The sequence below is a fragment of the Pogoniulus pusillus genome, chromosome 14 (assembly GCF_015220805.1).
Source record: "Pogoniulus pusillus isolate bPogPus1 chromosome 14, bPogPus1.pri, whole genome shotgun sequence".
Classification (NCBI taxonomy): domain Eukaryota; kingdom Metazoa; phylum Chordata; class Aves; order Piciformes; family Lybiidae; genus Pogoniulus; species Pogoniulus pusillus.
This window is the reverse complement of record NC_087277.1, coordinates 22,025,517-22,097,605: the sequence shown is the minus strand read 5'-3', so window position 1 is coordinate 22,097,605 and position 72,089 is coordinate 22,025,517. Positions and strand designations below refer to the sequence as shown.

General features: G+C 37.8%; 2 long non-coding RNA genes across 3 annotated transcripts; one reads left to right on the top strand and one right to left on the bottom strand.

Annotated features, from left to right (window-relative positions):
- Positions 1-29,236: 29,236 nt before the first annotated feature.
- Positions 29,237-42,825, bottom strand: LOC135181087 (uncharacterized). Of its 2 annotated transcripts, XR_010304713.1 has the most exons (4): positions 42,756-42,825; positions 29,903-29,984; positions 29,646-29,782; positions 29,237-29,573 (listed from the first exon to the last, which is right to left on the bottom strand). It is a non-coding gene; the product is annotated as an uncharacterized LOC135181087 (long non-coding RNA). The 2 variants fall into 2 exon arrangements; XR_010304712.1 differs by having other exon boundaries at positions 29,237-29,782.
- A 6,117-nt stretch (positions 42,826-48,942) lies between these two features.
- On the top strand, positions 48,943-58,390 carry LOC135181088 (uncharacterized). The gene is made up of 4 exons (XR_010304714.1): positions 48,943-49,093; positions 50,750-50,836; positions 57,358-57,445; positions 58,222-58,390. It is a non-coding gene; the product is annotated as an uncharacterized LOC135181088 (long non-coding RNA).
- The last annotated feature ends 13,699 nt before the right edge of the window (positions 58,391-72,089 follow it).

Sequence of the window (72,089 nt, the reverse complement as noted above, 5' to 3'; positions counted from 1 at the left end):
TCTGATTTGTCCACTTGCACAACTGTCACTGCAACAGCTGTTGAAATGAGGGCTGCTGATGCTCATGATGGGATAAGTATGTAGTAAGGCTTCTGTTCTTGCCATGCTCACTCATTCACACAGATGGGAGAAGCTTAAGAGAGGCAACTGTTTTCAGTTCACATTGTGAACTTTGATCAAATTGTTTAATCTAGTTCTTCCTCTTTCCAAGGTTATGAGAGGCTGGGGGGAAACAAAAAAAAAAAGAAAAAAAAAACCAAAACCCAAACAAACAAACCCCCCAAACATCAGCAACAACAAAACCCCAAAACCCAACCCCAGACAAAAAAAAACAGAGTTAACTGAAACAAGACATATATATGTGTATATATATATATCAGTCTGGTTTTCTATAAATAACATTTCACACATGAAGGTGTTTTTTCTGAATGCATATTAATGTCTTTTACACTACCTGGCAGACTCATCTACCTAATAGACTTAATAAAAATTTTAGACCTGCTCAGACTTTAAACTTATATGATCATTGAATGATTTGTGTTGGAAGGGACCTTAAAGATTATCTGGTTCCAATACACCTGCCGTGGACAGGTACACCTTCCACTAGATCAGGTTGTTCAAGGCCCTGTCCAGCCTGAGCTTGGACACTTCCAGGGGCTGTCGCTCCTTGTCATTTCAAGTTCTATTAGCTAACCTTTCTATAAGTATGCTGTCATAGATTGCACACAATAAAACAGTTCCTGAAAAGGGAATAATTCATGGACAGGATTTTGTATTTTATCGCAGTATGATATAAATGTTCCAACTTAATTATGCTCTGCGAGCACCAAGGTCATAGAAGAAGGGGGAAGAGGTGCTCCAAGTGCTGGAGCAGAGATTTCCCTGCAGCTAGTGAAAGACACCAGGAAGGAACAGGTATTTCCCTGGAGACTGTGGAGGAGACTATGCTGGAACAGATGGGTCGTAACTGGAGAACTATGTCCTGTGAGGGATGGACACTGGAGCTGATTTATCTTGAAGCACTACAGCCCTTGGAGAGGCCCCATGCTGGAGCAGGGGGAAAATATGAGGAAGGAGTAGCAGTTGTAACTGTTATGGTGAAAACCTATTCCCTGTTCCCCTGTGCCACTCAGGGTGAGGGTCAGTGGGTAGAAGAATCAAGGATGATGGAGTGCAGTTGGGCCTGTTTTGCTCATGAAAGTAACTGGTAAGTGATCTCACTGTCTCTATCTGAAACCACAAGCTTTTCCATCTTGTGTTCTCATCAGTCTCATTCAGGAGGGGACGTGAGGGAATGGCTGAGTAGACATCTGAACACTGGCCAAGGTTAATCCACCACGTAGAAAAATGCTGGCCAGAATCTCTTCTATAAGGACAATTTTCATTTTTCCCCTGAAATGTGTTTGCTCTCTGATGGGTAGGCAGTTAGTATGTTGTGACTGCTGATCATATCTTAAGTCTTATCATCTTCTCTATTGTATTTCCTATTTGCTACATATATCCTTCTGTAAAGCATGATACTTTACATGCTCTCTGCAGTTGAGTCTTTGTATACTGCTTTGTTTAGAGCTTAGATGTTAGACTCAAATCTTGCTTTTGAACATGCATAAATTTAATGCCTCAAATTTGATTTGAAAGTCTGTATACAGAATGATCATTAAGGTTTTACTATAAGAAATCCTGGTTCTTAACTGACTTTTTTTCTTTCAATCACTGCTCATTTCTCTGGTTTGAATTAAAAGTCAGAATTCATAGCAAAGTACACTGGCAATCTTCCTTTGATGTGAGATTTGCCATGGGTTGCTGATTATTATTCTCCATTTTTTTGGTAGTAGGTCAGATGTGGCTGGGATGTTTCAGATACAATAAAAACAATAGCCAGTCCTTTTCAGAGCTTACCTGGTTTGGTTTTTGTTGTTGCTGTTTTGTAGGTGTTTTTCTTTTCTGTTTTTATTTTTGTTGTGGTTTTTTTCCCCCATTTTTATTTTGTTTTACCTTTTTTATTTCCTCGTTAGCTGGAACTAACAGGAGTGGGGACAGTATGAGAAGAGAACGAAATATACTCAGTTTGTGTCATCTCCATTTTTTTCCTCTGAACAAGTACGTTTTTTATGAGGAGGACAAAAAATATGCCCTTGATATTTCAGAAATAACCTAATAAAAAGTTACTACACAGCTAAAATGTGACAGCTGAGTACTCCTACTTGTGTGTAATGAAAGCTAAATCATATTTACTTCTGGTAGTGAAATTCACTAATCGCAAAGAAGTCATCAGACCATATCTTTATAGTTTACTTTTAGATTTAAGGGATGGCGTGTCCCACAATAAATTTTGATTACTGTGATCCCCTTCCTTTCAACCTGTTTTTTTTTTGTTTTTTTTTTTTTTTCCACATTCAGCTTTAATGTGTTGTATTATAAGCATCATTTAGGATCCAACTTTTAATGAAGTACTTTGATGATGATTTACTTATGAATTGTGCGAGTGCTTTACCTTTATTGAATCTGTCATATGAAATTTGCCAGTAATTTCTTGTTAACCCAATGCATGTAAATGAGTAAATAAATACATGTCATTGGAAAATCAGAAATTCCCTGAATATGAACAAGCATAACAATTTCTCTCCATGGTATGGAAATAGACTGTGATGTGCTCTGATTGTAGAAGCTGTATTTGAATGTTTCATTAACTTTTAACTCCAGACAGCACATTTTGGTGCCGTGTTCTTTTAATATCATGAGAACATATTGGTGCACCTGTGGTAATAAAGCCACATAAAAATTATTAGAAAGCTGCTATATAAAATAACTCTGAGGTGCCAAAGATACATCTAGATGAGATAGTGCAACTTAAAAAGGAGATTTTCGTCATGACTGGAGAAGGAAAAAGATTAATCTTGACACTCTCTTCAGAGATATACATATCCCATCGTGTTTGGAAATATAGTGGAAGCATGCTCCAGTTCCTGCCTCTGCACCTACTGTTTAGAACACACCAGGGGACAAGGTGTGCTGTTCTGAGTGGACACTTTTTAGTTGGATTTGCTTCTTGGCCATCCTTTTTTTCTCTCAAGGCTGTTCATGAGGCCTCTCTACATTAATACATTTTGGGACTGTGTTTAAATTTTGTGGTATAAGTTGCAGGCTTATGCTAGTATGGATGTTGGCTTTGTGATTGACAAAACCACTTGGTGCAGTTATCTGGAAAACTAGGTGTTCTCAGATAACAGCAAACCTGCATCTGATCAGTGTCTCATGTTAATGTAGACCTAACTCTAGTCTAATTAATGCTGGGCTTGTTTGAGAGGGCCTGTAGAATGTCAAAGCTATCAGACCTGATCCTATTGCTCTTTTGTTCCTGCTGTCACATGGGAGCAGGCACAGTTCTGTAATAGGTATTAATGGAAAAGTTATAAAGGTTTACTCAATGCCTGTGTTTTTTTCTACCTGAGAGTTCTTCTAGGCTTATCAACTGATGTGATTTCTGTTCTCAAACAGAAAACTTGGCCAAATGTTCTGATTGCTCGTATAGGAATTATCCTCGGTTGCCAAATACAAGCTGCTATAGCCCTTTCTATTATATTTTGATTAGCAGTCAGATGGAGGAATCTTATCTCCCCTGACATCAGTATTTAAGTAAGCTAGAACAGGAAAACTTATAAGGTCACCTTGAAAGCTTATAGAGTCACCTTTCACCTCCTCAAAGACTTTCAGTGCTTAATCCAAGTCTTCATCCTCTTTATTCTCATAATCGGTTAATGTTAGAAAATTATTTTAGGATTTGTTTGTTTGTTTTATTTTATTTTGTTGGCTTTTTTTTCCATCTATGACCCAGAAATTTTCCAGAGCTCAGTGTAAACATCACCACAAAAGTCCATCTGAAAATGCAACACTGAACTTCCCGAATTACCAGATTGCTTTTGAATTTTGAAAAACAGATAATCATCTCAATCTCAGGGTCTTAATGCTTCTGAGTCCCCAGTTCCAAAGCAGTTGTCATGGAGGAGTTGTCTCTGCTGTCCTGCAACTCACTAAGCACTTTGCAAGAATAGTGGGGAAGGTTTATTGGATACTTGCCTGTGTTTTGGCAGGCGTTAGTTGAAACAGATGTTTATATACAATGTTTTTATGCTTCATCTTAAATGTAGTTTGGTTTATTGCCCTTTGCACTCCTATTGGAAAGATGTGACAGAGTGTTCTGGCTCTAATGATTTCAACTTCTAATTTGCAACCTATTTATGAGCTATATTTGTATTAATTCAACATTGTTTTTTATTTAAAATAGCTTTTCTTCTCTTCTGTTTAACCCTAACCGCTCCATTTATTTATGTAGAGCAACCTCCTCATATCTCAGCTCATTTTACTAAGTTATATGAGTCCTTATTGTCTTATTTCATGTGGCTTGTAGTACTCTGGAGAATTCATTGCATGCAACTTAGAATAGTATTTGCTATTTGATGTATGTGTCATTTTATTGTCAACAACACCTCGGCAACATCACACTGTGTTTCTTCTCTTCCAGCTGTTTAGATCAGAACTTACTGTTGTTCCTCCTTCAGTGATTCAGTTCACTCTTAGTGTTATTCACTGTTATCTTCACCCAATTACTTCAGTATAGTGCTGTGGTCTGCTTCACGTTGTGTTGCTAACACATTTTATCAGCTATCCTTTGTAGCGTGTGCGTGCATGAAATGTAATGAAAATATTAAACAAGATCTTGACCTCTCTTAGTAACTGATCCTGGCTTGATTATTTCCCTCTCAGATCTGTCAGTTACCAGCTGTTTTTCAGTCATTTCACTATGCACTGCACAATTTCTGCATCAGCTCTCCTGTTCTCTCACTTGTCAATTCCCATAGGTCATCTCTCAGATGTTCTACCATATGCCTGATAGATTAACTATATTGTTATTTCCCTGTTTATGATGTAGGCTATAGATATGAAGTTAATGAGATTCAGTGATTCTTGGATAATTTATTTTGGATTTTACCTCGTTTCCAATTACCACAGGTCCTGTATTGCTTCCCTAAATAAATGCATTCTTTACTTGAGTTTAACCTGTCATTTCTGAATTCTAGGGGATTCTAAAGAAAGGGCTCGTGGAAGATATATGCTAGAATTCTTGTTCTGTGACACCAAAGATTTGAACTATGGTTTCTTACCTTTTAAATCTATTAGTTTCTTGCATAGGATATACTAATAAGCGAATTTCCTATTTCCCACCTTCCAAATCTTCTGTCTTTCGGAAAAAGTACATAAACAGTCACTGGAATATGGAATGAAAAAGTGAGAATGAGTCCACTCTAATGCTCTTTGCAAAGAGTAGACATCTAGACTCCATCCCTAACCATAATGAATATTGAATTACTTATCCAAGATAGAGCAGATAAGACAGTGTATATTAGGGAGGATTCCTCCCCTGGTTTCCCAGTGTATCTTTAACTTATTGGGCATCTGGAGAAGAGAAAGCTGGAAGACGAACACTCAGAGCAAGAGAAAAGAATTTAAGTGCTCTTACCAGTAATCAACTGATAAAGTTTTCATCCTTTTCTGGCAGCTTTGCTAATGTGGTCTTATATTTTTCTCTAAGTATCTCATAAAAGCTGAAAAGAGACACTGTTTTGTATCTAAAAAAGCTCACTCTTTCACTGCATTTATATTTATGTAAATGTGAGGAGAAGTGGCAGTGAAGTGAAAGTTTGCTTCTTTTGGTGAAGTATTTATGAACAGTGTTTAACTGTCCACAATGGAGAGCAAAGGAGGATATTTTTATTTCATTTGTGCAAAATCAGTTCTTATGCAGCTCCAAACTGACTTCTCTTTCTTTGTCCAGCTTCCTAGTCCACATAGAAATATCTGTATGTTGAATTGAATAGTAACTAGGAGAACATCTCTCTTACGTGGAGAGACTGAGGGAGCTGGGGCTCTTTAGCTTGGAGGAGACTGAGGGGTGACCTCACTCATGTTCATAGATATATAAAGGGTGAGTGCCAGGAGGATGGAGCCAGGCTCTGATCAGTGATGCCTGATGACAGGACAAGGGGCAGTGGGTGGAAGCTGAGGCATAGGAAGTTTCCTTTAAACATGAGGAGGTGTTTTTTTTCCCATTGTGAAGGTAGCAGAGCACTGGAACAGGCTGCCCAGGTCAGATTGCGCCGTCTCCCTCTCTGGAGATATTCAAAACCTGCCTGGACGCATTCCTGTGTGATATGGCCTAGGTGATCCTGCTCTGGCAGGGGCGATTGGACTGGATGAGCTTTCAAGGTCCTTTCCAGCTCCTGACATTCTGTGATTCTGTGAAAAGACAAAAAGAGTTGTTAAAGCTTCTCATTGATGCAGTCACATCAGTTAGCAGCTGTATACACCTATGGATTTATGACCATTATTTACACTATTTGCATGTCCAAGTAACATATTTTAATTGTTTTTATGCTGTTTTTAAACTCTAAAATCATCAATGACCTTTAAAGGAAAAGACCCTAATTGTATCCAGGAATATAGCTTAACTGACTTGGCTTTATGTATGACTTTATATTCCTGAATTAAAAAAGAAATAGATTTTTTTTTTTTTAAAACAACCAAGAAGCAACTTCATTTAGGTGTATATTACACATATATTACATGCATATTACAAGTTCAATTTGCCTATTTATTAATAAGAATACTTGTGATGTGAAAAGACAATCCTTTCCTCATGTTACTTTACATGCTACAGAACTGCATGGGTTTATTCCAATATTTAGTTGGGAAAAAGATTACGTACAACAAATATGATAAGAGGAAATGATTGCATTGTAGCGATGCATTCTTTTAAATATGTCTCATACTTTCCCAATTGTGGAAAATGAAATTAACTATTTGATATTGACTTATAATGAAAACAATTACCAGCTCATCTGAAAGAATATGTATTTTCCCTTCAGAGACTAATGGCTCACTGTGTTTTTGTACTGGCTTCTCTTGTAAGATGATGGACCCCACATACAAAACTGATGTTTCCTTTATAATAAACTGAGGGAGCAGTTATTAAATATAAAGTACTTTGTTTCTTCTCTAGGATGTAATAAACCAAGCTATTCTCTGCACTTAAAATTGCTTTTCAGCCTTTGTTCTTAGAAGAATAACCAGCAATCTCTGATTGCATGTATGTGACAAAATTAACTGTTTTGTGTGTTAATTATCTTTAGTTACCAGACATTAAAAGATGCTGCAATTAAGCCTGAGCATTTGCAGATCACCAAAATGTTGCTTATGCCCTTGGACTCTGTAATAATAACTGACTTTATTTTTATGATTTCATTGAAAGTCCTGAATTAATGCTGTGTTTTTGCCTTTTCCTTGGATAACCTTGGAAGAGAGAAATTAGATTTTTACAAAATCTTTAGTCTGCTGCATTTTAAGACAACAGCTTAATTGTTCACAAACATTTCAGACTTTTTGATGCATCAGAACGAGAGGACACAGCCTCAGGCTGCATCAGGGGAAATTTAGGCTCGAGGTGAGGAGAAAGTTCTTCACTGAGAGAGTCATTGGACACTGGAATAGGCTGCCCAGGGAGGTGGTGGAGTCGCCGTCCCTGGGGCTGTTCAAGGCAAGATTGGATGTGGCACTTGGTGCCATGGTCTAGCCTTGAGAAGTGTGGTAAAAGGTTGGACTTGATGATCTATGAAGTCTCTTCCAACCTTGTTGATACTGTGATAATTTCAAAATTAATTTTCCTCCAAACTTTTTCCTGTGTTTCTTTCTTTAAAAGGCTGTACTGCAGAGTTAATAGTGTTGGATATATATTTATACAACATTGAAAACTGCACAAGGGAGACTGCACAATGTGGAGATCTTTATGTAAGACTGGCGTTTCTGCACCTGCAAAAGAACTGGTGAGTTACATTCTCTTCTGGTGGAGAGAGTATTTGCTGAGAGAAATGTGATAGTTTAGTCAATGAAGAGCAAAGGAATGTGGCTTCCTATGGAAAAACTACCTTGTGATGGTTTGGGTGCTACTCACCCCCTCACACTTAAGAAAATCACCCAGATTAGACTCAGCCAAACTGGAAATTAAGGAGCTTAGCACAACATACGGGCAGATATTTACAATATATACAGCTATATATGGAAATATACAAGTCAAAAAGGTAATACAGAAACACAACAGTCCTCCCAGAAACCTGAGTCCCCAGGAGGGGCTCTGAACCACCCTTCCACCTCCTTTCCACCTCCTTTCCACTTTATCCCATACTTTGCCTTATGTTCAAGGTGGGTTTGGAGAATCGGCCAGGGGAGTTTGGAAGCAGATGGATTAGTTAGACAGCAAGTCAGGGAGAGAAGTGCACGCAGCCAGCGCCAAAGAGCGACTGTCTTATCTGTATTTATGTTCTTGGTTTTATACATCTCAGCAAGCCTATGAGTGAAGTAGACATCACCATTGTTTTCTTTCCACAGCCTATAATTTAGTTCCTCTCACCAAAATATCCCAGCTAGGCTCAAGCTAGCACAAACATCTGGAGCCTCACCTCAGAGATGAGTTTGCTAATGTTGCTACCAAGTGAACCTAAATAAAACCCAATGCGAGTTTTAGTTTCTGAAAATTAAGTTGTCTGATTTATAGAGAAAACAAAGCAATGTTCCTTGACAGTGTGAGGCTCAAATAGTTATCCACTGAACTCAGTGATTCTGCTGCACAGAGATACAGAGCTTTCTTTTCCTTATTGCCATCACAAGTGCCAGCATTGTTGAGTTGGATAATGACACTGGCTGCTTAACGCTGTCCTAACGTTATGTGGTTCTATTGCACTCTAGCTGTGCAGATACTGTCTAACTACTGGGAACATAAAGAGAGGAGAAAACCCCATTTCAGGCCACTTCAATGCCACTTTCAAGAGCCACTTAAGAGATTATTGTGTGTACAATTCCATGAAAGAAAAGGCTTTCCTTTCTCAGATTCTCAGGAGCTCTTAAGAAAAACATTCTGATTTGATATAACTGCATTATCCAATGGCAAATAAAGGAGCTTTACTTGGTGCAGAAAACTACATGCCTGTAGGCAGTGCCTGGAAAATGAAGAGATGTTTGTATCTTTCTTAAGGTTCCTGGATAACCTTTTGTCACAGCTAATCCCATATGTCCCTCAGAGTTTCAAGGAGCAGGCATTCAGCAGAGAATGTTTGTTTGGAGAAAACACTTTGCAGTTGCCTTTAGAGAATTTTTCTTCATGTTCAGTGATTCAAAAAGTCAGGATTTCTCCTACACTTGTACATGGAACTGAGCATGCAAATAAAGGCCTGGAAGTGTGTTCTAAAATTGTGTTCAGTGTTAAACTGATATTTATACAAATGGCTCTCATTTTGTATATGAAAAATAAAAGTAGTGTCGTGCTCTTTTAAGTTATATTTCAGTGTCTAAGCATTTGCAGATGTTTGGAGTTTTCACTCATAATTTCTGCTTCTATATAATCACAAAAAAATTCTATTTTCAGCACATTCTTCACACTTTATGCTCAGGCTCTTCCCTGGAGTTTTCACTGATATTTTCCTGTAATTCTCTTGTTTTATCAGTATCAGAGATGTGAGTCCTAATCCTATCGTGATTCATATCTAGCAGATATGTATCTAATTCAGTAAAACTGTTAAGAACAGTAGTAGTCTGAGTCAGCAGGGGCCTGTTGCACTTTTAAAGTAAATGACTATGTAAAGTACCAGGCAGAAAAGCAAACCATTTTTCACTTGCATACTTCTAGCTACCTGTTTCAAATATGGAGTTAAATGTAATGAATTAATGGTAATTTCACAGTTCCTTTTCCTCAGCATAAAGATACCTTTGCTTTATAAAAGTTTTCTGGTTTGCTGCTCATTGTTCAAAGCTTTAAAGCTTTCAGCAATTTTCCAAAACAACTTCTTTGATGAACCCTGACTAAAGTGCCTCTGAGATACTCTGAAAATCTGTTGTTAAATATTAGACAAGATTTATATGCACTATAAGATTCTTATTCCAAGTAGTATCTGGAATTTGTTATTTCAGCAAACAGACCTAAGAAATCTCTTTAGGTGAACTGTCTGGAATTAACCCCAAATAAATGAATGTCTGCTGACCTTGGTGTGTTATTGCAAGTTCTTACAGTTAAACTGTGGTCAGCACTAGCTCAGCTAAATTGACTGTAAAAATAGATCAAGGATAGATAAGAATATGGACATTACATTCTTTCCATCTCTTCTTCTAACTCAGCATTTCTGTAATTTATCAGAACTGCTGTATGCTTTGTGGCTGCTTCTCTTAAGACCCTGATTAACTTGTCTTTTCTCTCTCTCCTTTCACCTTCTCCTTCCGTTTCCTCCTCTCTCGCTCTCTGTCTGTCTTTCATTCTTTTGCTCTCTCTCCTTTGCTCTTTCTTGTCCCTGATGATTCTACCTTCATTGTTGTCTAAGATATTACTTGTTTTGATGTGAATTATTCTATAGTGCGTGATGCTTGCAATGAAAGAAGCCTTGCATGAAAGATTTGCTTTGTGAATGACTGTGGTACAAATTTGTAGTGAGAAACTTCACTTAGACTTTCAGCTCCTGCTATCTCATAAAATGCAAATGAGTCCCCTAAAACTGTTTTCCATGCTTCTACAAAAGGTAGGAGGCTGTTAAGGGAGCAATTCCTCTCCTCTTCCCTAAACAGTAATACAAGCTGTTTTAAAAAATATGTAAGACTTCAGTGAACAAGGTTGGGAACATCAGAGACCCACACTTTGACTGCTGCTTTGCATTTAAGACAAAATGAGAATCATCCTGGTTTTCCAAATGTAATTGTGAATTGCATTTAGTAACTCACTAGAAAAGGAGGTAAAAGGTGATTGTGTAAATGTCTGGCCCTAACTGCAGTACTTGTCACTGAAGTCAAATTTGATGTTATAGTGAAATGAAAAAATGTTGACACCAAGCTAGGAGCAGATGTTGATCTGTTGGAGGGTAGGAGAGGGACCTTGACAGGATGGATGGGTAGGCAGAGGCCAATGGGATGAGATTTAACAAGGCCAAGTGGAAGGTTCTACGCTTTGGCCACAACAACCCCAAGCAGTACTACAGGCTGGAGACAGAGGGGTTGGAGAGCAGCCAGGCAGAGAGGGACCTGGCTGTACTGGTAGACAATAGCTGAACATGAGGCAGCAGTGTGCCCAGGTGGCCAGGAGAGCAAATGGCATCCTGGACTGCTGCCATGGTCTAGTTGATTATCTAGGGCTGGGTGCTAGGTTGGACTGGATGATCTTGGAGGTCTCTTCCAACCTGGTTGATTCTGTGATCCAAATTTCATCTTGCTCAAGAAGAGTTGTGGGTGGGAAGTGAGGTCCAGCTTTCAGATCTACAAAAATGAATCCACAGGTATTTAGACACAATAACATCTATAAAGACTCAAAAGGCATGCATTCAATAGAAAACGTTTTGGAAACTAGACTGAATCCCCATTTCACAATGGAGATTGTAGATTCTCTTCTTCTGGTCAGCATTGCCTATAAATTTTTCAAAGTCAGTTTTTAGGATTTTTGGCTCATTTTCAAGCTTGTTGTTTGTATTTTTCTTCAGCGACAAATTTCTGTAACCATAAACAGTACATTCTGAGGAAATTATTTCTTAACAATCATAATGATTACAAAAAAATGATAAAATCGCAGGAAAGTAATAATCTAAACAGCCTCTTTTGTTAGCAGTACCAGTGTTGAGTTGGCCTCTCTTCTAGGCTGCATGGGAGAGGGAGAGACACCAGGCTTACACCAATGTGACGCATAATGGTCAATCTGTTTATTGAAGCTAAGTGTGATACCTGTACAGTGGAGTTTGGTACAATGGCGTGCACTTTTGGTAGGCTTACATAGGCAGAAATGGACTGTCCACACACACAGAGGCAGGCCTGACCAACTACTCCCTTTAATCCCCCTTTGCAGCAGCTTAGCTGCAACATTACTTGTTCCCAGGGCTGACCAGCCTGCCCTCCTCGCAGCTCAGCTACAGATAGCAGCTTCTCTGCCAGCTTCCCAAGGCCACTTTTCTGTAGATGTGCCTCCTTATCAGAATGACCTTAAGTCTGTTCAGTTACTCTGCCTGTTCTTTTCACTTCAGTTCTGCTCAAACCCCAACATACCAAGAGGGAAACACAGCTCTGCTAGAGGAGATTGTACAGGGATAGAAAGTAATTAATGATGGAAAACGTAGCAAGTGTTTTGAAAGTTCTGTTTCTTGCACTTAGCATCATATACAGCACTTGACAAGTTTCATACCTACAAAAATATCATCCTTGTAGGCAAAACTGGAATTACTGGTCTAATACAGAATAAAGCATTCTACAAATATATCTGGTGAAGGTGGAATAAGTGGTCTGTTCTGGAATAAAGGTTTTGCCACTCATTCAACATCTATGGTTATGTATGTAGAAACCCAAATATTCTTTTCTAGTCAATAACTCCAAGTGCTAAATATAAGAGATAATCATGCCAACAAGTATCTTTCATTTCAGACAATGAATTTCTGACTGACAGAGGTGGGAAATTTGGGTAGAAATAATAAATTGAAAACTACTTTTCTTTACGGGTTGTGACCTTTTAGCACAGACTTTCTCTGCCAGTATTTTATTTATATATTTTCTAGTCAAATATAAGGGATTTTTTATTTTTGAGGGGTGGGGGTGTGTTGTGCTTTTTATGTGCTTCTTTGCTCTGTGTTTTATTTGATTTCTTCTAGGGTTTTTTGTTGGCTTATTTCTTTTTATAGGAAAAGGGAATAATAACAGCAGGAAAAAAAATAACAAAAAATCACAACATTCTTGAGCACTTTCAAGCAAGAAAACCTTTTTTGCTCAAGTTCACTATAATTTCATGGCCTTGAAACTATGACTCGAGTTTCATAATTAGAAGGCATGAAAACTTGTTTGGAATAACATAAGGTGTCAATTAAATTGACTTAACTCATTTTCATTAAATCTGTCTGCAATTGTTTTTGATTCCAGAAAATGCCTAATTTCAATTATCTCTCTTATTCCAGAAACTGAGGGTTTTACACATGTTGTTAATGAGGAACAGCAGCTGAAGAACCACTGTTCCAGAGTAAACTTCAAGTAGAGAAGTCTTTACACAGTGCTTGAAGGTAATGAGATTAAGATGGTGATAATAGATTAAAATTTATTAAACATTAAAATCCAACTCATTCCTTCCAAGATACACAACTCTGTATATCTAGCTAGGAAAAATACCCAAACACTAACAGCTATTTTTATGGCATAAATTGGTAGGTTTTGCTCTGTGCATGTAAGTATAGATCTATTATTTTTATGTAAACACTTCTTAATGCTTAAGTGTATGAAATTTCTGTCCCAGAGCAACTTATTCCTCCTCAGTAGTCACTGTTTTTGTACATGCTCTGGACAACAGAAAAAGGTAAGTAGCATAAGCTAGTTTATCACCCAGTGATAACTGAGGTTATAACTTAAGTTAGCACAGGTAGGATTTTTCACACCCATAGCCAGCAAACTGCACTGCAGATGAGAAGGTACTTCATAACTTACCCCTAGTCTAAACCTCCAAAGTAGAACAAAGCTGTAAATGATCCATTTTGATGTTTTTCAGGTGAGTCTTTGAAATCCATTCTCATTTTCCATGTCATCCATTGTGTGCAGCCATGGCACTTTAATATCATTGATCCAAGAAAAAAGAGGCCATACTCAGCTAAAGTGTTTTCTAGACCAGTGATCTAAATCTCCACTTTCTCTCTCCATTTAACCTGTGATAATTTATAATGATTCCTGAAATGGGCAGAGTGATTTATGAAGCAAACCTACATTTTTAGTTACCACCAGTTTCCAAACCTTGAAATAGTGCAGTTTGAACAGAATTGAAAATTTTATATCAAGTTTATGGGCATCACACTTTGTTTTGTGAAATCATTGATTAAACTTGCTCTATATACCAGCATTCGAATCGATTCCTATGTAATAAAAAAAATAAAATAAAAAAACCAACTAGAAAAAGTCATCCTGAGTAAAATCTAGAAACTTTTCCACAGAACTCTACAGCTGTAATGAAAAAAAAAAAAAGAAAATAAAAGATAAAAGTCCATGAATAATCTACAGCCTGTTCATTTGTATTTCTATTTCCCCATGATTTACATACAGAAGCTTGTCATAGAAAGTGTCTTTTTGATGTTCTTGCCTGAGGCCTCCTTGGCAATTGGCTAATGATCAGTCTGATCTATTCTGTCAACATCATAGAGTCAGAAGTCTTATTAGCAGTGTGTGAAAATGCAGAGTTTTCCCTTAATGTGATTTTTTTTAATTCACTGTAATGCTCATTTGTGCTGTACAGTGAACTTACAGTATTAGTGTACGACAGTTTGTCTACGCAGAAAAGAACAATAATTAGCATCAGAGTTGGAGGAGAGAAAATTTTAGTTTCATGCAGGAAAAAATGAGTGCTTCAATGCTACTAACCTTTCTGACAGGGAAGTCATAGAATCATAGAATCAACCAGGTTGGAAGAGACCTCCAAGATCAGCCAGTCCAACCTAGCACCCAGCCCTATCCAGTCAACTAGACCATGGCACTAAGTGCCTCATCCAGGCTTTTCCCTCTGATTTTACACTGAGGAAGTACTGGTTCCTTTTGGATCTCAAGAAGAAGGGCGTGAATATGCAAGGCTAATTAAGTAGTTTATTGAACAAAACACAGAAATAGTAGAAAAGATGATAATAATCTTCTGTCCCTTCTGATGTTACTAGAAGCAAGAAGAAAAGTAATAGCAATATGCTGTCGCTGGTGATGCTGAGAATGCTGGTTGCTACAGCCCAGATGTCCTCTTCATGTTGATTGCCACATACTGCATGGATTCTCTCCATGGTGAAGTGCACCATGACTATGCTTCTTAGAGATCTCCAGGATTTTCTTACAGGTAAAGTCTAAAGTGTTAGATCTAGTGTGGATTTTCTGGTCTCATAGAATATGCTAGAATATATTGAATAGATTGAGATTCAATCCCTAGGCTATCTCGGGTAGGAAATAGGATTGAGACTTCTTGAAAAAAATGAAATGTAGAGTTTGGTAATTCAGTATTTGATTAAGAGTTTCTGAAAATGAGATGTTCTTGTAAAGTTAGGCGTAGCTTGGTGTGCTAGATTGAGTCCAGCTAGAATGGTTTGCTGAGAAGGACTAGATTACAGGCTGTGAAAGGAAAACAATGGTGATGTCTACTTCACTCATAAACTTGCTGAGAGGTATAAGAACAAGAATTAAAACATAGATAATGCACTTCTCCTGCTGGGGAGCTCTGTGCTCCCTCTCTCTCTCTAGCTTCTCTGCCATTGTTCTCTGATTAATCCACTTTGCTTCCTACCCCCCTGGTCAAACCTCCATTTTCCTTGGGACTGGGGTAAGGCTGACAGGGGTAGGAGGAAGGTGGAAGGGCCCTTGGGAGCCCCTCCTGGGGACTCAGGTTTCTGGGAGGGCTGTTGTGTTTCTGTATTACCTTTTACCTTGTGTATTTCTGTATATAACTGCATATACTGTAAATATCTGCTTGTATATTGTGCTAAGCTGTAAGTATAAGCTTCATTCAATTTCCAGAGCAGGTTGAGTCTAATCTGGGTGATTTCCAAAGTGGGAGGGGGTGGGTGGGGGGCAGGTAGCACCCAAACCATCACAGTAGGCAGCATCAATCTTGAATGGACATGCAGAATTCTGGAGAAATTATTAGGGCCCAATAAAAGAAGTAATTGAAAACTTGAAATACTTGTTTTAGTTACCTTCTTATCAAACTTAAATTTTGTTGTCCCCAGTAAGAATGAAAAAGGCATTCTATATGAAAATATAGTGCATAAAGAGTAGTCCTAGGTATATTTTTTCCTAAAACATAAAATAAAATTATTTTTATTGAATGATGATATATTTGTATAAACACTGCAGCTGCACCTCCTTGCATATTGTAGTACACTGGTGCTCCTCTGGAATATTTAAATCACTGAGCGAGATTCGGAAAGCTTGTTTTGCAAGAATCTGTTAATCATGTGTATTGTGCTGAAGCCTATAATTTCCCACTGGTCACACTATTTAGGAACTTTCATGAATGGAAAAGATGTTTTTCTTCTGACTAACATAAAGGACCTTATTTCTGTTGTGATTTTTTTAGCAACTAGGACAGGAAAAGCTAAGACAGGATGTTTGTGTTCAGTCTCAGCTTAAATCATATTGTTTTGATATGGTAATAATAGGTGGTGACAAAGACCCCAGTTGATTTTGCAACCTTGTCACCTTTAAAGCCGAACAAAAGTAGAGTGCTTAGCCTGAGGATTGCATTTAGTTTTTTTGTTGAGCTCTTTATTTGTTTAAGTTGCTATTGGAAAAAAATGTGCATTTTCTTCCTAAAAATGAGGAGGGGGGGAAGTAAATGAGGAAAAGACCGGACTCTGTAGGAAGCAGATGACAAGTTATATGTTTTAGTAATTGATTTGAATTTAAACCATCAAAATCTTATGTAAAAAATAGCTAAAAATAAAACTGTAAGCATCTTCCTACTGAAATAATTGGAAATGGGAATAGGCTCAGTCATACTAAAGTATCCTGAATATTGACAATGCTTTCTTTGACTACTGCACCTTTTACATCAATATTAGCCATGCTATTGCAAAAGTAGTAAGTAAACTAATTGAAAAGGGTCTTGTACATGTACAGATAAAAGGAATTTAATGCATTATGGAAGATCAAAAACACAGCAGGGTAGATCAATAACAGGAATTAGCTGCAATGGGCTGTGTCTGACAAATGCTTACCAAGAGTTAATAGGAAATGGCCTAAAAGCATTTAGAGACAAGGTTATCAATGTGTTGGCTAAAGATATCTGATAATGTGTAACTTTATATGAAAATTCTATCATTGTTCCCCATTCATTGCAAATGTTGCTCTGTATTTTCAAGTATTATCCAGTTGTAGTGTGGAAAAAAATTATTTGTAGTGTGGAAATAAAAAATGAGTGATGGCTTAGGAAGGAAGAAATCTTACTGGTTTGTAGTTTCTATGCATTTTACAAGGTAGGTTTTTGTTGGTTTGTTTGCCTGTGTCTTTTTAAGCTTTGTGTGATATGCCATAGTACATGGCATTGCTTAAATACACATCCCATGAATTAGCATTTGAAATACTTGTATTCACCCCAATCATTTCCAAATTTACAAGGAAGACAAGAGAATGCCAAGAGATCTTAGATAACAAGGTAATGTCTGCTGCAAAAGATAAAAGCTTCCTCTTTCTGTGTATTCAAATATTCATATTGTAAAAAAACAAACAAACAAAAAAGGTCATAGAATCAACCAGGTTTGAAGAGACCTTCAAGATCAGCCAGTCCAACCTAGCACCCAGCCCTGTCCAGTCATCTAGACCATGGTACTAAATGCCTCAATCCAGTCTTCTCTTGAACACTTCCAGGGATGGTGACTCCACCACCTCCCTGGGCAGCCCATTCCAATGCCAATCACTCTCTCTGCCAACAACTTCCTCCTAACATCCAGCCTATACTTCTCCTGACACAACTGTGTTCAGTGAAAATTATCATACAAGAGATAGTTTCCAAAAGGTGAACGTAAAATTCAGAAGTCAAAGTCACAACTTCCTTTTAGCCCATTATACTTATATACTTAAGACCAAAGAAGTGAGCTTTCTGATTTCAAGAGTATTGCCATTGATTTCAGAGGACAAGACTTCACTATTTGAGATTTTTATGAGGTTGACTGACCTGTCAGCGAATGAAGTACACATCAGGTCACTATTTCTCACTGTTTAAATATTGAGGTAAACCCTAAATATATTTATTTTTCTTTATTTTATATGTCTTCTTCCGAATATATGCACAAAGTCACTGTCAGTCCCTAATCTTATGAAGTGAGGCTGCCCAGGGAGGTGGCAGAGTTGCCATCCCTGGAGGCATTCAGGAAGAATGTGGCACTTCAGGATATAGTTTAGTGCTCATGGCAGCTGTATTACAGTTGGACATGATGATCTTAAAGGTCTTTTCCAACCTTAATGCTTCTATGATTCTTTTAAGCGCTTTGCTGGTAACCCTTCTGCAAAAGAGATCCTTTTGTTTCAGCTCTGTAACAGATTTCATTTTCTAGGTATCTTGATCTTATGGTGTAAGGACTCCTGACAAATACAAGACACTACCTTTTCTAACAATGTGTCTCTCCATGTTTTTCCAGGGCTGCAGTGCAACTGATTTCAAAATGGATAGAGTGGCCTATATCAGCAGACATCAATCATCAGAGGCTTTCTGAAGAAAAAGGAAAAAGACAATATCCCTGTTGCCAGTTATGAGTTTTTCAAAGGTAATTAGAAGTAACCACATTTTGAATTATTTTAATAAAATTTTGTGACTCATTAGTGAGAAAGACAAGGGAGGTTATTCTTCCCCTGTACTCAGCACTGGTCAGGCCACAGCTTGAGTACTATGTCCAGTTCTGGGCCCCTCAATTCAAGAGAGATGTTGAGGTGCTGGAGCATGTCCAGAGAAGGGCAATGAAGCTGGTAAGGGGCCTGGAACACAAACCCTATGCGGAGAGGCTGAGGGAGCTTGGGGTGTGCAACGTGGAGAAGAGGAGGCTCAGGGGTGACCTCGTTGCTGTCTACAACTACCTGAAGGGAGGCTGTAGCCAGGTGGGGGTTGGTCTCTTCTCCCACACAACCAGCAATAGAACAAGGGGACACAGTTTCAATTTGTGCAGGGGCAGGTATAGGCTGGATGTCAGGAGGAAGTTGTTGGCAGAGAGAGTGATTGGCATTGGAATGGGCTGCCCAGGGAGGTGGTGGAGTCACTGTCCCTGGAGGTGTTCAAGAGAAGACTGGATGTGGCATTTAGTGCCATGGTCCAGATGACTGGCTAGGGCTGGGTTCTAGGTTGAACTGGCTGATCTTGGAGGTCTCTTCCAGGCTGGTTGATTCTGTGATTCTAAGAAGGATCTAAAAATTCCTTTTGCTCCTAGTCACGGCACATCCATCCTGCACACGCAACAGTGATACGTAGAGAGAAAGTACTGATGGTAACATTTTGAAAGACAACATTAAAGTTAGTGAGTAAGACTGTCAAGGAGATAACATGAAAACAAACATATAAGGGCATATATTCACATTCTCGCTGTATCTGTACCTCTGAAACCAAACATTGCTTTTATATAAAAAAATATGTTTCATTTAAAAACTTTTCAAAACAATACGGGAGGTTATAAAACCATGATGTATTTTTGTGTTGGTGTTTTTTTTTCCTTTGCTTGATTGCATGAAATTGCTCAACTATTGATGCTGCTTATTATTTTCTCCTGTGTAAGATGCTACAACAGAAGTGCTATTTACTTCACAAACATTTTTTTGGTGGACTAGTTTATTATCTTTTTTCCTCTTGTATCTAAGTTGATTATATGGTGAGTCTTGTGAGCTGCTGTGTTTTTTTATACTGGGATGATGTCTACTATAATTTCAGTTTCAAGAAAAGCAGCTGGCATCGGCTTCACAGAATAATCTTTAGTGCTCAAGTTGTATTCTTATGAATTGTTTTTGTGTGTAGTTCATTCTACTTTATTACCTGAATCTCTTGGTTTTGCATAATATAAATAGTTGGAGTTTCTTGGCTTCTGAAGACTAGAGAGAGAAAAATCTTTCTGTGGTTTCATTAAAATCAGTATTGATTAGTAGGTTATGCTGGAATACTTTTGTCTTTAGCAACTTGATATTTATGCAGTGAAAAAGGTCTTATGAATGGCATCAGGATTTGGTTTCGCTTGTCATGTTCAAGCTGGTAGATATTTTGCCATTTGAAATTCAGACACAGTGCTTTTTTTAAGGAGATTTGTTTGTTTGTTTTAAATCTCAGGGTAGATTGCTAAAAGTCATTTAGTATTTTTCAGTGAACCAACAGTGAGTATTTTTAAAATATGGCTCTTCCTTTTTTATGCTCTTTTCTACTCTTTAAAATTGATTTATGAACTTAACAATTTTCACACTGCCTGCTTTGAGACTCTTCTCTTTCTTGCCTTTCTGTAGTAGGGAAACTATAGTTATATTTTCTGAATTAAGTTTTTTTGCCTTGTGATGTGCTGTTTAATTATTGAGAACTATTTAAATGAAACCCATTCTGCTGATTGAAGAGTTGTCAAAATCTCAAATGATTTCTAGATTTAGCTGAGGATTTTTCTCCATGCAGCTAAATATTAGTTACTTGTACAAGATAGCTTTACTGTTGAAATTAGTAAATGTTACTAATGTTACTGTTTCTTGAAATCGGCTTTATTTGCCACAGCTTAGTAAAGCCTCTAAATTTCAATGGCGTATGATTTTAGCCAGTGAGGTTGAATTTTGATTAATTAATTGCTGTTTCCTGTATAGTTGACAGGAAATGGAAAGTGGAGCTCTAACTTGTCAGGCATCGTTTATTGAGGATAACAAATCATGTCATCAAAAGTTATAGTTAAAGGAAAGAGTATACTCAAACATCGTTACAAACCAACTGCAGGTGCACAAAGGAAGACTGAGAGGTTAACCAGAGCTTGGCATTTAGTCCACTTCTTCAGGTACAGAATCTGTCATAAAATCACCAGTAGTGTGCGCTCTCAAACACTTCCTAATGATGTGGTTAGAGCAGCATTACTGTCTCAGCAGAGGCAGGCAGTCCTTTTGGTCTTAGTCTGGCACATGTAGAAGGAGACAGGGAGTTACAGAGAAGATCTGGTGCTTGTAAAAGAGGTAAAAGCCCTTTAGCCTGATTTGCCTTGCAATAAACATGTCTTTCCCTCTGAGAAATGAAGTGGGTTCATGGTATGACTGTCCTGATTGACAGTCCACTCGCACTGGAGTCTCAATGTCAACATCATAAAGAAAGAGAATGATAAAATGTTGGCTTTATCTCACCTTCATACTGCATTGCCTGCTCGACCTCTGATCCATCCATCACATACTTACCTGTCAGCAAGTCAAACTGGACACTGCATTCCTATCACTAAAAGAAAGTCATGATTATCCAATAATCTTATAGCTGAAAAGCTTGACTACTTGTAGCCTGCAGGAGAGTCACAGAACATCCTGTACATAAATATTTGTAAATCTCCTTGCCAGGAGCAGCTAATCTCTCTGTCACCAGGGAGATGACCTCTGCCAATATGATTGAAAACCAGAAACCAACTGCTGTGCGCAACAGACCTATATCCTGTATTTCACTTCCTCTATGTCAGTTTCTGTTCTTAGCTACTCCTGCATTACAGAGCACATCAGTCCATTTCAGTGGTTTTGGTTTTATTGCTTTATGGCTTTAGAAGTTCTAAAATCGAAGATCCAGTCTTACAAACATGCAGAGGAGTAAATGAACTTTCTGCATATCATTTCACTTACCTCCATAGGAAGAGTGACTCTCATAAAGATTTCTGTGCCTGTTCCTTTTTGCAGGATTAGGTCCTGAGCAGCCTGACAGTTTTCTGCAGTTGCTTTACCTTTCTGTCTACCTTCTTTACCTTTAGCTGTCTACTTAATGCACCTAGAACTCTAAGTTTGATTTTGCATGAAGTGCTGTAAGGAGTGGATCTTGGGCAAGATTCCATTTTTAGCTTCCTTCCTTGAAAATGATGGAACCTCTATGGCAACAGAAACTTCCCCAAACTTTTTTCAGTTTACCTTTTATCCTATAGCTGCCTGCCTATGTATGTATATCATAGAATAGAATCATAGGATGAACCAGGTTGGAAGAGACCTCCATGATCACCCAGTCCAACCTAGCACCCAGCCCTATCCAGTCAACTAGACCATGGCACTAACTGCCTCATCCAATCTAAGAGCTTTGTGGGAAGTACTCCAAAGAGTTGGAAAATAAGTATGGTTTATGTAATTTCCAAACAGATTTAAAAGTTGATATATCCACTGTACATGGGAGAACCAAACCTCACTTCAACCTTGGAGAAGTAGATGAAGCTGCGCACATATTCCAGTACTACTTTTCCCTGGCCCCTGAGGAGGGAGGGGGTGGGATGTGTTAAAGAATTTGTCTGCAAGTTACTGCTGTAGCACTGTAATTTGTTACAGTAAGGCTAACAGCAAACAACTGATAATTCCCAAGCTAAGGAAGAGACCTTTAGGCTACACCTGAAGGTACAACCATCATTACAATAAACCCTGTTTTCTGGGCACAGTTTAGCCTTTCTTACACTTGAAATTGTTTCACAAGTAAATATTGTCTTTGTGAAAAAACAAACCCCTTGTTTATATGGAAGCATTTCAATAAGACACAGCAAATTTGATCAATTGGAGTTCAGAATGATTGCATTAGGCATTAAGGAACACCAGGCTTGGTTGTTTCTATTGAATCATTTTAAAGTTTTCTTCTTAGTTTTGAATCAGGTGGCTCAAATGTTTCTCCTTCAAGCTAAGACAATACTCAGAAATATCACACAGATAAGTGAATCCGGAGAGTCAATGAATTTATAAATGGAAGGACATGCCGAGCTCAGTGCAGCTGCAGCTACACCAGTTAAGGGTTTTCCTCAATCTGTTCAAGGGAAATTAGACTTGAACAAGGTTATGATGAGAGTATTCATTTCCCTGCATGGCTCATTACATACCAACACATTAACTATGAATACAAAGTAGAACAATGCTCTAAAAATGACTGTAGCAATCAATATTTTTACATTTGTCTAGGAAAAAATTATGCAAAGTGAAGCAGAAAGTGAGTGAGAGCTATTGTAGCAATTCATCTACTTACTAATGTGTGTATGTGGGGATTGATTGCAGCTATGCTTTGTGACAACATAAGAATTTACAATAGATTCTTGGAGCTGCCACAAACTAATCACAACAAAAATACTCAATTTCATTTTTTTTCATAGCATATAGACATTATCAGAAGAGGTTTGTTTAAAAAAACCCACACTAAATTCCTTTACAAAATATTCTTTTGAATCACTGTCTGTGAGTATGAGCTATTTCCCTCATGCTCTCTGTTCCAGAACACTCCAAATTCCCTTCTTCCCCCCCTCCCCTCCCGTGGGCTTGAATAGGGAGGGAAACGTGGCACGAAAACTGCTTTCCTGCCCTGCAGGCTTGAAGGGGGAACAGCAGTATGCACCTTTCCATGTGTGGAAGCCCACACTGGGGCTGGACTGGTGATTGGCCCAGTATAAAATGGCAAATGGACACTTTGTTCAGGAAGGCATAAATAGAACAAGGTTCCTGCCTTGAAAGGGGTTCCCGCCTTGATAGAGTTCCCACCTTGACGGAGCTCACAACAGGACAGGTTCCTGCCATGATAGAATTCCCATTTTGGACCATCCCTGCTTTTGGACATCTCCTGCCTTTTGCATGGCTCTTCACTTCTACACCACCCTAGGTGGTTCTCCCCACTTTTGCACCATTCTGTGCAAACTTGCAAGCTCAGCAAGTCCTGGGGTCCTTTTGAGAGAGCTGCTGGTGGCACCTGGACCTAGCTACTCTCAGACCATATCACAGCTGATTTGCCAGCTGCTGTTCTGAGCTGGAGAGACCCTAGCAGTTTGGCTCTTCTAATTCCTACCATTCTGTGATTCCATGACTTTGTTTGAAGACAGTTGAAGATGAGCAGGAAAATGCATACATGTTGATTTGCAAAATCCTCAAGGATTGAGGACCTCAGTTGACAAAAATGGTTTTGGGCAGTCTTCTCAGTCTTCACCTTTCCTTACCTACAGCTGAGAGTGCAGAATTTGCCAGTTCACAAATTATAGCCCCATGTGCCATACACAGTGCAAACAATAGTTTGGACTGCCTAGTTGCCCTATGCTCCCTGTAGACAGACAGGTAGCTTCACTTCCAGAGCTCAGTTTAGCCTGTTCAGCTCTGGGTAGTGATTTACTGTCCTCTCTGCAGAACATTGATCGATGCAATCAGTATAGAGGCAACCTAAAGCAAGGAGCCTACATACACAGTGAGGTATTTCAGTTCTGAACTTCAAATTAGAAGAATCTGATGGGAAAATCATTCACGTTATCATATATAAGTTAGCTATGCAAGGAAAGGCCTGTCTTTTGCAGGACTTTGAATAAGATGCTAGCAACAAAAATAGATGTTTTGCTTCCTAGAACTGGATATTCAATCCTTTTTCTGTATTCTAGCTAGGACAGATTCTGGAATCATTCTGAGAGATATTTGCTGGGTGCAAAAGGACGTATTTGTTGACATCACTGAGGTGGTTCCTGCAATGCAGTACCAATGTGTTCCAGTACTATATACAAGTGGTATACCATGGGCATCTGTTAACTATAAGGAAGTCAGCTCTCCAAGAAAGGGAATATTTTCTGTTTGTTTTTTTTTTTCATTCCCTAAGGCAGACTCAAAGGTACTGAGAAGGAAATGTCACTCGGATGATATGTGCAGGAGGGCTAATGAGTTCTTAGGGAAGAAGGATCAAGAACTCCTTGACAAAACACAGTTACTACCGCTCATCTGCATAAGGTAGGACTTTTTCTTCATGTGGTCTCTCTTTCTGCATAATTTCTGTCATCAGCACCAGAGTATTTGTGATGAATGCAAACTATCAAAACAATAAGAATATATATCCTGTGTATGATTCTGCCACTTGGCCTAAGCTTACCCTGATATCATTATGTGTGATTCTGTGATTATCAGTGATGTAAAATCACTTTGGGAGAAGAATAGCACATTTTCATTTTCCGCTCAAGACCTTAGAATAACTTCAGCAATTTGTCTGCTAATATTTTGATGACAACACTACACTGCCAAAGCTGGACTGTGTAGCTGTTCTTGAGCAATGTATATTTCAGATCTTTCCTTGTCTGAAACCTGAAGAACTAGGTACTCAAATTAAGTCTCTCATTCTATCTGAATCCGCTGTATTTATGAAAGTTCCTGTTTCATTCCATCAGCATGCTTTGTGCTGAAAATAGTTTGGATGTCTAAATTGTGATGTGGTGGCATAAACAGTGCCACAACATTCATTTTGTTGATAAGTCTAGGTAATTCCTAGTGTGGAAGCACTACTGAAAAGCAGTGATGCAACATTTTCTGCTGGCTAAAAATACTGGAGCCTGTCCTTTGCTTTGGCGTGTCATGTTTAAGCTAGATGTATCCAAATGTATTTTCCAATTTGACTTTTTCTCTCCATATAGTAAAAACAACTATAACTATACAGTTGCAAAAGATTGCTGACATATAGGCTGTCAGCAGAAAATAATGTAATGCATGAGAATGTGATGCATCTCATGAAAGATTTTTGACTGACATCCTTAGAGACTGAAGTTTCCTGCTGGGAGAACTCACTTGGCTGTTAACAGGTTTTGTACTCCATGTGTGATGCAGTTAAAAAAAGCCGAATGAGCAGAAATATGCAGATGTTTCTGGTGAAAATAAAACTTGTTCTTTCACTGCATTGGAGATAAAAATAAGCCATAAGGCTTAGTTGAGAGTGAGATCTTAGATGGTGGTCTAAGCAGAGCGGGTCTTCACCAATGTCAGTTTCTGCTGGCTGCAATAATTATACATGGGAAAAGCAGACAGAAAAAATCATCAGGGAAAGCTGTAGCTGGAATACACTGCATGGAAATGCCTGATGAGACAGGCTGCAATCTGGTGCAATCAAGATCAAGATAAATTAGGTAAGTATAGTCTGTCTGTATAGCAAAGCAAATGACATTATATTTGCTAGTCTCAGACCGGTGTAGTGATTATAGATGTCACTATTGATCTGCATGTATCAATGTAGAAAGTGGGTAAGTCATGGCAACACATTATCTATGTGTGGAATGGCAGGAGAACAGGAAACTATTTGGAGAGAGAAATTCAATTTTAGAGAATTATATTTCAGTCTACCAGAGAAGCACTTTTGAGAGAATTCTTCTGGGTATTTGAAATGGAAAGAACTTTGTAAGGCTTTTGTTAAGAGCTTTACACATGTCTTGAATATTTTCTGTTTAGAAGAACTTGATTTAAAAAAGTTTTGTTGCCACTCAAATTGTTTTGTTTGCCAAATTCAGAGTAATTGAATGAGATGTCAGGATTTGGGTGCTCTGTTGTGTTTTTGTCTTGTTTTGTTTTGAATTCAAAGAGCCTTCAGTTCCTCTGTGAACTGAAAACTCAGTAGTTACATTCTACATTAAATAACTTCTAAAAGAGTAGATAATCTGCTCATAACCATTCCCACTCATACACATGTATTACAGAGGTGATGAGTGGAAATAATTTTGCCATCTTATATAAGTCTGTGTTAACTGAAAGCTATTGTTTTTCACATTAAACAATTACATCTGGAAATGACAACATATGTTGGCTCATGGGGATGTGAAACATCTTCTGTGCTCTTTATAATTCCCCTGAATATCTTATGAAATCATAGGGCTTATATTTTTGGATGTTCTGCTTTACTCCAAGAGAAGTCACAAAGCTAAGGAGTTTTCCTTTACATAGTGAATTAATAAAATCACACTACTTCATACATTATGTTCATTAAACATGGATAAACCAAAATGTCCTGGCCATGGAATCTGACTGCCTCAGTAGATGTTTTTTGTTTCCTACAAGACATTAATAAAATGACATATGGAAGTTTACCATTCAAATCTCATGGAAAAGGGAATATGAAAGTCCCATACATTTTTCTGTGATTACTTTATGTAAATGCTTTTTCCTTGGGGATTTTGTACTGTGAATCATCCAAGAGAAGAGATGTAATTCTAAACTGTTGTGAGGCTTTATTCAATTTATTTCCCAATCAGTGTCTTTTGAAGATACTCACTGTGTAGTTTTTAACATATTGTGTAGTTTTTCATACTCAAAATAGAGCTGGAGGACATTCTATGAGAAAATAGGTCAACCCATTTTTCTTTTCATTGTTGTACACCAGTTATTCTGGAACATACCAAACACTACTATTTGTTGCCTGCCAGATGACATCTGTAGAAAGTAGGAAGCCTAGAATATAAAACTCCACCCTCCAAAAGGCCAGTTTAATTTTTCATTAGTTTTCATGCTAGAAGAAAGGGACAAAGAAATCCCAACAACCCTATAATTACCAGTCATCAGCATGGTAGTGACACTTTTGTCCATGTAAACTCACTTTAAAGGTTCAAGATGAGAACACAGAGCTGTCATTATGTCTAGAATTAGACTTTAGAGATTAAAGTCACTTCTGTTACTTATTCAAGACTTCCTTTCTGTAGGTAATCATCCTGTTAGAATGTGCTTCTGTTGATTTAGTGTTTGACTTGGGGATGTGAAAAGCTGTGTGTACATTCACGAAAATAAGAGAACCCTCTGTAGTGGTTGTTAGTTTGGTGACTTTTCTAGGTGTTGATGCCATATTTTATAGCCTTGAAATGTTACTTTAAAAAAAAGAAAAGTGTTTTTTGAAGACTGTATTAGTGTTAGAGAATTCAACATTTTGGGCAGAAATAAAACTTGGAAGAAAAATATTATACCATAGCTGGAAATCAGTAAACATTTACTGTTTCCATTTGACAGCAATTCAAAAGGGATCTTTGCAAGCTCTAGAGACAGCAGTGAAGCCAAATGCTTTCAGTGTTTCCAGGGACTAGAGAGGCCTGAACTGTTTATCCTTGTTTTCAAAGAATAATGTCAGGCCCTGTGCTAGGTTAGAAGAACTAAGTTTTTGTCTGTTTCAGGATACAAATGGTTATTACAATATTAGGTTGAGCCAAATTATTTTTCCTCTCATCTGCAAAGCTGTGGAAAATGGATTCATTAATGGGTCTTTCTTTCAATGATTTGGTTTCTTGTTCTCTGCCACATTAAGAGCAATTACTTTCCCACAACCTAGCCTCTTTTGATGATGACTACTGTTTTCCAAACGTAAATGGTTATTGATTTGCCAAAAAGGGTCTAATTTAAAAGTCTAAGAGTGTTGCACAGCTGGGAAGAAATTGAAGAACTGGCCAAGTCATTCACGCTACACTTGACAGTCACAAACCCAAAGCGAAGACTGATTTTTGAACTTGTTTTCCAGACACTTTTATTTTTATGACTTTACATGGGTTTAATACCACTTCTCAATTAAAAAAAAAAAAAAAAGGAAAAAAGAAGTTTAAAATGTAGAGTACAGATTTGGATTACTGTGGTAACTATCCAGTGCCCTTTCTTGTTCAAAATCTCACGGCACCAAATGAACATCTGTGGGTTTTTTTTTCAGGTTGGTGGACTTGAATGTTATTTTATTTTGGGAGCTATTTCTGTGTTAGTGGCCTCACTACTAGTTACTTTTGAAGTAAGATTAAAATATTCTCTGCTGGGGTATTTGAGGCAGAATTTCATCATCTCTCTTTTTGGGTTTAAAGATCTAAATGTCATTATTGTTGTGCTGAGTAGGTGTGAACTCTTGAGCACAGCTGAATGAGGCTATATGACATTTAAGATATTTTGAAGTGACTGCTAATGTCAGAATATGTCACTATGGAATTAGAAACATTCTAACATGTAATTCTACAATCCTGACCTATTTGGGTATATAACTCACCTAGGGAATTTTCAGTGCTGATGTTGTAGTACCTCTGTCTTTTTTTTTACATTGTGTAATGATCAAACCATGTAACACAGGGAGTAGGAATGTTCTGGATACAACTATGGAAATATCTGAAATCCACTTTAAAGAATGATTTAGAGGAGGTAATAACTGATCTGAGATAAATGAAGGCACCTCAATACCCATTTAGCAGGATATTCAGCAGCATTTTTGAGTATAATTTCTCTCTTAGAATTTGGCAGCTAGCTTTGAAAATAGTTAGATGCCTGATAACCTTTTAAGCATCTAATATGCCTGAAATGGAATCCTTCAAAGCCTGCCTGTGAAAAATCAGTGAACCTAGGATTCAGATGGTAGATTCATCCTCACTTTCCACAAGAAATCAATGAAAATATACTTTGAGACAGTGTGTGGCATTTGTCTTGCTTCTTGGTCTCTTACCCTTCAGAGAGGAATCTATAAACCTCATTTTAGGTCTTGAAACGAGGTTCAGAAAGAAATGTAGTTCTTGTGATGTTTAACACTGCAAATTTCTCAAATTACACTGAGTGAGCTTCACTGTAGGGAGCGCGATGCCCTAATCTCATGTGGAGGGAATTAATGAGTGTTAGCAGATTGGGAATGGGAAATGTAAATCAACTGATAGAACTAAAAAAGGAAAGAGCTAAATTCTAGCTTTCTTCTGGACCTGAGTAGTCCAGAAGACTGCAGAAGTATCCCACTGATAAAATGCAATTCAGAGTTGTAGAGAAATTGTATTTGTGTTGCTTTGTACAACATTGAATCATAGAATGCACTGGGTTGGAAGGGACAGTTTAAAGATCTTGTCTGACACCCCTGCAGTCAGCAGGGGTATCTCCAACTTGATCAGAGTGCTCAGAGTTCTATTAAACATGACCTTGGATGTCTTCAGGGATGGGATCTCCACCACCTCCCTGGGCAACAAGTTCCAGTGTTCCACCATAACTGTAATTGTATAGTAGCTCCGTTTCTGGGCAAACAGTCATCAAGCAAAAATACATTCTTTATGAGAGTGTTTGCTTTCTCTCTTCATGAAGATAGTTTGCGTGGCCTACAGGAATACAAGTTTTCATTCAGAGGCAAGTGAGAAATCCTCAGCCAGTTAGCAGTTTAGGATATTTACCTGGCAGGGAGAAAGCTCCTAGGCTACTTATATACGGGCCAATTGAATGGTGTGTGAATGGAGTGTGGTCTCAGATTTGAGGCTCAAGTCTTCACTGCCAGAACTCCTCATGAATTTTAAATTATACAGGAACTGTACTAAATTAAAAAAAAAAAAAAAAAAAAAGGAAAAGAAAAAAATAGTGCAAGCTGAATTGTTGTTTTGCATAAGACCAATCTTACAAAAGTGCTGCAAATCTACTTTGTGGTGCGACTTACATAAAGGTTAGGATGATTCTCCTTAGCTTCAGATACCTCCAATGCATATATCTGCATTTGTTCTGTTGAGTCCTGACATTCTCTGTAATGATACAAAGGTATAGATTTAGTTTGACCCATGCTCTATATCTACATTAAGACAAAGGAGTTCTGTGTTACAGAAATATCTTCTTTTCTCCACTAACACAGGGGCTTGGAACAACAAGCTTGGATGTAGGCATCTTCTCTTGGTCATTTGAATACTATATCCACCCTAGGAGGGAGATCACCTGCTATATCATTGACAAGGCTGCTCTTTGTGAGGAACATCATCTATATTAAGTGCATTATCTGCAAAAAAGGTGCTTTCAAAAATTAGCTCCTCCCAGCTGCTTCATCCAACCAGTTGTTTAGATCAGACATGCAGTGCTTCCCATCTGTTTATCTTTGAATCTAGCTAATCAAAATTAGTTGTGTTCAAAAAACATTAATATTTTTATGAGCTTGTGCTAATAAACCTGATTTTGACAGTAAGTAGCTGTAGAAAGCTCAGCCTTTTTTGACTACCTGACCACAAGAACAAAATTGAAAACCCACAGACCTGTAGGAAGTGAATAATGACAAACAGCTGCAGGTTCTAACTGAGAAGCTGAATCTGTAACATGACTGGTCAGGTGCCAAGTCAGGTTTTATGCTTAGCTACCTATATATCTTTTCATTACCTTCTTATTTTCCTCTGGGAGAAGTGACTGCCCATCCTCTTGGGTCTGAAAACATTTCAAATATCAAAACTTATCTATGCATAAGGCTGAATATTAGTACATGCAGCTAACATATTGCAGGACTTAGCCCTCAGTGCCCGTATATCTTCAAACTACTGGCTTTAGATGTTATGTTGTCTATGCAATATCATTTATTGAGCATTCCAGTTTACTGTGATAATCTAATGAACCTGGTGAATTGTCCACACATGGCTTCCTAGTCTTGAAGACTACACTTTTGACAGTAGCATTGGTGGGATTGAAACCAAGAGAAAACTATACTTAGTTAATTCCACTAAAAGATATAATTTATCACATTTAGGTTGGAAATTACCTTAAAGGTTGTTTGGTCCAGCCAATTTATTTCCTCCTTAATAACTGCTTATTTCACAGTGATTTCAGCATACTTTAAGAGAAAAAAAAGCAAGCTTTTGGCTAAAGTACAGTCCTAGATTACCAGTCTGCTCAGATACCTGCTAACAATATCTTGCTACAGTATGTGAGAGTAAAATGACACATAGTTTTATTATTTAGGCTCAGTTTGTCAAGAAAATAAGCATGTTATGTATTCATAAATTACTGCATCCCACATCAGCAGCAACTTGACAGCAAGCTGCAGAAAGCTGTGTTTGTTATGTACTGTACTGAGTCCAGGCATGTGAAAGGCTAGAATAATTGCTTTGGAGAGTACAGAACTAGCTCAAATGCTTAATTGATTAGTGGTGTAATTTTCAGACAAGAATGTCATCTAAGGCAGGAGTAAATGGACTTCAGTTCTTGCTTCTATTAAAATCCATATGTTTCAGAATTGATCATAATATGGCAAGTAGAAAGGGAAGACTATGTTCACATTTAATTTAGATCTGTGACTATATAGGAAATCCCATACTCTATGTCCAGTCCTGTTCTTACTGTATTCAGTAGTACAGATCTTGTTCAGGCAGGCCTATTGATTGAATGTGTTCAATATGATTGAATAGCTAAAATTTGGATTAATAGATTCTGCAGAAGTCAGAAGTATTGTCTTGAATGTAAGTCACTGCAGTAAAGCTCAGTGTGTTAATACAAGCTGGTTTGCTATGTGGTTATTTGCACCCATGGAGCAAAGCCCCAGTACAATACAGCAAGGAAAACAACTAATTTCCCTAAGTCCGTTGTAACCAAACATACTAATTTCCAGATTTCTCAAGGAACAGCTTTTCACTGGAGAGGAAAAGCAGTTCTTGTGCTTGACTCCTTGATTACACTGAAAACCAGAGACATTTGGTCAATATATTGCTGAGCATCTAAATCACAGAAGTTCCACTTTGCTTGAGGAGCAGTTCTTTTCCTCCTGCTCTCTTAGATCATGTCAACCATTATAATTCTTGTACAAATTAACAATAGGACAATAGGGTATTTTCCCTTTGTGACTGACCTCATTGACCAAGTAAGGTGAGAGAGGATGTTTATCCAGACTGGAGATGTGGGTGAGTTCTCTGTTAGGCAGTTCTCAGATTGTTGCAATGAGATCCAGCTGTCCAATCCTTGCTGAAACCTTTCCTTGCTTTGGAAGTGAATAAGTTGCTTAAAGTTTTAATTTGCAGAGAACATTGAACGAAGATTGCTGTAATCCTCAGGTTACACAATCATGGGCTCTAAAGGGCAGAGGTCTCTGATATGTTCTTATGTTGTATATTGACATTCCATACTTTGGGGTTTGTTTTTTTTTTTGCTTCAGAGAATGATGTTCAACACAGGAGGTTGTTGAAATGCACCAAATGAGACCACTAAAGCCATGAATTGAAATACTAATTTCACATCGGTATAGATATTGTTCTTAGCTATGTCTACAGTTTCTTTTTCTGGACACTTGTTCTCAGAAAATATGAATTTAGGCTACTTTGCCTTTAGCAGATAGCCTTAGTTTGAGATCTTATATCTCAACACCGTGTTTCATGCAGGCATGGTAATCTCAATAGACATTGCAGTATCTGCTACACACTTTATACAAGGTGTTACAACAGCCAAACCAACCCCAGCTTTGCTTCCAGGACCTCCAGCTACTGGTTTGCATTGGTGTTCCTGGCACCTTATGGGAAGACACCCTTGCTGTGATTCTCAGAAATATCACTTCTTCAAGGTTGCACCATAGCTAAGAGGTCTCTAATTTCATGTGTTGACAGAAAGGAAACCTTCTGAAATGAACACAGCTGGAGTGGTGGAAGCCTAGTCTAAACCTTGTCATACAAAAACTAATCTGATTATTTTAATAGTTTATGATCAGAATTTTTCAGATTGTTCTGGAATTTAGTTGAGATAGAGCACAAAAAGAGCAACTGTGCAGGGTCCTCCTGTACCTGAGAGGGAAAAATCCTCACTATCAGCACAGGCTAGGGGATGAGGTGTTAGAAAGCAGCCCCATGGAAAGGGACTTGGGGGTGCTGGTGGATAAGAAGCTGGATGAGAGCAGACAGTGTGTGCTTGCAGCCCAGCTGGCAGATCGTGTCCTGGGCTGCATCACAAGAAGCATAGCCAGCAGATCCAGAGGTGATTCTGCCACTTTGCTCTGGTGAGACCTCACCTGGAGTGCTGATCCAGTTCTGGAGCCCTCATTATAGGAAGGATGTGGACCTGAGGGAGTGGGTCCAGAAGAGGGCCATGAAAATGGCCATAAGATTGGAGCATCTCTGCTATGAGGACAGGCTGGGGCTCCAGGGGGACCTGATAGCAGCCTTCCAGTACCTGAAGGGGGCCTACAGGAAGGATGGAGACAAGGTGTTTACAAAGACCTGCAGTGACAGGATGAGGGGCAATCGGTTCAAGCTTGAGGAGCTTTAGATTGGATGTTAAGAACAAATTCTTTACTAAGAGGGTGGTGGAACACTGGAACAAGTTGCTCAGGGAGGCAGTTGAGGCCCCTTTCCTGGAGACATTCCAGGCAAGGCTTGATGAGGCCCTGGGTGACCAGGTCTAGTGAGGATGTCCCTACTGACTGCAGGGAGGGCAAACTAGATGACCTCTAGAGGTCCCTTCCAGCCCTGACCATTCTATGTCCCAAAGATCAATTTTTCTGAAATGCTATTTAATGAGAAAAAGATAACTTTACCCCATGCAATATATCTCTTCAAAATTGGAAGTTATATGTATAAGTTCTTCACAGAGAGAGTGATTTGCCATTGGAAGGGGCTGTCCAAGGAGGTGGTGGAGTCACTGTCCTTGGAGGTGTTCAAGAAAAGACTGGATGAGGCACTTAGTGCCATGGTCTAGTTGATTGGACAGGGCTGGGTGATAGATTGGACTGGATGATCTTGGAGGTCTCTTTCAACCTGGCTCATTCTATGATTACTCTATGATTAATTTAGTGTTGGTTCTTAATAATATGGAATTGCAATATTCTACTTTAATGTTTATTAAGTACCCTATAAATGCTCCAAATATCCTAACCTACATTTTCAAGGTTATTTTCAACTTCAAAATCAGATTTCTATTGAAAACATTCAGTAGTAAAGGGAATTTGGAGTATTAGGTCACTAACAGAGGTTCTTGTTTTTTCACATATACTCAAAGGATTTTTCTGAAGGGGGAAAAGAAAAAAGTACAGATGTTCTTCATCTCATTATCAACAGACCCTTGGGGAAATAAAACATTTTAATCAAATTTGAAAACTGCTGGCCTAGAAAAAAACCCTCTGGAAATCATTTGTTAGACAGCTCCTTACAGATCTGCTGAGTAAACTGTCAAGTTCTTTCAGTTAGAGTCAGAAAGTACAGGAAGGGTATGCAGATCTAACTGTTACACTCTTGATAGGTATGAGACAAAATGCAGGACATAGTTCAACACCAGCAGGAAAAAGCAAACAATCAAACATAACAGCAAAATACACTGTGGTCTGTTATATTGTTTATATATTATATATTTATTGTTTATTATATTAGCTATAATAATATTATTATATATTTATTGCTTATTATAGTTATATGTTTGTTTTTTATTGTTACCCAACATTCTAGTCAACTGCTGATGAAAAAGGTAGGAAGGAGCAGCCTTTGTGGATACAGTTTAAGAACCAACAGAAATATGGACAGAAGAATATTAGTCTTAGCTGGGTTTAAAAAGCAGAGGTTTTTTTTTTGTCATGATAAAGTGTCCCTCAGGTAGCCCCAAGGTCCTATGAGAAAGAAGGACCAACTTTATACACTGCAAGTTCCATTAAATGGCTTCTAATTTATTATATGTGTGTTACATTTACCAAGACGTCAGACATTGTTCTTTTACAGGTTTACTTGTTGGTTTTCCACTTGTAAACACTCTAAGGGGTTAATAGAGCATTGGCATTTTCTACTAACAGTAAAAATGCTGTGTTTCTCAAGGGCAAACTACTAAATATGCAGAGGTTAGTTCCACTGAGAGTTGAGTTGGCAAAATAATATTTTGGTATTGCTGATTTTATCTTTTAGTCTTATATGATATCAACTGGGCTGAACTGATTAGGCTCTATTTGGAAAGAGGAAAAGGATTAGCTGATGTTGCCCTACCCTGATGATTGTAGATAACACTCCCTAAAAATGGTCTGATAAGGGAAGAAAACAAGGATAACCTTTCACATTTGTCCCCTCTGGAGCATAATGATTATTATCCTTGCACAGGAATACCACATTTAGCTGCTACTGATAATTACCTTTTTGTGTATTTCTTCAGAAGGAACATTTTGTCAACACTCTGGAGAACAGAGACACTGTTTCATTGATGGAATGGAGAAGAAAAATGTCAGCTATTACCATTTGCGTAACTAAATTGCTTGCAGATCAACACAGTGTTTCCAAATTTCATACAGAGGATTGAAATGCTGGCAGCCTTCCTGCATTTCTTATGTCTCTTCAAATTCACTCCTCCAATAGAATATAAGGATTTATTGATTTTACTAATCAATAATTAGAGTTATGATTGTGGGTATCTGTATAGAGGTGAAGGGATTCACCAGAAATAGAATCAACCAGGTTGGAAGACATCTCCAAGATCATCCAGTCCAACCTAGCACCCAGCCCCATCCAGTCATCTAGACCATGGCACTAAATAGTGTATATTATTCTCATTTTAAGAAAAGCAAACCCAAAGCTTGGTTTCTTTTCTGCATGTGTACATTAACATTGACTCTGGAAGAAACAACATGACTGATTTTTTTCAGATGTGGAGCCAACAGAGGTATCTTTGGCTATGGATCCATAAAATGACCTAATTTGTTTTTCTACATTTTACTCTAGAAAGGCATATATTGAGCCAAAAAGTTTTCTAGAAAATTGTAGGTCATCTTAGCTTTAAAGCCTGTCTATAGCTAAAGCAAGACTTCCCAATTCTGACCTCAGAGGCAAAGAGGAATTTTTTTTGGTTCAAGTAACAAGGACAGAAACTGATCTCCCAACCTGACCATTATGTATTAAACCTTTTGAATATCCTCTTCATGTTCATGTAGTAACAAGTAAAAGCAGGTGGTATTACAGCTGGACTGTACTGTATGCTGCACAAGTGCAAAGAAAGGCATACATTTCCTGTCCTTTATTATCTCTTTACTTAAATATGGTTAAAAGCTAATACACAGAAACACAAAGTGCTATGATAAGGTGTGGAAGAAACTGATAGAATGCAGATGTGTTTAATTAGCCATTAACATGCAAACAAACAGATAATAGAAGTGTCATTAACTAATGAAATATGAACAGTAATTTCAGTTCAAGCCATTGAACAAGTGGATAACTTTTCCTCTACAGTAAAATGTTTCATGAAGCTATGTCATGAGAATAATAATATTGTTGGTTAGAATTCCATGTCCTACTTTGTGATTGCTCTTAGAATACATTTTTGAAAGCAAAAGAGAGTGAAGTGGTTTTGTGATGCAGAGTTTAAAATACAACATTTAGAATCCTGGCCTATTTTTTTTTTTCAATTTACTAAACACTGAGCCATGGACACACTTAGAAAATATCTTCCATGGTAGTTAGACAAATAATGTTTTGTAGCATTTGGACTATGGAAATATTCTTTCTGCTGTTTCTGTTCATGTAATTTTGGTTTTCTTTGATGCATAGCATTCCAACAGAACATGTTAATTATTTCTTTCTGATAATAAGAGATTCAGGAGGCATTAGAAGGAGGTGAAAAAAATCCATGAAGAAAATATGAACTATGGGAGCTCACTTAATTTTAAATTTTCTTTGAAACTTATATTATCTTCAGTGAGTTTTACTGAATCACAGCTTAAACTGTTTCTTCCAGTTAATCATTTGCAGAAAGTGTTCATCTGTCTGTTCCCACAAGCATGGTTAATCTCACCTGCTCAATGAAGTCATTAGATTGCAAGAACTCTCCAGGTAATTTGTTCTTTTATTCAATGGTGTTCGCTGTTAAAAACCTCTTTCTGATGTCTAATCTAAATTTTAAATTCCAAGTCATTTATCTTTGATTTATACTTTGGGATCTCTATAAGTAGGTGTCTTTCTTGTATTTGGCTAGGTTATCTTGGGCGGGTTGGAGGGGAAACATAGAACAATACAAAATTCCCAAATATATTCTTTAAGGAAAAAATAAATAGGTCTCATTGGAGATTAGTCACTGTGCTAGTTTGAAGCTAGCTAGAATGTTTTGGTGAGAAGGACTAGATTACAGGCTGTGAAAGAAAAACAAGGGTGATGTCTGCTTCTCTCGTAGGCTTGCTGAGATGTATAAGAACAAAAAATAAAAACATAGATAACCACTACCACTTCTGCTGCTGGCTGAGCTGCATCTCTAACCTCACCCTCTGTTTCTTTTCTAATCCACTTTGCTTCCTACCCCCCTGGCCGAACCTCCATTCTTCCTTGGGACTGGGGTAAGGTTGAGAGGAGTAGGGGGAAGGTGAAGGGGCAGTAGGGAGCCCCTCCTGGGGACTCAGGTTTTTGGCAAGGGAGTTGTGTTTCTATATTACCTTTTACCCTGTATATTTCTGTATATAACTGTATATACTGTAAATATCTGCTTGTATATTGTGCTAAGCTGTAGATATAAGCTTCATTCAATTTCCAGAGCCAGCTGAGTCTAGTCTGGGTGATCCCCAAAGTGTTGGGGGACAGGGAACACCCAAACCATCACAGTTACAGGCAATCTTTATCATTTCACTTGGGCATGTTATGGTGAAACCCAAAACCTTCTGGGAAGATGTTGATATGTTCTATGCCTTTAAGAGGAGTGGAGAAAATAATAGTGGCTTATTAATAAATATTATGAGAGTCCAAGAGCATCCTCTGGCAAAGACATCTCAAAGAGAAAGGGCTTCAAATGTTGACAAGGAGGTTGTGGAAGTGACAGGGAGTTATGTCATAGTGGAAACTGGCTATGGAATAAAGAGAGTTTGGGAAGTGAACGAAGTTTAAAAAGGTAAACAAGCAACCATCAGAGTGTGTGAGATTGGCATAAGGTGAAAATGAAGTCTTAATACATTTTAAAGGTATCAACATCAACAGTATTTCACAATAGCAAGAATGTATTAGATGTTTCTGTCCTTGTTTTGAAAACAAGGTGACCACTGGAGCATTTTTGTGTAGTTTTATCCTATTTTCACATGGAAATGTCTTTTCCTTTTAACAAGTATAGATCGATGTCTTCACTTATACCAGTATTCTGTCTTGTATATAATCTATCTCACATTGTTCAACTGTTTAATCTTTTCCAGTGACTGACAGTAATCTACATTCTTCCTGTCTGCTGACTTCACTTTTTTTTTGGGTGTAGAAATTGTTCAGCACTTTAATTTTATGTGGCAATTACCTTTAGAATTTCAGTGATTAACATGTCAGATGCTTAATGGATTCAAGAACCCTTCTGCTTTTCTCCCTAACAGCATCTTTACCTGAAATTAACATTTTTTTACTTGAAGTTAATATTCCTTTCTCCATCCTTTCTTCTCATGATTTTTTCTTTAATTAATGCCAGGAAAAAGGTACTAGTGATTAATCATAGATATTTTAGTTTAGGTAGCAACATATGTGGGAAAAAGTAATTTTATCCAACTCTGCATAGTGCTATTTTAATGGTTTTGAGAGGCAAGAATATGAATATTCTCTCTTAAGCACTTTGTGACAAGGAGAAAATATTGTAATAATAGGGGCTGTTCTGCTATCCACCCTTGTAAAACTTCGTGGTGGATTCTGAATGGCTTTAAATGATTCTAAAGTATATTTATAACCTGGCACAAAGCCACTCAGTTCACTCTTATCAAACCTTTGGCGACTCACACAGGACACAATTACTGAGCTGTGTGCCAAGGTTCTGTTGCCTTTTCTGAACTGCTCAACTGTTCCTCTCAAGGGTAAAATCTCAGCAGAATTGCCAACAGAAATTATTTCAGTGTGTAGACATGCTCTGCAAGAAGCTGACATTTAAAGCAAGAGAATGGCAACAGTAGGATAGACTCAAAGCCTGCAGCTTCCATGCTTTTGATTCCTATTTTACTCTGGTTACCCCATTGCCTTTGATAACCTTGTGAAACCAAAATTTTTAACATGAGATCTAATTTTTCCTGCAGTGTTGCAAAAAAAAAAATAATTCCTAACACTCTTGGAAGGCGTTACCTGATCTGAGACCTCTTCTACCCCCACTTGTCTGTATTCTGCATCTTTCAGCTCTACTGTTCATTGTGTTTATCAGTATGACAAAAAAAAAAAAAAGATTATTTTAAGGCTTCAGAGAGGCTTTTGAAAGCACTAGCAATCATATCTACAAAAATTGCTGCATGATGATCAGGTTCATCACATTGCTATCCTGGTTCTTTTTGTCATCCCCATATAAGAAGCAAGGATTACTTGGGCCGAAGATTAAGGTGCTGCAGTGGTCTCAATGAAAGCTTCTGTTTTGATTCTCTTATAATGATTTCTGATTTATTATATAGCTTCTTTTTTTCAAATATATTTTTGGACATAGTTGTCATCCTTTTTATATTAAAATTTACCCAATGCCTGGAATATATCACCAGAACCCCAAAAGAGGAAGAGACTTAACAGGTTAAATGCTTGGGCTTAATACTATAGTAATGGGTTCATTTAGTATGTGTGTTGAGGCTTGAAATTCTGTCTGCACACAATTCATTTTAGAAATACACTTAAGGGATTTAAAAAGTGTTCTTTACTATTACTAACAGTTTAAAAAGACACAGAACAAAGCAGAAAAAAAGTGAGTATTAAGCTCCTGGAGAAAAATATTTCTAGTTTTGATTGTGGCCTCTCCAGGTAATCAACTGAATTATTCATAGAGAATAGTTGTTCAACGTCTGATAAAATTGTACTGCCCAGGGTTTGTGGTGATATATTTTATGTAGGAGTTTATAAATTAAATCTTATAGGCTTGAAAGGATTATGAAATACTGCTGTAAGTGCAATTAAATGATAAAAGACTAAACAATCAACAAAAATAATCCAAATTATTTTGTGTTCACTCAGTAAGAAGACAACCATGACTTCATAAAAGGAGAAATGCTAACAGAATGGAAGAGCATCAAGGTACTGGAAAATATTTTATTATTATGGCATTAGTTTATAGACTACTATAGTGGTTCTAGAATAACTTACAAAACTTGACAATATTCCTTTTTAAATATCAGTTATATCAAGTAAATTTTTATCTGAGGCTAAGGATCGCCAGCATATCCCTTGTTCCTGAAGGAAAAAAGAACATCCTAATAAACTATGAATTTGTTTACTAGTGATGATTTTTTTATAGCAATGACTAAACATAGCAACAGGGACAATTCACAGTGGTCAACACCAAGAATATTAATGCTTATGTAGTTAAAAATCAATACATGAATGTGACTTAACTTTGATAATAGAAGGAAAGAAAGCCTTATTATGTTAATGCAGTAATTACCTCAGTCACCAACACTTGCATAAATATCGCACCTGTAAGGCATGACTACATTACAGTCCTACAGACTTCAGATGTCAGTAGTACCCTACTGTTATCTCCCTCTGGAATGTGAAACAAATCTCATTCAAGTTTCCATTACCAGAATGCTTCTGCCTCTCTAAAACTATCCTCAAAACTTCTAGTTTGTCTGTAAAATTTGTAACCATGTGATATATAATGGAAAAATCTGGATAAAGCTCACTATATATTGTGTTTAAGCTGGTGATAAGTGTAGTCATCGTTTAAAAGTTACCAGAGGCCCCTCTGTGATGAAGAGCATTACATTCTACCAAATTTCCTGTTGATCTTGGAAGGACTATTGTTAGATGTATTGTTTAGTAAGCATAGAATCATAGGGCCAACCAGGTTGGAAGAGACTTCCAAGATCATCCAGTGCAACCTATCACCCATCCCTAGCCAATCAACTAGATCATGGCACTAAGTGCCTCATCCAGTCTTTTCTTGAACATCTCCAGGGATGTCAACTCCACCACCTCCCTGGGCAGCCCATTCCAATGGCAAATCTGTCTCTTTGTGAAGAACTTCCTCCTAATATTCTCAAAAAGGATCCAAACTAATGCCAATCACAGGAACAAAAGCTATACTACCTCAAAACACACCCATATTAGTTTTTTACCTCCATGTTACCAATCAATCCTATAAAGTGTCCTTTGTGCATAACAGGAGGATCAAAGCCATTATAGAAAGAAGAGTCAATTAATAATAAATAATTAACAAAGTGACTAGTGAAGGAGCTGTGCTAACTTTTCTCATAATATCCCATATACTCTGCATTGCATTTCTGACTAAAATACTGTTAGTAACACCTATAATGATGAGTCAGTACTTTTTATGCTTATAATAACACTCTATAGTACCTAAAGTGGTAAGGGCTAGACTGCCAGTGAAAGGAGTCATCCAGTCTGAGTAGCTTAGTGTTAATAAACAGGAATATGAACTTAAAGAATACATCCAGAATCTATGAAGATGGAAATACTCTTGTTTTTTATATTTTGAAATAAAAGAAGGTACCTAATTTTGTGAGTAGTTGACAAAGATTCTAATCACAGCTATAGTCACTGTTGTTGCATAGTTTTTTTTGCAGAAATATTTCTCTGGCAGGTATTTGAGTTTTGAAAGGAATTAACCATTCAAAATTCAGCTTTCTAAATCTGTAATACTTACTGTTTCCTTACTTTTACAATTTAAAAGTTGTTTACACTGAAATCAAATCCCTAGTCCCAGAATTTATCTGCTGTAATGCACTTTACTTAGTCTAAATGTCTGAACACATCATTTTGGTGCTGTCATTTCTTTCCTGTGTCTCTGGGTATATCAGTAAGAAACAGGATGTTTCTTTTTATGCCAGATAAAAACAGGCACAAACCCTATGAGGAGAGGCTGAGGGAGCTGGGGTTGTTTAGCCTGGAGAAGCAAGGTTCAGGATGACCTCATTGCTGTCGACAACTATCTGAATGGAGGTTGTAGCTAGCTGGGGGTTGATCTCTTCTCCCAGACAATCAGCAATAGAACAAGGGGACACAGTCTCAACTTGTGCTAGGGGAAGTATAGGCTGGATGTTAGGCGGAAGCTCTTCTCAGAGAGAGTGATTGCCATTGGAATGGGGTTCCCAGGGAGGTGGTGGAGTCACCGTCCCTGGAGGTTTTCAAGAAAAGCCTGGATGAGGCACTTAGTGCCATGGACTAGTTGACTGGTTAGGGCTGGGTGCTAGGTTGGACTGGCTGATCTTGGAGGTCTCTTCCAACCTGGTTGATTCTACGATTCAAATGTAGGGGCTCAGTATGGTTCTTACATTTCAGTGTAGTTTTGAATAGTGCCATCTGACCAGAACAAGAAGCTATAGAAAGATGTGAAGAAGCTTGCTCTTAGCTATTTATTGTAGGCCATTCCCTGTTTTGTTTGTTCAGTGTTGTCTCAGTTCTAATTTAAATTCCCGGAGAATCAAATATATTTGATAGAACCAATAACAGTTTTATAGAGTGCCCTTCCCTCTTCCCCCTTCTTTCCCAAAGGAAAGATGTAGAGACAGGAAAAGGTCAGCACACCCAAATAAATAATCTCACTCTGATTTGGAAGTTAAAAAGAAGAAAAGTTTAACAATAAATTAAAAAGGTATCTGAGGTAGGGCAGTTACAAAGGTATAGGGAAGGGAAAACAAATGCAAAATGTGTACATACAACCTGATTTTGATGGTGCTGGCTTTGTCTGCCTCGTGGTAAAACAAAGAGGAACAGGATGGTGATGCTGGTAGGCAGGGAGCGCAAAGAGAGAGAGAACAGGAAGTCTCCCTGCTTTTATAGACCTGCAGACAGGAAGGGGGAGTGAGCTAACCATGAATCACCTGGTGGTGTTCAGACTCACACCTGGGGAGGAATCAAGACCACCTAGGGTCAGGTTCAAGGTCACTCCCCCTCAGAGCTTTTCTAAGCAGGGCTAGTGAAACTGAGTAAGCAGATTCTAAACTAAATGTTTTTAGACATTAGCGACTGAGAAACTTGTATATACTGACCAGGTAATCATTTAACATTGTGCTGATGCTTTAGCAAATGCCTTGAGTAACGACTTTGCTATGATATTTTGACTATATAGCAGAGGTGTTCTGGTACCCACTTTGAGGAACATTCTTTATTTCATTCCTTGTGCAAGTAGAAACTGTCTCTGGAGCAAGGGCATATTGAGTCCAAGCTTCTGTTCAAGTTCTGTTCTGTTCAAGTGCTTGACTTTATCCTGGGCTCAAGCACGTGAGACACCAAACACTCTGGTCTTCTCCAGGAAGGTCAACCCGATCTTTTGGGTTGTAAATGCTTCCTTGAACTCTGTCAGAGCACTCTATTCATGACCACAACTGAAGTTTGAACTAAAATACTTGTGGTCAGTATTAAGCAATCTCACAACAGGAACCATTGTGTTCTTTGGACAAGCTTTTGGTAACTGCTAAACTGATCTGGGCTGAAATCCATTCTTTTACTCTATTGTTCCTGTGTATCTGTGCCTACCACTTAAACTTTTCCATGTATGTAGTAGGACTTGAAATGACTTGACTTAGTATCCTGCTTGTGTGGAGTATGTAGATACATGGAGTTGTTTAGTGTCAGTCTGCTTTTCTTGACTTTGGAAATAAGCCACTACACTTTTAAGTGCAAAGAATCTCATGATCTAGTAGCGGGAAATGATCTTGCTGTGAGGTTACTGAAGATGGAGGCAACTACAGAGACAGAATGTTCAATGAATTACAGGTTTTCAGCTTTCCTTGTTCCCATTTAATTTCCTTTTACTCTAAAAGAAGTCACCTGTAAAACGCCTATTGTCTTTCTGTGTGTGAAGAAATACAACCATTCATAGTGCCTTGGAACAGTCTGTGGCACCTATTCAGTTAAGAAGAGCCCATCCATCTTTGCAATATTTCTCTTTTATAAAAGCCTCTCTCATTTCCACTAGGAGATGGATGTATTAAGCCATTAGAAGAACAAAAAGAGCATCTTTTGCTTTGGCACGGTACCTGGTTTCCTAGATGAAAGATCAAAAAGAATTTAAATGCTTTTATTTTATAACTAATTGTGTGAAATTACACATAAATCAGTTGGAGGCCTTTCCAGGGCTTTATTTTCCTTTTAATCCAGATATGTTCACATCAATCTTTTGGGGCCTTTTGTTTTCTTGTTTCTGTGTCACGTTGCCTCTCTTTCAAGTCCATGCAATTTTCTTACTAAACCAATGATTATATGGACTAATCATGACATCTTTTTTGACATCTTTTGCAATGTTTAATAAATGTCAGAGTAATTATAATGCCAAAATTACCAGGTAAAAATCCATTCCAGTGTTTTGTGACATGCTATAATATGAAACAATAGGGGGGAAAAGGGAAAAATAATTCCCTTTATGTAAAGCTGTAATTCTGATTTAACTCACACATGGCTATTACATGTGGTTTTATTTTGGGAAATATGCTGCACTATCATTTTCCATAACGTCTGCCACATGGTGCCTGTTGCTTTTGCATAGAATAATATTTTGTGCTTCAGACAACATAAAGCTATTTTCATATTTCTAGACAAACCAGTGCTGTAATGGTATAATTTCTGATTGAAAGGGTCAGCAAAAAGCCAAAAATGTCTTTTCTGTAGGATTCTCTGCTGTATTATGTACCCTGGGGTTTTTCAGGTTTGGTTTGGTTTTTAAGTCAGTGCTGTTTATTCCTGCTAAAGTTCTTGTGTGTAGCATTGAAAAGTTTGGGATGGAATTATTAGTGTGGCTTATGATCAGCAAGGTTAAAGCTAAATTCCTAATGCCTCTTTCCCCTTGTGCCTGTCACCTTGGGTTACATCACCAGAGGCATGGAGTCTGGACTTCTTTGACTCCAGCTTTGCTTTTCTTCGTAACCTGTACACTCCAATTGTTTCCGCCTTTACCATGTGTAGTTACGCCAACTTTCAGCTTCTTCCAGCATCCAGGGATCTTCATTCAGGGTCATCTAGGGTCATCTCTTGTTTCATACATCACACACTGCAGTTTTCATTTTTGGCTTGTTTCATCCAAATGGTTCCCCTTCAAAAATGCTTCTGTTAGAATTATCTTGATAATTTCTTCATTCCTTTCTCTTAACTGTTAGCTTCCTTTTCTTCTGCTGCATTGAATGACAGTCTTTAGCAGTATGTCTTCTCAATATCTTACTAAGCACTGTTTCAATAAGTTCTGCTTTTATTCCTCCCTCCTCATCCCTGTAACCCATGCCTTTATCTTATTCCCTTCCTGCTTTTGTTTTTCTTTTGACAAAAGAGTTGAACGTTGAATTAACAAAATGAAAATAAAAGGGTTTCTTTGTCTGCTTGATAGCACAGCGGGATCTGGGTATTTTGTCCCAGGAATGACAGTGAAAAACTAAATGAATGTCAATTAATATAAAGTCTCATAGAACAGAGAGGAGGGATGACATCCTACCACATATTACAGCCAACTGAAATGTACTTATTCAGTCATCTACTGTTGTGAATTTTGTTCACATCATACTTAGAAAATGTCAACAAATTTTATTAAAACCCCCCCACCAACCAAAAAACCACCAGGAAGAGTACTAGCCCATAATCTAAGCATTTATGTGTCACAGAAAGCAATAGTTTGGTTTACAATCAGAATAGTTTGAGTTGGAAGGGGTCTTTGCTAAGAAATGTGCAAAGGTGGGCAGGGCTGTATAACTTGGAGAAGCACAGTGACCCATGGCTGAGGTGAAAGAGAGGATCTTTGGTTTTAAAAAGCCTTTAATCAGTCGTGTTTTGTAGTACATCTCACACGATTCGATCTAATTAGCCACACTATGAAACGATCCTTTAAAAGATCCTGGGATTTTAGGGAGGTATTTCTATTTATGCCTATACCTACTGCTCAGAAATGTGAACAGTAAAGGAGTGTTCACCTCTAGAAGCTGTTCATGTGCTCTGCAGTGCCATCTACAGTATTTTGGTCAAGACTGAAACAACTAACAGGCTTTGTAAGTGGAAAATGTGACTGCAACAGTATTAAACGTTAGAGAGCTGAGTTCTACTATAAATTAGCAAGAGAGTCACTAGATTATCACCTTTGACTCCAAAATCTTGTCACCTATGATTTAAATATTTCATCAGAAAGGATTTAAAGTGTTTAATAACACCTGAACATAATCAGCAAAATTACACTCCCATGATACTGTAAAAAAAAAGAGTGAAATTATGCCATTTTATGAGAATTACAATAATTGCAAGCATATTTGATACTGCTTTTAAAATAAATCTACCAGGCTGTCCTTTTTGCTTCCCCTCTTCAGTCCCTACTGTAGCTTTATTACATTTTCATAGTTTTCTGTGTATCTGTGAGAAAGAGAAAGGTAAGATAATACACAGAAATAAGCTTTCTCACACGTTTCCGTGAGCTTTACAAAAAGATAATGTTTGACACCAACATTTTGAGAGTTGGTAGTTCTATTCCAAATGTTGAGAAAAGATAACTGTTTACATTATAAATTAAGGTTTCATTCTGTTTTGATTAAAACAATGTGGTACATGACCTCATGTGAACTCCAGCTTCCAAATGGTCTAGGGGGTAATTTTGCCTTTAGAAGCAAGCTTATTTTTGTTATTTGGGTAACTATAGATGTTGTAGTCAGAACACTAATTCTTTCTTCTTCTTTTTACTTAAGTTCTGGCCTTTAAATACTGTACAAAGAGTGCTCTACACAGGGCATATACAGATGGGCAAAGGGTGAATTCATTAATTAAAGTAATTCTGAAAATTTATTGCTGAAAAAGTAAACAGTGGCAAATATTATTCATTAGAAGCTGAGTTTAATACTTAAAACTGAGGTAATGTTTCTTGACCATTGAGCTTAGAAGTCACTTTCAAAATATTATTTTTTTATATAGTTCTTTAAAGAGTTGCATATAGAACAAAGCCATTTTCTATTCACTTACCTGCTTACTACTGTGGAAATTTTCACAGGAGCAGGTATGCAAGAATTTGTATTTCGAGTAATCAAAAAGTAAACTATTTGAAACATGAAGGTTTGGTTTTTCTGGGGGTTGTTGGTTTATATCTTCTAACTGTTGTAGGGCACCAAAGATTTGTATGGTTCGAGTGGGAAGAATTTTTCCTGTCTCTTGCTAAAAGCTACCTAAATTATTGAGGACACATCAAGGTTAGACTAATTATAATGCTCTTCAGTGATTATAAATGATAACTCAAAGTTGGAGCTTATCACTCCAGTATAACTTCAGTATAACAGATAAAATGAAAGCTGCTTATGTTACATGCCCCAGCAGCTAAGTCTAACAATTAACCTTAATAATAAAATTCCTAGAGATCTTATTATCTCAACAAGTTTCCTGGATACCAAAGCCAATGTCAGAATTAATTCACTTCATAAGAGGTATCATCTGCCTGTAAATCATTAGAATTCTGTCACCTTATGGTATTCCCTATGAGCAGATGAAATGTACTGATGGATACAAGTCCAGCCTCATGATGTGTGATGGCCTAGATGCAGGGGACACTTTGATACGTGGATATATCTGGGGGGGAAGCTTTGAATAGAGGTCCTCTGACCTTTGATTAGGTTGCCCAGGAATGTGGTTGAGGCCGCATCCCTGCAGACATTTAAGATTAGAATTGATGTGGCCCTGGGCAGCCTGATCTAGTTGGATGTGTTCCTGCTCACTGTGGGAGAGTTGGACAAGATGACCTTGGTAAACCACAAATAATAATATATGAGCATAATACATGTAATTTATGTATGTGTATGTATAAAAGCAAATGTCCTGCTTGACTGGAATAAGATGTTCTGACACAAATATTGGTAATTATTTTCAACTATGTGTTAGCAATTCCCTGCCACCTTCCTTTAATCATCCTGTCTGTAGTTTATGATTCAATTAAAAGCAATTCTAATAATGTTAAAGTGCAGTTCAAGATTTTAAACTTGCATTTGAGTGTTGGAAAAAAAAACAACCAGTTACAATTTCTTGTTTTCTTCTTTTAGTTGTCTCCTACAATGGACCTAAAACTGCAAGAGAGGCACTTCTCTTTTCATGGTCTCTCTGAGCCAGCCAAACCCACATAAGGATGGAAAGCTCACAAGAAAGTCTACTCTTGCAAAAAAACAGAAGAGGGAAAAAAAAAAAAAAAAGCCCAGTTGTCTGCAATGTTTTCCCTCAGCCTGTTATTTCAGGGAAGGGGTGGGAGCAAGGATGTTGTTCTTTGGTTAATGCGTGGGTAGTGATTAGTATTGCAAAAGCTTACAGCTGGAGTGCTTAGCTGACAGAATCAGGGAGCAGACTACTGCAAGAGGACAAAAAGGCAAGGGACCAACCCCAAACCTCTCATTTTCTTTTTTAAAGAGTCAGGAGCATGGAGACCGAAAGTGCTGTTTTGACAGCGTTTGGACGTTAGACCACGTCAGCCCAGATATCTAGGCATGCAAGAGTAAGCGTATTTCCATCCAAAACACTTAGTCAGGACTAGACAGGGACTTTTTAAGGCATTTGAGGTAACAAAACAGGATCATGTGGGCAGTAAAGTTTTGCTGCTGTGGGTACTGCTGTCTGCATTATCTGCTGACTAGCAAGGCTGAATACTGGCCCCAATTGCTGTGACAGCTCAGAAACAGGTAGACCTTGAATTCTTGAAGAACTGCATCTTGTCATGTCAGAAACCCACCAGATTCCTATGAAGGAACTCTGGGTTTTATGTTATACTCCAGCTTTACTTGTTTAGAACTTTTCATTAGCCTATCTCAATCTTTTTGCTTCCAGTGCTGTGAAAACTGGTTAGCTTGTTCCATGTTTGAAGTACTTCACTCCCCTTCTTTTCTTTTACCCCTGTTGTATTTCAGGAAAAAAGAAAGGAATTCAGAAACATGAAACACCTCTTGGATTGTGATTCTTCACTGTTCAAGTCATGATATAGCCTTAAAGAATCCATCAAAGTTCTAGACCTGGCAGCAGTAAACATAGAGGAATGGAGAGTGCAAGCTAGTCTCAGAAGCTATGAAGTAAGTTTTACCTGAACAAAGGACAAGTGTTAGCAATGGAGGTGGATAGTCATGTGTTTTCTGGAAGAGGAGAAAAAGGAAATGAGAGGTGGGTGAAAGGACCAGAAAGAGCTGATTTAAGCAGGCATGGAAATTTTTCTTACTAAACTTCTTTCTTCCCCAAGATTTCTGTATCCCCTGTAAGAAATCTGTTTCTGCTGATGCTGTTGGCAGGGAAATAAATGAAAATGTAAATTATCAAACCAGCCTTGAGAAAGTTGGACTAAGCTAGAGGAGAATATTTTATCCTCATTTTAGATCTGGATAAGTTTTAGCTGGCAAAACTGGAACGAAGGAATCTCAAACAATAAATTACCAGTCACAAGCACAATAACATAGAATCATAAGAAAAAATATAGTTGGAAGGTACTTCAGGATATTATCTAGTCCAGCCTTCTCCCTTAAAGCAGGATCACGAATACATATGTAATTCTTGACAGGAGTTTGGACAATGTCCTGAAAGGATCTCAAGTGAAGCTCAGTGCCTGCCCAGGAAACCTATCCTAAAGCCTCACAATCCTTAGTGTTACAAGGTTTTAGTCCTACCTATAATATATTGCTTTCTTTAGTGCCTCAGTTTAAGACATAGAATCATAGAATCAACCAGGTTGGAAGAGACCTCCAAGATCAGCCAGTCCAACCTAGCACCCAGCCCTACCCAGTCAACTAGACCATGGCACTAAGTGCCTCATCCAGGCTTTCCTCGAACACCTTCAGGGACAATGACTCCACCACCCCCCTGGGCAGCCCATTCCAAAGTGTAATCATAGCAATACACTTAAGGCAATGTTAATACAGGTGATTTGGCAAAGGATGTGGTGCCAAGCTATTGAACATCAGTGATCTTTGCATACATGTAATTCTAGTTCTTCATTTAAGAAGTTATATAATAATTCAGTCATAAATTCCTGTACATCACACAGCATTACAATGAATTGTATTAGTCAGAAAATGTAAAAACAAGAGTGTGGGAGAGATTCTATGTATCATCTGTGAGGTCAAGTAATAGGTTGGTTTGAGAAGTGAATCCTGATTTTAAGATCCAACAGTTACTAACTAAAAAAACTAATGTAAAAAATCTTGCTTCAAAGGATACAAAAATAGTTGGTTTCACAGACAGTATAATTACAGAATTAATGATTCAGGAATTTATATAAAGCCTAACAATCTGCTTTGAAAAATTACCTTGCAGCTCACTTTTGAATATATTGTTCCCTTTTAAAAAAATTATATTCACTGTAATGTTAGATAAAAATGTAATCAATGTTATTGTAACAATTAGTAAAAAAAAAAAATCAGAGATTTGCATTTTAACTCTTTCACTTCATATGCATCTATATAAGATTTCTAAAATGCTAATCAGAAATTAAGGCAATTTTGACAGTTAACAGAGAAATTACATTCTGCAAAAGCTTGCCCATAGTATACACCTCAGCAGGAAATGTTAGCATGCTGTCTTGCTTGGCTACCCTGGAAGTTTAAATAAAGACCTGATAAAGATATAATAATAATCTGGCAATTTAAGTATATCTCATGAATTATTAATATCTCTCTCCTTCATATCTTGCTGTAATTATTCTGCTGTACTTCTCCAGCTCTTGCAATTACTCTTCACAGGGCCAGACTGACACCTAAAGAGGCCATCTGCAAGCCTCAGATAAGGGACGTGGCTCACTTGAGCAGTTGTGGAGTGAATGGGAGAGGGTAAGTCTGGAGCCTCATGGCTCAGTATCTTCTGGTAATATGGGGGGAAGTTGGACTTCCTTACTTGGTTTTAATGTATGAACCTGAATCCTGATTGAAAAGAGCAAAATGAAACCTTCCAGAGAAATAGTAAGTTTATTGCATTTATGCTACAACTCAGTTGTAGCATAAATGCAATAAACACTTCAGTCCTGGACTGTCTAAAAGTTATGGACCTTTGTAGAAGTCCCTGGCTTGTATTTAGGGATGAACACTGTCTTCTCTGGAAAGATCTTGATTCTAGCACTGTTCACAGCCTGCAATCTAGTTCTTCTCACCAAAACATTCTAGCTCGCTTCAAACTAGCACACAAACAAACTCCAAACTTGTCCTACTGTCAGTTTTGCAAACCCTCTTTAGTTTGGTTCTTATCTTAAGAAAGAAAGTGTTCAAAATACTTTGTAGTGTGAAAAAGGTGCATAAATTCAAGAAATCAAGTGCTTTTTTTTCAGCTTCACATGTCATTTGGATTTCCTTAGAGAGCACAGATGTCTCTCTAGGGAAGCTCTGCCTTAAACACAGTATTAGTCAGTAATCCTAGCAAGGCATGTGCTGAATTTTAAGCCTGTTAAGTAACCTCGATGTGTTCAATAAGGTTAGTTGCTTGCTCAATATTCACTAAACATCAAAGTGCCCATGGTGACAAAGTCTCACGTTGAACGCCATGAAAACATTTACTACATGAAGAGAGAATGTTTTCTTAATGCCAAGGTTGTACCATTTGTTACTCATCTCCAGGAGACTATGGTGAGACTGTGACTCATTTCCTCAACAAAAGTTCAGTTTTGCATTGGTATGAGGAAGCATCCACACCTAGCAGGTACAGGCAGATTCTTCCTTTCACCTTCCTCTATCACGAATACAAATAATTGAATTACCAAAACCAAGAGTTAAGTGTTTCTCTTAAGTTTTGAATTACTGTCTGACAAAGCTTTTATTCCCTTATTACTTCTCAAACTAATATGGGAAGTTAGTACCTGAACTTGTGAGAAAGAGTAACTAATGGCAGAGATGAAGTCAAGAGCAGAGAGTTTCATGAGCAAGACATTTGGAAAGAGCAGAAGTTAAATGTATCCATAGCAAATTACTTTACTGTCTTAGGAGCAAAGGAGAGATGGGCAAAGTTGTGCTTTGAGTAGCTCCAGGGTAAATCTTGCTTGCAATGTCTTCTCTTTCCTTTGAGAAGTAGTGCTGGTGATGTTTGCTTCATAATTCATGAAGTTTGTGTATTCAGAACAACGACAAACTTCATAGTCTATTACAGACCTACTATTAAAATCCATCCTATTTATGTGGCTGGATTGACTTCTTTATTTTGCCTCTGTTAACAGTATCCCTGCTAAGACATTTTTATTGGTTTAGTCATGTAGCCCAAACTCAGACATTGCCTTATCTAAGACATGAGTCTCTTGCTGTGGTATATTTGCTGGTTACTTAAGATTGCTTCTTTTAGTTCTTCCCAGAAGTTTTGAGACAGACCTCTAGGCTGAGTATTTCCTGTGACAGAATGAGTAATGGAAGAGATATATGGAATATATTTGAATGCAGACAGATGTTTCTACACACAACAGCTCATGAAGCAGGAATATTTAGTAGTGTGAGGTGTCGTGGTGAAGAGAAGCCAGACTAAAAATTTAAGCCCTCAATAATCCACTCCATTCAGTCATGTTTGATGGCTGGAGTTCTCCCGTGACAATAATGCTTTTACAAGGTAAAACAAACAGTGTGAAGAACAATAAGCATTACAAACATTAACGAACAAGCGCATAATCAGAACCGCAAGTCTGGGCCCTATATATTTTTAACTCGATGGAGCTGACCCTTGAGTTATATAAAACATTCCAGCAGATAGATGCATTCATTCCCTTGATTTGTTCTGACATTGTTCCTACAAAAGTGTTTGTTCAGTGTCTGCTTTTACAGTTTCCTGCAACTGATAATGCTACTATCTTAAGGGTTTTTTTTTTTTGGTGTCTTTTTAGAAGAACTTCTAAATTATTTTAAATGCCAAACATCTGGACTTTGTAAACAAAAACCATCCAGCAAACCTCTGTGTGTGTAGCTCTTGATAATCTTTGACCAACATTTCTCATCTGTTTTCTTTTCAAACCATGGTTCAAGGGGAAAAAAACAAAAAGAGCAGCCCTTCTCAGCGTAAAAGAGAAGCATTCCTCCTATCAGTTATTTCTGAAACAGTTGAACAGCTATGCTGAAACCTTCCATGTCCTCAAGTATAGGCTACCACTGAAGTTTAAATTTAACTGGATCAAGCTTTCACCAATTCTGGTTTCTAATTTTCTCTTCCCCCTAAAGGTACTTTTTAAATTCCATGTAACCTTTCTGGCTCTGACGCAGAGCACTGGAAGGGTAAGTGAAATGATTCATCAGGTCTGCGCAAACTGAAAGGTGTAAGCAGGCACCCTGAACACGAGGCCTGATTTTAATTTTTCACTCTGCCTAAAAGAACTTAAATCTTCACTTACTTCTCGGATAAGTGATACAGGGCATTTTCAGGGTACCTCTTTTCATTTCTGCTAGTGAGTTTATTCCACTTGGCATGAAATGTTGACGTACTGAAGAGGGGATTGGAGTGTATGTTCCTCCCTCTCAGATACTTGTCTCTTCCTTTTTCTTCATTTCTCTCTAGCTCAATGAATATTTAATGTTGTCTGTATAACAAGATAGTTTCAATACCAGCAAGTAAGACTGCAAGGCTATCCTACCATCAGAGCACTCTTAGAAGAGCCGTGGGTATAGACTCTGTGACATCCTCAGTTCTTGCAAGGCAGCAGAGATAACTTTCCTGGGAAAGCTTCTTACTGCAGCAGTTTATGAGGAGAGGATGACCTAAAATTATCTTAACTACTGAGATGCAGGAGAAGCTTTTTTTGCAGATAATCACATGCAAGGTCAGATATTTCCTTCCAGCTCACTATAAGGCATTTCTCTTCTAGGGCTTGGGCCTTCTCCTTTTATTTGGCGTGTCCTAATAACTGGTTTAAGCATCTTGTCTGTTAACAATCTGGCTTTTACAGATTCATGTCTTAAGATTTGCCTTGCGCGTGCATGCAGAACTGTGTTTGGCTTGACTGGCTGGGATGTCTCCCTTGAAGCAGCAGGACATAAGAAACTGCAGTGCTCTATCACATTATTTTAAAATCTTTTGTGGCTACAGTGCTCAGACCTTTCATTCATATTTGCTCAGCCTGGGATGAACTCCAGCAGCTCAACACTCTAGTGTAATTTGGCTGACAAAAATAAATTGCAGGAATTGTATTCCAAGGGATGCCTCCTGCCCAGAAAGCCGCTGCCAGTTACATGACAGCTGCACTGCTGTATCCTTTACAGTTTCTGAGACAGCAGTCTCCAGGGATAGCCATCTCACCGTTACAAACCTCAGGGGAATATTCTGTCAGGCTGCTATTCCTAGAGCAGAGTCAAGTATGCTTCTCTATGTATATCAGCCACGTACAGCCCTGCAGCTCTCTGAGCACCTGTGCTTCGCTTTCAGGGACCTGACAGGCCATCCATCAGTACTTTCATTTGGCGGTTCGAATGAGGCATTTCAATTTGCGATGGGGTATGTGGAAAGGATTTTTAAAGCCTCCCATATGTGCACATTTAATCTCTCATAAATTCATATTTCACTGCAAGTAAATATGGGACCTTTCCGAGTTGTGTATAGATGGCAGCTGTGAGCTTGTTCTACCCGTGCTGATTTTTCTGACACATGTCCATGTGGCTGCATTTGCACAGTACTGAACCTGAGGTAACACATCTTGCCTCTGAGAATGGTTTTGACCCTTAATCCAACAATAGCTTGACTGTGGTTATGTGGCTTTCACATGACTAAGGAACAGTTGGTGTAGGCACAAATTACGTGCTTTTAGGCAAGTTTCCTTCGTACCTGATATGAACCAAAATACATTCTCCCAGTTGGCCAAGGGCCCCCCTGCACTCTTTGCCTGTCTTCTTTTTGCACAGTCTACCCTGTTTAAACTGGCTTTGATCTTCCCTGGGGGAGCTAGTTAGAACCATTAGGGTTCCTTTTTGTCGCCAGTGTTTCTTAATGATGATAAAATCTGTAAACTCTTACAGTTTCCTGTTAATTTCTCTAGCTGAATGAGAGCACTGAAACTGGCTGATCGCAGAGGTAAATCGCATTTTGGAATAAAGATTGAACATACACAACTAAAACAGAAATTTATGGTTATAGTCTGTTGCACAGAAAGAAGCAGTGCTTGTGCTATATGTAGTGTTCCAGATACACGTGTTGCTTTTAAGTGTCAGCTATATCACATTACTCATGAGCTAAGTGGCTGTTTTATAGGGATATCAATACATGTGAATCCAGTTGACTTGGACTCCCTAAAGGTACTGTTGACAAGTGTCTTTTGGCCAAATAATTGTTCAGTGAGCCTCACATCTGCTTTACTCACTGCTTTCCTATACCTGGATAATATAATAGTTTTGGTGGTAAATGGGCTGAAATATATTAAAAACTACAAAAACTTTCAGAGAAGCCACATCCAAACCCACAAAATTCGATGTAGTTTTTAGATGTAATGCTCTCCTTTAAGTGAAACCACTTGTTTACAACTTTGGTCAACTTTTGTCTGAAGTTAATTGACCATTCAATTTCTTCTGCGTATTTTCAGATTCTTTTTCTGTTGCTTTCATGAATGCTTCATGCATTGTCTTTTATTGATTTAATCAGCACTAGCAACATTCCTTCTTTGCACTTCTTCCTTAATAAAAAAATATACTAAAATCTTAATGGGTGACTACAATTCAATCTCAACACGTTGCTCAGCTCTCCTCCTCTCTCTGCCTATATAATTGCACGAGAGAGGAGGTGTGCACACATTTCCGTCTTTTAGACTCTCCCTGCTTTGAACTAGCTGGAAGAATCTTTTGTCTCATTCCTGTAAGTCTATAAGTTACCTGATTTGTCTCTACACTGAGACACCAAATAAATTGTCTCGGTTCTACTTTAAATCTCCAGAAACTGAAATAAATTGGATAGAACCAATAACAATTTTTATAGAGTGCCCTTCCCTCTTCTCCCTTCTTTCCCAAAAGGAAGGGATTAGATGGAAAGAGAGAGAAAAGTAATTACACCCAAATAAATGAATCTCACTCCATCTGGAAGAGAAAAAGGAAAGTTTAACAATAACTTTAAAAGGTATCTGAGGTAGGGAAGTTACAAAAGGCACAGGGAAGGGAAAAGCAAATACAAAAGGTATAAATACAACCTGATGGTGATGGCTTTGTCCACCTCGTAGGTGATGGCCACGTGGTAAAACAATGAGAAACCAGGAACAGATGGTAAACCACAGAGTTTTAAAGGATTTCCTGTTTTCATGTTATTTTTAGATTTTCCTTTTAAGTTATACATGTATAGCAAACTACATTCTAATATCATATGTGTGTACCCATCTCTTTCTAGGTACTAGGTTTGCAATTACATCATCATACTATACTGCTTAGTTTAACTGTTGAGCCAATGTGACTTCCTTGGAGAATTAGAAGAAAGGATTTGCATAGAAGAACGGATTTAAGGCTTTCTAATAGCATAATTATTATTACATTCTAGCATCTTGCACTTAGATGTAAGTGGAATATTTGGAACAACCAGAATGAATACAAATGAGCAAATAAAACAAGTCAGCCAAGAGTATTTTATCTTGTTTGACTCTGCTTTTAGCAGTTCTACCAGATGCTCTGATGCTGACCACACGTGCTGCTGCCTAGCATATCAAGTGAAATTTGACACATACAAACAGTAATATATAAAGAAATGATTATACATTTCTCTTGCTACTTGAACTGTATCAAAGAAATTCAAATTTAATGCTGCACTTGTGATTTTTATGTATGTCAGACAGAAAAGATATATATATATATAATGTAATGAATTTAATTTCTTCATTAAATAAAACATTCCATTCACAAAATTGTGCTTTTAAGCTATTCATAAAGAAATGCATACATCCAAAAATGAGAGTTTGGATTTCTAGTGTGTTGTATATGTTTTGAAGGTACTCATTTGTCTCCTTTACCTAATTAATCAGTCAAATTCCTGCATGATCTTTTTTTAAGTTCTCTCATTGTAATTCATTCATATGCTAGCCTGTACATTCTTTGAGGCATTTCTGTATCTGAGGAGTCCTTTTGGGTAAATTTTTTTTTTTTAATCTCAGGATATGAACCTAAGTACATCAAGTAAAACTGTATTTTTTTTTTCCTTGCAAACAAAGATGTTCAAAAACAACTAAAGAAGTATATCTCATTTATTTTGAAGATAATGATAAAAGCATGGAGCAATTATAAGTTTTTTTTTTTTTCTGGAGGTGTTCAAGAAAAGACTGGCTGAGAAATTTAGCGCCATGGTCTAGTTGACTGGATAGAGCTGGGTGATAGGTTGGACTGGATAATCATGGAGGTCTCTTCCAACCTAGTTGTTTCTATGATTCTTGTAGCTGCATGCACTGGATTGAAGGAAAAACATTTTGCCACAGGACATCATGAACTATTTGCATTTTATTCTATCCTTGGATGAACAAGCAGGTATGCAACATCTCATACAAAGACTCCAGGCTCTACTGAGCTTCTCCTTGGTTTCTATTTTATCTGTAAGTCATATGGTTTTGTTCCTCTCTGTTTTCCTTGTTAATGTATTTGGTAGTGTTTTTCTCAGTATTACATGACTGAGAATTATACAAATTTCATAATACTAAAAGCTAAGGGTTCTGATTTTTTTTTAATCTATTGGAAGATATTTGACTGATAAGTATTGAAATATAAAGGGGCTTGGATAGAGTGTTGTATAAAATCCTAGTGTATATGCAGTGCTGTCCTATACAGACTGCACTAATTCCTTTGGTAGACTTTAATTCAACTTTATTTCCTTTTAATAATTATCTACAAAGCCAAATTAGTTTACCTAAAATATTTGAAGGTACTTCCCAGTAGCATTTTTTTTAGCCAGTAACAGACATAACAAAATATGATAAAGCCTTGATGCACTTAGACAGGTCATTAGTATATCCTGAAAATACTGCACAGGGATTTTTGACATGATACATTATGACATAAAGATATTATTATGGAGATTCTCTGCATGATATATTGTAATAATCCCCAAAGTCACTGCAATATATGTGGCAGTCCAGAGCCCCATGAATCTTCTGTTAAACAGCATCAAGTCACAATCCTGAATCTGGGTATCTTTCTTAGTACTTGTCAAGAATATGCCACTTTTAATGTGGATTTCCACTGCATACTAAACACAGATGGGGTTATATACAGTGGTGATATATACTCACTCACAGCATTTATTCCAGTCAGTCTAACCGTGGAGTAAGAAGCTGTTAATTCTGAGGCAAGAGGAAGCATCATGCTCTGAAATAAACCAGCGTGAGAAGGTATTGTGAAGATTAAATGACCAGAAATTACCTGTCTCGGTCCCATGAAATTATGCTTTATTCTGAATGACTCAGCTGCTGACTCTACCATTAGGTGAGAAAAGAAAGACAGAATGGGAATTATAGAAAGTTTGTGTACTGCATTTTGACAGCTTGAAGACTACCTTGTTTTAAACAGATAAAAATATTTTGCTATAGATTGCACAGAAAGTCAGTCAGTGAGTGTTTAATGAGCATGGTTCAGGAGGTTTGTTAGACTAAGTGGGAAAAAAAAAAAAAAGAAGTTCATTTTGGCTATATCTGTTCACCGAACTGTGTGAATGCCATTACAGGCATGAAAGAGAGAACTCATCTAAAGAAGTCTTGGCTTAGAGTGAATTAAGCTCCTGCAGATACCAACCTTAAAAGTACCTTTTTGCACAGGCTGAAACTTTGGAATAGTTTATATGAACTCAGAACCCTCTGACTATGATAATTGCCTTTGGATCATAATTGAGTCAGATTCTTCTCTGGACACAGGTGTATGGAATGCCAATTCTTGCATTGACTGATTAGACCACTGGCTGCACTGTTCTCGCCTCTCTAGCTATTTGAATGGTCTTTGTAGCTAGCTATAATAAAACTTTGGGAGAACCTTTGTCTTAAATAAGTGAAATGCATTTTTTTTCCAAAATATATGAGATTTAGTTGAAAGCATCAATTGAAAAAATAGTTTACAAAACTGAATAAAAATATATGATTGTTTTACAGTCCATGGAATCTATGCACTGCTCTTGTTATGAACAGGTAAGTTCTGTCTCATATAAAAAGAATATGGCTATAAAAAAATATATAATTGTTTTATAGTCTATGGAATCTGTATACTGCTCTTGTTATGAACAGATAAGCTCAGTCTCATGTAAAAGGTATGTGGCTCATGTTACTAATCAGAAATCTAGTCAGCTAGCAATTCGTATAATTTTGGCATTCTACAGAATATGCAAGTATAAGTACATTTCATTCAGAGGTTCATGCAGGTGTGATGGAAACTGTAACACCTTTGTCAAGTTATAAAATGCTAAAGGTAATCACAAAGCTTCCTTTCATTGTACTCAGGATCTAAAGCTGGAGAAGATATTCAGCTCATCCACCTCACTTAAGGAAAAAAAGACAAGTTTGAAAAATCATTCTGAAATGTATAGGCAGTTTTCTCAGGAAGCTGGCACCGAGGTGTGATAGATGTATAAATACACTACCTTGTGAAAGAGCAAGTTAGACACTAAGATGATTAGTATTCAAAGTGAAATGATTTAGCTGAGCTCTTTAATACCTGCTCCAACAGTGGATTAAAAGTAGCCTAGTGTGTCCCTACTAGTTCACCTTACAATATCTGGGCTCATCATTTATGAGAGAATCATTCAGAGCATTTACTTTGGAAATATTGATCTAACCAGTCTGTTTACAAATTGGATGGCTGAACTTATATATATTAACATTTTTCAAAGTGTTGATACTTGATTTTGAGCTAAATAGAAATTAACTTCAAAACAAAGCATTTATTTCACTGGGCTGGTTCTCACTCTGGTCTTACACTGCAGTAATTCCTTTGATTTACTCTGTAGTGAGATCAGTATGGGAACTGTTTTCTGCAATGTGGTGCTGCTCTACCCTTTTAATATTCACGACACGTGGAAGCTGTAATGTAATTTACCTGAATGAATTATTGCTTTATAACAAGTAAGCATGTTGAAATTACTTTAAAAGATTTTGAGCCAGCATTTCTGTGGGTAAAGGCCCCTTAATTTTGAAACCCAAAGTCCATGGGATATATTAAAAACTAATTACTACTTGATTTTCACTTCTGTTAATGTATGTGCACAGATTGTCTTTTTTTTTTTTTTTTTTTTTTTTTCTTTGGAAGCATAAAGTAAAATATCACATTGCAGGGAAATAATTATGTTTACAATCTATGTACAGTTAAGGCAAATATGTTTAATTTGTGAATAAAGGTGATTTGGAAACAGCCTCTTAAAAAAGAGTGAAAGGGATGAGGCAAGATTAAAAACATATGAAAAAAAGAAACTTGAAAGTAAAGACATGAGTATGTTGAAATTGTGTGTTGGAAAAGTAGAGGCTTTGGGATGAGGTGTACACTGAATCTATGAAAGATATTATTTCAATACCCATGTCTTCTGTTCTAGGAGGTCTTGGAGATGATGCAATCAAGAAAGTCAGCTAGAAGGATTGGACAGGAAGCAAAATGTTGGAAGTAATTAAAAAGATAAAAGATCTGATGGAAGTTTAGTGAAGAGAGAAACTGTCAGATTTTCAGCTGTCAAATGACTGGTAGGTGCAACTAACCTGACAGCAAACCCTTCAGAAAAAATACATCTGAACCTACCCCTTAGACAGGCATGCTAAGGATACTTCAGCAGACTCAGATAGATCCTTAAGTGAATTCTTGCTCCTTCTTTGATGAGTGTGTGTTTTTGGGGTACCTTTGACTGCCTCCCATTATGAGTGAGTGTGTGCACATTTTGGTTCATCTAGAAAGAATTACTCCTTAAGATGAAAGTTTAATTGGTTGTGTAGTAGTGTATTCCCAATTGACATCCCAACTCATAATTTAACTTTGTTGGTCTGAGTGCTGAGTAATTTTGGTTACAAAAAAATCCACATTTTAGGAAGCTATTGCTGTATGTTTTATCAGTGCCTCTGCAACAATGATTCATGTGCATGCTTCATGTGTCAGATATCAGTAGTCTCTTCAGCTTCTTGAAGAGCTTAAATAATAGGAAATGATAGGGTTTATACAAAGGATGAGAAAGAAAAAAATGTAGTTGCTCTTTCCCTTCAGTGTGTGTTTGAACAGCTACACTGAAATGAGAAGGGTTATATGACTCGAAGCAGACTTAGAGATAAACAATATATTCTTCCTTACACATCTGAGGACTCAACAGAAATGCTGGGAAGATACAGCATAGGCAGGTTGATGTCCAAGAAGGAGGGAAAAGGAGATAGGCATTGTTCCTGGAGAGAGGTCAGACCAGCAAGAAAAAGGAACTTAAGAAAGAACATACAAGATCAGAAAGTTATTTAACTTTAAAAAGGAAGTTATTTCTACATTAGATGGGCAAAAAAAGCAGTGATGTGACAGGCAGTTTTGTTAAGATTTAAGAAGTTTCAGTGTTTTTTTTCTTCTTCCCCAAAGGAAATTTCTTAACCATACAAACTAGACATCTGGCACAGTTCTATGTACACCAAATTAACTAAATTGTTATGACACACATGCCTGTGTTTCTCTAAAATGTGTAACCTACTGCCTATCTTCACAGCTGCAGTTCTTTCTGATCACTAAAAGAAACAAAAAATAGGATAATGCAAAGATAATTTGTTTTCTTTCAGTTTTACCTTGCATTTTGCGGTTTGGCTGCCTCAGATTACTTACCTCCCTTCTATAACTTCTGGAGTCAGCTGGGACTTCTTCCCAAGGCTTTGCAGAATATACATTCTCCAACAGTTCAACTTCCAGTTTCTCACTAGTGTTGAGGAAATGTAGCTTGAAACAGTTGTATGCCTGTTGTGATGTATGCCTTGGATTATGCTGGTGTGATGGTTTGGGTGTTACCTGCCCCCACACACTTTGGAAATCACCCAGACTAGACTCAGCCAGCTCTGGAAATGGAATGAAGCTTATATTTACAGCTTAGCTCAATATACAAGCAGATATTTACAGTATATACAGTTATAGACAGAAATATACAAGGTAAAAGGTAATACAGAAACAGAATAACCCTCCCAGAAACCTGAGGCCCCAGGAGGGGCTCCCAACTGCCCCTTCACCTCCCCCCTACCCCTCTCAACCTTACCCCAGTCCCAAGGAAGTATGGAGGTTTGGCCAGGGGGTTAGGAAGCAAAGTCAGAGAAACGGACGGTGAGGTTAGAGAGAGAGATGCAGCTCAGAGCTCCCCAGCAGGAGTAGTGCGTTATCTATGTTTGGATTCTTCTTCTTATGCATCTCAGCAAGCCTATGAGGGAAGCAGACATCTCCATTGTTTTCCTTCTGCAGCCTGTAATCTAATCCTTCTCACCAGAACATTCTAGCTAGCTTCAAACTGTCACAGCCAGAAAGCTGTGGGAGACCCAAATGAAATAAATCCTCTACTGATGATTTTTCTCTTCTTTCAAAAGTAGGCATTGGGCAATGATATATTTCAATCACACAACAAAGAAGTCTATTGACAGCGAAAAGTAAGTTCCCCTTTTTGGTGCTGTGTTTTAGCAATGTTCAGATAACAGTTCAGTGTTTCCTTTCTAGCAGTTTGCAGCATATAGATGGCATTATGAGGTAGAGAGGTATGTAGACTTTGTCTGAAATGTTGGCAAAGGACATGAACAGCAGTGAGGGCTTTTTCCCCTAACAGAGAGTCTGAAGCTAATCAGGCTGAACTGAATCTACAAGGAAAGAATATGTCAAGAGGAAAATTGTCAGGACAACAAAAAATGATTTAAATAGGAATTATGCACAATAATTAGATGTGTGGATGTCTGCCTACAAGGTAGTTAATCACAAGACGTGTAGTTTCATGAGGGAAAAAAAATGTTTGCTTTATTTCTTGTACCATCCTAACCTCCAAATGTCACCCAAAACCCATCTGCGTAGTTGTTTTATGACTAATGTCATATGAGTGTGACAAAAACCTAATAAGCCTTTGTGGACTCTGCAAAATATACAATCAATTTTTATGAACCTTGGTTATAAGTTAACAGGGAGAGCTTTTTTTTCTTACAATCCAAAGGTTAGCAGTATAAATTGAACAGGTGGTGTTATGTGTTTTGCAGCATGAGACATAAATATTTTAAAGTACTTTTTGGATATGAGAAATTAAAGAGTAAATAGTGATTTTATGATTTGAGACAATATGCCATGCACAAGTTTCATTGGTTTTGGTGGTGTTTTTTTAAACAGCTATTGAGTGCAAAATGTTGCACCTTACAAAGAGAAAGGAAAACAGTAGCAGAAACTAAAAGCAAATAATACAAGGATTTTTCCTAAAAGTTATTCAAAGCAACATGACGTGCCACAGGCTGAGTACCATGGGTACAGAAGAGACAGGGCTATGCTAAACATAAGCAAGTTGCAAATTAGTTTATTGCATTCCAAACATGGGTTTATATACTTCCTATCAGAAGGCTACATAACAGGGTTACAAATCATGTTAGACTCTAATTGGCTACATACACTTGTGTTAGGACTACATTAGGCTTACACACTAATTAGCATAGACATTCTTCAATTTCTCTCAACAACACATACGTTGTGTCTAGGCAATTCTGTCAGCAGAGATAGGTGAAAACCACAGACTCCAGCTTTACATTTGTTTATATTTGTTACACCATTCTCTAAGGTCATTCCAACCCTCTACCAGTACTTCTGAACTCATGCACTCTCGCCTGTCCATGGCTTATGTTTCACTGTATAATATTCCAATAGCTGTACCACAGTCAGACAATTCTATAAAATCACTGCATTTAATATTACTGTATCCAACAATGAAGTATTCATAACTGGCACTCAGAACCTTTGATTAACAATGTTAATGTAATAATAATGCTTCCAAGCCCTGAGTATCTTGTGCCCCGTTTGTCACTTTTTGTGCTAAAGTGATAGATATGCTGGTAACCAAGAAAGTATTGCCCTAGGTACCTAATGTCTCATCCACTTTACCATTTTGAATCCATGGAAAATGAAATCTGCTTGTGAAGTGGCAAGCAGGTAAGGCAACTGGTTTGTTGTATTTTGTTTTTTGTTGTGGCTTTGTTTGCTTTGCTCTGGTTATTTTACTGGATTTTTTTAGGTTGGTTGGAATTTTTTTGATATGTGTATGTATGGTTGAGTGTTTTAAAAATTATTAATTATTACCCTTCAGAGGGATGCAGACAGTTTTATCATTCTTTGTACCATCACTTCCATTATGTGATGAAATTCATCAGCTTTTGTAGGATGCCTATTCAATAAGACACAAAAAGAACTCAGAGTAATCGTAAAGTATTTGATCTAGGAAAGTTTGTCTTGGTCTTCATCTATTTCTTTGTCACTCTCTGCATAAACCTAGCATTGATAGCATGCATTGATTTGTTTGAAGTCACTGAATTTGGCCAGTCAAGCTGTAAACAACCAATTAGTATTGAAAATTGAATGTCTATAGCATTTTACAGCTACCATGCTATAACTGAAGATTGTATAGTCTATATGAGGCTGTCTGTTAACCAGGTCCTAGGCAATGGTAATACAATGAGAGTGAATATCTAGTTGGAGCCTACAGTCATAAAGTACAGCTGTACTAATCCAGCCTGTGCTGGTTGTCATAGACTGTGCATCAGCCTCCAGGAAATGCATACTTAGATCTCTAGGGTTTCTGTGTAAGTAAATATGGCCACCCAGCAGGTACAAGCCTGCTGTAATTAGTAAGTGTAATTAGTAAGTATGTTGTGTGCTGTAATAAACCTAGGCTGCCAGCTTGGTGATTTTTATCATATATAGGAGTATTCCACAGCCTTATTATTATGTCTCTATGAAAATGTCTGTGGCTTGTTGATGAAGATGTCAGAGCTAGGATGAAAGAAATGCAAGCAGAGAGCACAAAGAGAGGAAATGGTGGTGTATTTCACCTCACTAGCCTCTGTTATTTGGAAAAACTCTGAAGCTGTTTGTGCTAGTTTGAAGCTAGATAGAATGTTTTGGTAAGAACTAGATTACAGGCTATGAAAGACAAACAAGAGTGATGTCTACTTCACTCATAGGCTTGCTGAGAGGTATATGAACAAGAATCCAAACATAGATAAGGCACTTCTTCTTGGGGCGCTGCCTGAGCTGCATTTCTCTCTAGCTCCTCTGCCGTCTCTCTGATTAACCCACTTTGCTTCCTAACCCCCTGGCCGAACCTCCATTCTTCCTTGGGACTGGGGTAAGGTTGAGAGGGGCAGGGGGAAGGTGAAGGGGTGGTTGGGAGCCCCTCCTGGGGACTCAGGTTTCTGGGAGAGCTGTTGTGTTTCTGTATTACCTTTTGCCTTGTATATTTCTGTATATAACTGTGTATAGTGTAAATATCTGCTTGTATATTGTGCTAAGCTGTAAATATAAGCTTCATTCAAATTTCCAGAGCTGGCTCAGTCTAGTCTGGGTGATATCCAAAGTGTGTGGGAGTGGGTAACACTCAAACCATCACACCATTACTTTTAATTAATCATTGGCTGTAGCAATCAATTATAGATGCAGTAAAAATGAAAAAGTTCATCCCCTGTCATCTCTTTTCAGACCTGGAGGGGCTCTTCAGCCTGGAAGTTCCTGATCTTTAAATAGTTAAGAATTTAGATCTGAGTGTGTTTTGCACAAATAATTTATTAGTATCTAGTATAGATGTAGTGTATATCATAAGCACAGCATATGCTGCTCTGCCCAGCTCTGAAAAAGTGCTCTTTTCTTTGTCTTTTACTGGCTTTTCCAACTTCACTTTTCCCATTAGCAAGTTAATCCAGTGTTGCCTATTAGAAATCAAATTAATATTCCTTTACATTTCATTAGTATTTCGCTGCCTAAACATCTCTGACTGCTGTCTAGCAATTCTAAGCATCTCTTCAATCTATTTCTTAAACCAACCAGAGAACAGAAAGATAATAGTGTTGCCAAGTCTCTCACTTCCTCGTAGCACCATCCATCCAAACTGAGATTCCTACCAATATCACAGTGTCCAACATAATATAATTGTTGTAATGAAGTCTTGTCACATACCTGGGAATTGCTACAGGCTGAGGCAAAGTGGCCATTAAGCACCTTTTCCTCATCCTTAGTCACTGTGTTTCCCTCTGCATCCAATAAAGGATGGAGATTTTCCCTAGTCCTCCTTTTGTTGTTAATGAATGTATAGAAACATTTTTATTATTCATAACAGCTGTAGCTGGGCTGAGCTTTAGATGCACTTTGGTTCTCCTAGTTTGGTCCCTGAATATTTTCACTACATCTTTATAGTCCTCATGAGAGACCTGTCCCATCTTCCAAAGGCCATAGTCTCTTCTTTTGTTCTTAAGGTCTTATTCAGACTGTCTGGACTCCTTCCCTGCTGACTTGTTCTCCAGCACACAAGGACAGCCTGTGCCTATACCTTTATGGATACCCTCTTGAAGTATGTCCAGCCTTGCTGGACTCCTGCATCTTTCAGGGTGTCCTCACAAACCATTTTGTCAGCCTTCTCAACAGTCCAAAACTTGCCCACCAGGATTCCATGGTGGCAATTTTACTAAGCCCTCCCCTTGTTTCCCCAAGGATTGAAAACTCATGATCACTCTGCCCTAGACAGCCTCCAACCATTACTTCCCCTGCAAGTTCTTCCTTGTTCAGAAGCAGCAGGTCCTGTAGGCCACCCTCCTTGGTTGGCTCCCTCATCAGTTGTGTCATAATATATTAATCTCATAGGAGAGAACAAGAAAATAAATTTATCAGAAGAAATCAAAATGCAAATCAAGATGGGGCAGAAGTACAGGCTCTGATATGTTGCATGGAGTAAATGCTAGTTGTAGTAGCTCATCAGCCAGGTCCACACAAAATTTCTTCATGTTCACTTTATTCTAATAACATTGGAAGTCTTAACGAACAGCAAAAAAAAAACCTCAAACCAACAAAATTACCTAATAAAGCATCTTAGACTTGTTTTATACCAGGGGGAAAGTCACTATCTATGTATATCAAATGTATGTGTTCCAAGGGTGGAACTCTCCCACCATATTTAAAAATGCTCCAAAATCTCTCACTGATTTGGTTCTGGAAATAGATGTTGCTAGACTGGTATTAGGTGATTTCATGCAGCATTTAACAGATTAAACTCTTCTGGCCTTTAAAATCTAATCTATGCACCAGGGGAAAATGTTGATTTAAAAGTACTCAAAATCTTTTGCAACTCAAGTAGATTTTAAAAAATTAATAAAGAATCAAAGTTCATATAAGCTGAATGGAAAAAAAAAGCCTGGATGAGGCACTTAGTGCCATGGTCTAGTTGACTGGATAGGGCTGGGTGATAGGTTGGACTGGCTGATCTTGGAGGTCTCTTCCAACCTGGTTGATTCTATGATTCTATTTGTTGACTCAGTCTAATGACTGGTTAAAATAAGGGCAAGAAGAAGATATGCTATTGACTGGAAACAAAATGTTCTGGGATTTTATTTATGCAGCATACACATTTCTATTTTTATTAGTCCTTAGAGGATTTTGCTTTTATTTTCTGGAGTACCATGGATACAATGGTTAATAGTTTTCTTTTATCAATTACCTAATCAGCTCTAGTTGACTTGGTTTTGCTTTTTAAACTTTCTCTAACAAGTGTTCACTTGAAGAAATTGCCAAAAATAAGCTTTTGCTTTTATTAACATTTATTAAGGTTTTGCTTTTATTAACATTTTTAATATGGCAACAGGAAATAATGGTTGTAACTTATTTCGTATTTCTGTCATGTAATACATCTAATGAAGGCAGGCAGTTAAACATTAGCAAATTATTTTGCATCTGCAGGTATAAAACAGTGAGTTTATATCATGTGCATTTTTTCTTGTCAGTCACAGAAATGTAGCTTAATATATCACTTCTTGATCTATGAAGTTGCCTTTTACTAATCTACACTCCCAGGTAGCTAGTCCACTATAAGTTGGATTATTTGATATAATTCGTCATCTTTTACTGCCTTTCTCTCAAGCTTGTGGAATGGAAAATCTTCTATTAGTAGTTTAGATCCAAGAGAACCAAGCATAGATTTTTTTACTATTTGCTTTTATTTAGAAAAAGAATTGGAGTCTGCATAACCATATTTTGTTTAAAAACACAAGAGCAGAACTTTTCATTATCAACTGTTTTTGGAAAGTGTGAGCAACTGATCTCCTAACAGGAGAGAGACAAGAAGGAAAAGAGCTAGGGACAGTAGGGAGGAATTTGTCCTTTTTTAAATCAAAGAATCAAAATCTGGAGACATATTTCTTTATTTCCACCTAAAATTATCTAAAATTAATAAGAATCAGAAGTGATCCTTGCTGGTTTGGACTGAATTCTGGTCAAGGAGGGTATGCATTGCAGAGGATGGAAGAGTTCATAGGCCAAGTCCTCCTAGTCTTCTCCTTGATCTCAGTTGTGATATGCTAGGTGTAGTAAATGAGAAAATCAAATAAATGATGTGCAAACAGAATTTTTTAAAGTAGCAGTAACATTTTCAGCCTCTCCTACAGGCCTTTTTTGACTAGTTTAGATCTTGAAGCTCAGGCATGAATATGTTGCTGCTTATGTTGTCAGCCAAGTCTTTCATTCTGTACTAGGTTCACATTGTGAACTGTTCAAAGTTATGAATGAAATACCCTGAGAGAGAGCCTTGAACTACTGATTTTATTTTTTCTGGAGAGAAAAACAACAAGTTTTGAGGGAGAAATTGTTCAGTCCTGCATTTTCCCTTCACTTAGAGAAATTTTTCTTTTTAATAAAGACACATTTAGATAAAATTATAAAGGCTACTTGCTTATGAAAATATTTCAAAACCTCAGACATTGAATTTTAAGAGGAACAATAATCTATTTACAAACAAGACTGTGCTTTCTTTACATTCTCCTCATGCAGAATAGAATTTGAGTAACATAATTCTCACTTCAATACATGACAAAAGAGACATTTAAAGCTGTTATAGAGTTTGCAGCATTAGAATAATTATATTTTCCAGTCACGTTAAAAATGTTAATATCTTCAAAACAGTGCATCCAGCTTTCTACCAATTTTCCATTTACATCTAATTAGCCACAAGAAGTGTTTTCCCTGCAATAGTTATTTAAATGGTTTATGAAAATCCATCTGTTTTCCTGGATAACTTAACATTTCAGCATCTTGTTTTCACTGGAGCAGCCTTTATTCTGACATTTCAAACTCTTGTGACTGCTCACTAAATATTTTCATACTAGTCTACTAAACAAACAACTCCCCCTCCCCCCCCCCCAAAAAAAAAAACCCAAAGAAAAAGAGTTTTTATTTTCAATACATTTTCCTTCCAAAACTGTTCCCACTCTGTTGGTCTTGAAAGGGAAGATGGAGTATATAAAACAACGCAGTTTGTTTGGCTTTGCCTTAAAAGAACCTGAAGTTGTGCATAAAAGCTGTGAACAGGTAAGATATCTGTTACTCACTATATATTTCATCTAGAATGCAGTTTTATTCAATCTTTTGCTTTCAAAGCATGATAGATTTTTCCCTCAGGTGTCTTTGTGATTACAATTCTTTTATTTACCAATATCCCTGTGAGAATCTTTAGTAACAACCAAATAGTTAACGTTTGGTCTGGTTTAAAAGAGGCATCTCATTCAGACAGAGTTTAATCTCTGGAGGCAGATCAGTAGTGCATCCCGGGAGAGCTCTGTGTAACTGATGCACAAATACATACATTGCACTGCTCTTTAATAATTCTGCCACATACTGCTGTGTACACAGATCACATTTACAGTCCATGCCTTTTTTTAATTTCAAGTGAAAATGCTGCTTATTTTTAATTCAGTTGTGGTACAGTCATAAGAGAGGCATCTTTCTGGATAGATTTTACATTTTATATGCCACTGAAAGCATAAAATGTAAAGCAAGTGGCAAGAGTTATCCTTAGTAGCATGTTCATCCTGATGCAGTGTTTGTGTTCTTAACCCGTACCATATCACACTAAAAATAACATGTTGCAATAAGAAGACTCCAAGATTTCTTGGCCTTGTAAAACTTATTTTAATGAAAGAAATATAAACACTGCTGGGTCACTAATGACAGCTACACTGGAGAAGTCATTATTCATTATAATTTTTGGGGTGTTTCTAAAGAACTTTTTAAGAGGGGGCAATAAACCAATTTTGTGCATGATTCGCATCAGAATACGAAATCTTCCTGGAAAGAGTTAACCATGGAAGTCCTTTCACAGAGGATACTGAAGGGTTGGTTGCAAATGGTTCTTAACAGATTGTTGTTAAAAATATTGTTTCAATTATTTACTCTGTATTTTCTGCATGGAGAATGCCAAAGAAGTCTACAATAAGGTCCATAGCAGGTTCTAGCAATACCTGTCTAAATTATTTTATTGGGTTGCAGAACAGCTGAACAAAAGCTCCTTATCCTATTTCAAGTAACTAGCACATTTTGAGAGTTGTGATGTGAGAGGCTGTGGGGCTTCTCAACAACAGCAACAACAAGCTGGTGAAAAGCCTGGGACACAAACCCTATGAGGAGAGGCTGAGGGAGCTGGGGTTGTTTAGCCTGGAGAAGAGGAGGCTCAGGGGTGACCTCGCTGCTGTCTACAACTACCTGAAGGGAGGCTGTAGCCAGGTGGGGATTGGTCTCTTCTGCCAGGCAAGCAGCAACAGAACAAGGGGACACAGTCTTAAGTTGTGCCGAGGGACGTCTAGGCTGGATGTTAGGAGGAAGTTGTTGCCAGAGAGAGTGATTGGCATTGGAATGGGCTGCCCAGGGAGGTGGTGGAGTCACTGTCCCTGGAGGTGTTCAAGAAAAGCCTGGAAGAGGCACTTAGTGGTGTTGTCTAGTTGACTGGCTGGGGCTGGGTGCTAGGTTGGACTGGATGATCTTGGAGGTCTCTTCCAACCTGGTTGATTCTATGATTAGGCTGATGAGCACATGATTGCAGAGTGGAAAACATAACTCAAAGACCCTTCACTGTTTATGTGCCTGTGGTCTCTGGTGAAGAGTAATCACTGCAAAACTTCTCCAGTGGGTTAGGCTTTGTTTTACTTTTTGTCATCCTGAGGTACTTTACAAGATTGAGAGGTGGTTCTGTGCAAATTTCATGTATTTCAAAAAGGCCAAGTGAAGGTTTTGCACAGAAACTGGAACAATCCCTGATATCAAAACAGATTGGGGGGTGAAAAAACAGTAACAAACCCTGCAGACAGGGGCCTAAGGATACTGATGAATCAAAAACTGGGTATAAGCCAGATAGACAGAAAGCCAATTGTGTCCTGGGTTGTGTCAAAAGAAGTGTGGCCAGCACTGCTGAGATTTCACCTGTGTCCAGTTCTAGAGTCCTCAGCACACAAAAGACAGGTGTCCAAAGGAGGACTATTAACATTATCAAAGGGATGGACACTTCTTCTTTGAAGAAAGGCTAAAGGAGTTGGAGTTATTGAGCCTGGAGAAGAGAAGGCTCTGAGGAGACCTCATAGTGACCATCCACTACTTAAAGGGGGCCTGCAGAAAGGATGTGCAGGTACTATTTATCAAGGAGTGTAGTGAGGCGTAATAATATTAAACAAAAAGAAGGTACATACAGATATAAGAAAGAAATAATTTACTGTGAGGGTGGTGAGACATAGGAATAGGCTGCCCAGAAAGGTTGTGGACAACCACTTCCTAGAGCTGTTAAAGGCCAGGTCAGATGTGACTTTGAGCTCCCTGATCAGGTGGAAGATGTCCCTGCCTCTGGTTTGGACATAGATGATCTTTAATGTCTCTTCCAATCCAAGCTACTCTGTGATTCTATGAAAGTAAAAGGATAAATAAGCCTGTTTGCACTGATTAACGATTTCTATAAGCTGTGAAGAAAACACAGCGAACACCTCTCATTTCTCCTTCAGCAGGACACTTTCTTATTGCCAGAAAAGCTCAGTGATCCCAACTTGCCGTTTTACTGATCGCTAATTGCCATGGCACAATGTCTTCCTTTTACCTTTTCTAATTGCATATTCTCACACAGGATGCTACAGAGTCACACGACTTCAGTGGTTTTGTTTTTCTTGTTTATTTT